The 53,043-nt window shown below is 35.1% G+C and overlaps 8 protein-coding genes and 6 long non-coding RNA genes across 17 annotated transcripts in view; 11 read left to right on the top strand and 3 right to left on the bottom strand.

Annotated features, from left to right (window-relative positions):
* LOC135119489 (uncharacterized) overlaps positions 1-101 on the bottom strand; it is an 802-nt gene extending 701 nt beyond the window's left edge. The window contains exon 1 of the long non-coding RNA XR_010278241.1: positions 26-101. This is a non-coding gene — a long non-coding RNA (uncharacterized LOC135119489). The remainder of the gene's footprint in view (positions 1-25) is intronic.
* A 14,311-nt stretch (positions 102-14,412) lies between these two features.
* Positions 14,413-16,339, top strand: LOC135119484 (uncharacterized). 2 transcript variants are annotated; one of them, XR_010278240.1, is made up of 7 exons: positions 14,413-14,575; positions 14,629-14,805; positions 14,869-14,975; positions 15,026-15,391; positions 15,570-15,717; positions 15,773-15,909; positions 15,960-16,339. It is a non-coding gene; the product is annotated as an uncharacterized LOC135119484 (long non-coding RNA). The 2 variants fall into 2 exon arrangements; XR_010278239.1 differs by having other exon boundaries at positions 15,570-15,909.
* An 875-nt stretch (positions 16,340-17,214) lies between these two features.
* Positions 17,215-17,916, top strand: LOC135119449 (uncharacterized). The gene is made up of 5 exons (XR_010278224.1): positions 17,215-17,285; positions 17,351-17,427; positions 17,589-17,637; positions 17,700-17,751; positions 17,806-17,916. It is a non-coding gene; the product is annotated as an uncharacterized LOC135119449 (long non-coding RNA).
* Positions 17,917-24,053: 6,137 nt separating this feature from the next.
* On the top strand, positions 24,054-24,471 carry LOC135119467 (large ribosomal subunit protein uL29-like). Its single transcript, XM_064043884.1, has 2 exons — positions 24,054-24,181; positions 24,240-24,471. Exons 1-2 carry the CDS (start codon positions 24,054-24,056, stop codon positions 24,469-24,471), a joined length of 360 nt encoding a protein of 119 aa, XP_063899954.1.
* Positions 24,472-25,028: 557 nt separating this feature from the next.
* On the top strand, positions 25,029-26,829 carry LOC135119466 (uncharacterized). The gene is made up of 5 exons (XM_064043883.1): positions 25,029-25,170; positions 26,015-26,113; positions 26,177-26,359; positions 26,409-26,611; positions 26,668-26,829. The coding sequence occupies exons 1-5, from the start codon at positions 25,029-25,031 to the stop codon at positions 26,827-26,829; spliced, it is 789 nt and encodes a 262-aa protein (XP_063899953.1).
* Positions 26,830-26,843: 14 nt separating this feature from the next.
* On the top strand, positions 26,844-28,924 carry LOC135119475 (putative leucine-rich repeat-containing protein DDB_G0290503). The gene is made up of 8 exons (XM_064043892.1): positions 26,844-26,894; positions 26,950-27,006; positions 27,061-27,137; positions 27,202-27,325; positions 27,385-27,930; positions 27,992-28,096; positions 28,152-28,251; positions 28,313-28,924. Exons 5-8 carry the CDS (start codon positions 27,511-27,513, stop codon positions 28,855-28,857), a joined length of 1,170 nt encoding a protein of 389 aa, XP_063899962.1. The 5' UTR covers positions 26,844-26,894; positions 26,950-27,006; positions 27,061-27,137; positions 27,202-27,325; positions 27,385-27,510; the 3' UTR covers positions 28,858-28,924.
* Positions 28,925-29,050: 126 nt separating this feature from the next.
* On the top strand, positions 29,051-30,723 carry LOC135119476 (uncharacterized). The gene is made up of 7 exons (XR_010278233.1): positions 29,051-29,165; positions 29,293-29,360; positions 29,941-30,045; positions 30,162-30,203; positions 30,288-30,392; positions 30,467-30,569; positions 30,659-30,723. It is a non-coding gene; the product is annotated as an uncharacterized LOC135119476 (long non-coding RNA).
* A 3,801-nt stretch (positions 30,724-34,524) lies between these two features.
* LOC135119465 (uncharacterized) lies at positions 34,525-35,515 on the top strand. Its single transcript, XM_064043882.1, has 5 exons — positions 34,525-34,703; positions 34,846-34,914; positions 34,972-34,998; positions 35,161-35,218; positions 35,350-35,515. The coding sequence occupies exons 1-5, from the start codon at positions 34,601-34,603 to the stop codon at positions 35,513-35,515; spliced, it is 423 nt and encodes a 140-aa protein (XP_063899952.1). The 5' UTR covers positions 34,525-34,600.
* A 15-nt stretch (positions 35,516-35,530) lies between these two features.
* Positions 35,531-37,182, top strand: LOC135119487 (leucine-rich repeat and WD repeat-containing protein 1-like). 2 transcript variants are annotated; one of them, XM_064043900.1, is made up of 11 exons: positions 35,531-35,593; positions 35,644-35,700; positions 35,751-35,852; positions 35,901-35,982; positions 36,047-36,132; positions 36,189-36,264; positions 36,319-36,337; positions 36,449-36,590; positions 36,643-36,768; positions 36,825-36,910; positions 36,962-37,182. In XM_064043900.1, the coding sequence occupies exons 1-11, from the start codon at positions 35,575-35,577 to the stop codon at positions 37,094-37,096; spliced, it is 930 nt and encodes a 309-aa protein (XP_063899970.1). In that variant the 5' UTR covers positions 35,531-35,574; the 3' UTR covers positions 37,097-37,182. The 2 variants fall into 2 exon arrangements, with proteins under 2 accessions (XP_063899970.1, XP_063899969.1); XM_064043899.1 differs by having other exon boundaries at positions 36,319-36,374; positions 36,426-36,590.
* A 6,420-nt stretch (positions 37,183-43,602) lies between these two features.
* LOC135119450 (uncharacterized) lies at positions 43,603-45,830 on the top strand. Its single transcript, XM_064043864.1, has 11 exons — positions 43,603-43,737; positions 43,815-43,850; positions 43,898-43,926; positions 44,041-44,097; positions 44,377-44,597; positions 44,723-44,809; positions 44,864-44,988; positions 45,137-45,226; positions 45,285-45,412; positions 45,481-45,661; positions 45,720-45,830. Exons 1-11 carry the CDS (start codon positions 43,603-43,605, stop codon positions 45,828-45,830), a joined length of 1,200 nt encoding a protein of 399 aa, XP_063899934.1.
* Positions 45,831-45,903: 73 nt separating this feature from the next.
* On the bottom strand, positions 45,904-48,523 carry LOC135119482 (crossover junction endonuclease MUS81-like). The gene is made up of 14 exons (XM_064043895.1): positions 48,441-48,523; positions 48,256-48,379; positions 48,025-48,169; positions 47,859-47,967; positions 47,709-47,800; positions 47,588-47,661; positions 47,211-47,537; positions 46,986-47,053; positions 46,820-46,922; positions 46,682-46,770; positions 46,505-46,629; positions 46,267-46,449; positions 46,074-46,205; positions 45,904-46,018 (listed from the first exon to the last, which is right to left on the bottom strand). The coding sequence occupies exons 5-12, from the start codon at positions 47,759-47,761 to the stop codon at positions 46,305-46,307; spliced, it is 984 nt and encodes a 327-aa protein (XP_063899965.1). The 5' UTR covers positions 47,762-47,800; positions 47,859-47,967; positions 48,025-48,169; positions 48,256-48,379; positions 48,441-48,523; the 3' UTR covers positions 45,904-46,018; positions 46,074-46,205; positions 46,267-46,304.
* Positions 48,524-48,968: 445 nt separating this feature from the next.
* Positions 48,969-49,419, top strand: LOC135119480 (uncharacterized). Its single transcript, XR_010278235.1, has 3 exons — positions 48,969-49,047; positions 49,105-49,162; positions 49,245-49,419. It is a non-coding gene; the product is annotated as an uncharacterized LOC135119480 (long non-coding RNA).
* An 80-nt stretch (positions 49,420-49,499) lies between these two features.
* LOC135119477 (uncharacterized) lies at positions 49,500-51,826 on the top strand. 2 transcript variants are annotated; one of them, XM_064043893.1, is made up of 15 exons: positions 49,500-49,577; positions 49,804-49,866; positions 49,920-50,013; positions 50,064-50,147; positions 50,198-50,253; positions 50,307-50,420; positions 50,476-50,614; positions 50,666-50,763; positions 50,816-50,924; positions 50,959-51,003; positions 51,061-51,156; positions 51,209-51,254; positions 51,316-51,441; positions 51,598-51,635; positions 51,684-51,826. In XM_064043893.1, exons 1-15 carry the CDS (start codon positions 49,542-49,544, stop codon positions 51,773-51,775), a joined length of 1,236 nt encoding a protein of 411 aa, XP_063899963.1. In that variant the 5' UTR covers positions 49,500-49,541; the 3' UTR covers positions 51,776-51,826. The 2 variants fall into 2 exon arrangements, with proteins under 2 accessions (XP_063899963.1, XP_063899964.1); XM_064043894.1 differs by having other exon boundaries at positions 50,977-51,003; positions 51,684-51,825.
* A 32-nt stretch (positions 51,827-51,858) lies between these two features.
* On the bottom strand, positions 51,859-52,729 carry LOC135119478 (uncharacterized). The gene is made up of 4 exons (XR_010278234.1): positions 52,642-52,729; positions 52,515-52,580; positions 52,016-52,115; positions 51,859-51,960 (listed from the first exon to the last, which is right to left on the bottom strand). It is a non-coding gene; the product is annotated as an uncharacterized LOC135119478 (long non-coding RNA).
* Between the last annotated feature and the right edge of the window lie 314 nt (positions 52,730-53,043).

Below are 53,043 nucleotides of genomic sequence, written 5' to 3'. Positions count from 1 at the left end.
AAAACCGTGATAAATTCAAACTTACAGTCTCCTTGCGGAAGCACGTTCCTTAAAACCACGGGCGTTGGTACACAGTCGAAGAAAATTACCTCGTAGGGTTTTTAGCCTATTTAAGCGTTTCATAGAAGATTAGATCCAAGCAGAAGACGCCTACGTAAGTATAAGTCTTAACATGCATTTATATAGAAGCAGCTTATTACTAAGGTTTAACTTGCTCTTTTTATATAGTAGGGGGGTATAAAAGATGACTAGTAGTTCAAAATTTTTTCAGTTAAGTAGTCCCGGTGAGGGTCCCACTTGAACCTGTAGTCAATAATTACACCTAAAAACTTAGCCAGCGGACACCAGAGGGGATCTTTATCAAGAATGGTGAATTGCTCACAGGGCGACGTTTTCATTTATAGACTTGATTACTGCCTGTTTTTTGATAATTTTTTACATACTCACGGTTGGTAGACTTCTAATCAAAAAAATTTTTGTATGTGCCACTATTCGCCGAACAAGAAAAGGTTTTCCCAAAACTGATCTAAAAGCAGATCCGAAACTACGATTGTCAGAAAGCGACGGTGTCATAAAAGACAAAGTGGGTATTCCAAAAGGAAAGATCGAGGCAGAAAATCTGTTTGCGTTGCAACTACCATGTGTACAATCCGCTAGAAAAGAATGTTATGCAATGTTGGAGATCATTTGCCTATAGGAGGCACGTCGAGAAGTTGCGCTTTGTGCAGTACTGCAAAAAATCAAAAACGTAGTGCAATTGTTTGTATCAAATGCGAAGTGACTCTATGTTTAGAAATGTTTCGTGCCCTTCCACAATAAATCAGAAGGTCTGAAATGAGGCTGTATTTTTTTGAAAGAATTTTGTTTATTTTTACAGAGCATTAGTATTGTCTCTTAAGAAGACTGAAATGAGATGATATTTTTGTAGAGAATGTATTATTTACATTAGGCATTAGTACCTGTACCGTAGGTATAAAAATAGAGCTTTATTTCAATTTTTCTTTTTATTTTGAACGAGAATATATACCTATATTTTTTAAAAATAATTGTTCTTACTTTTTGCAATTGTATATATTTATAGAATACAATTTAAGGTTTTCGTGATACTATATGCACACCAATAAGTGTGGCAAATATTCTAAACCAGTAAACATTACTGATGTATTATCAGCTATACGGTTACTGTAAACATAGTAACCCTACCCTCTTTCAAAAATATAGAATCAAATTTTGAAAACAAATATTGAACTTTAAAGTATATTTTCAACGTAGAAAGTGATTTTTCCGTTTGCAAAACTCCCCAAAAAAAATTGATGACTAAACTTTAGAAATTGTCTTGAGGCAGAATACATAGCAATGGGTAATGCCTTCAAAAGAATAATTGCAATAGAAAACCTTATCAAAAACTACTACTTGATATAAGAATCAAGTTAACATTCTTACACCGACACCGAAACAAAAGATTGAGACACGTGGACGTGGCATACTACGTTATATACAAATTTAGCGCGACCACTATACTATAACTTATATATTAACGACCCTTAATAAGGCTGGTATTCTAACAAAATATTTACAAAAATACGAAAAAAATACATATATAAATATTTTAATTTGAGCTTCACTTAAAAACTAAAAAACGAGCATTTGATTATTTGTGTACCAATTTTTACTGATTCCTCGAGTTCTTTTTTTTTTAATAAATACTACGAAGCTCTTATAATATAATTAATCCCGCAAACTTTTTTTATTAATTTTCTTTTCGCATATTTTATTTATTTTATAAAAATATTTCATTTTTAATTTCCTATATTTTTAATAATTATTTTATTATAGTAAAGTAGCTTGCTTGCTTAAATACGTACAAAAACCTAGTTAACGTCAGATGGTTGTGAGTTAGGCGCCTACACCCACATTGTTAAAGACAAGGAGCTTATAAGCAATGTAACTTACGACAAAATCGTTATTAACCCAATTTTTCAAAACTTATTTGAGTAGATAAATAAATTGCCTTGATCACAGAAAAGACCATTTTAATAACTACTTTAAACTTAACCTAATCTCTGTAGTAAGCTTAAAAAAAAGGTTACTTTGAGATAACATAAGTTTTTATAAGAAAAATAAAATAACATTGTAGCACAAGGGAATAGAAGAGAGGAACTAGATTTCACGAAATACGAATATAACATAGTATTAAAAAAAGGAATATTGTAAGGTCCAAGAGTGTTAAATGTTTGTAAGAAGTATTTCTTTTTGACAACAAAAATATTTTTCAAACAACCCCTACTTCTTTTTCTTCCTTCTGCACAAAGGGCACTACCTACTAAACCGCCTTTACTATGAATCCTGAATAAAAGATCTAAAATTTAGAAAGCAGTCCTAACTCCGAAACCAACAACATTATAATGCAGTTGTTGAAGGTAAAAACTATGAACTAAATAGAAAACAAAACCCATTAAAAAAAACCTAGCTTATACTAAAGAAGTTCTTCAATGATGCAAACAATATACAAGACCAAATACTTCAGAAAAACCTTGCGTTTAGATCAACCTCTTTCAGTACGATAGAAAACAACGCTATTGAATTTTCAAGTAAAATTAATTAATTCAGGTCACTAAATAACAAGCCTAAAAAAAAAATTCGTTATAATAAAATATGTAAACATAATAAAAACGGTCGGATACAATACAAAAATATCAGCAGATATAAAAAGCGTTGAATATGAAGAACAAGTGCGAATAAGTAAAACTATTAGGTCTACCTTGCTTAGATAAAATAGGAAATAACACCGTTAAATTATTAACTAATATCACTTAGTCCAGGTCAGTTAATATCTAACCACAAAAGCATATAGCCATTATATTGCAAAATCTAAACCTTATAACATGTCAAATAAAATTGAAATTCATCAAGATATAATTACAAATATATTAGCAGGTTGAAAATGCATTGATGAGGATGAAAAAGACTGCCAACAGGAATAACTACCAAAGAATTTGGAACGCATTACAATGAGAAATAGCAAACAGGACAACGCATTATGAAATGTACGCAAGCAACCCACAAGTACACTAAACAACACTAAACCACACAGAAACTAGAATTAAAAGAGTTAATTAAGGACACCGTAACATTTCTATGTAAACCAAATATTTATTATATACAAATAGGGTGATTATCGATTCCGTTACATCTTTTAAATGGAACGGAATTAAACATGTTTATTCAAATAATCTTGCATTTAATCTAATATATACATAAATGGAAATACTTCTTCAGCCTTTTGTAAAGTGACTTAAACGGCTTCATTACCGCAATAAAACATAGATCTGTGGTCACCCCCAGCTGAGGCTTAGTGTTCAAAGTTTTTAACTCGATCGAGTGCCAGGGACTGTCCTTAGTAAATAAGTAAAGTAAATAATAAAACAGCTCCCGTTTCCCTTTTCTCCTTTTTCATTTGACGGTATTATTCCAGTGCAGACAAAAAATACTCTCTAAAGATGTTGCAGACAACGTGATAAAAAAAACACATTTACGAATGCTTTGTTAATTCATAATACTTTAACACATTCTTAAGCGATACAATCATTAGACTAAATACTATTATAAAATAGCAGTTAAAAACAAACTTACATAACTATTAGAGCACAATGGTTTCGAGACGTTATTAATGGGTTGTATTCCTAACGATCAAATTATCTTAACTACATGGCGGGTACACATTAAATTTGATATATGAACAAAGCCAAAATAGTTTCCAGAGGAATTCAGCAAATTATTGCCACTAATTATCAAGCACTTTTTTCTCCGTGGTTATCCAAATCTTTTTCAAACTACAATTAATTCTATCTAGCATATGCAAGTTGGCCCTCCATGCAGTAGACACAACAACGGCATTTTTACACACTGAATTACAAAAATCTTTATCTGTGCATACACCACAAGGAATGTTTTTATTAAAAAATAAATTATCCTATCTTCAAAAAAGACTAACTAAAAATGTACTTTAAAAATTAATGTTTCCCTCTACAGCCTTAAAGAGTCAACAAGTCCTTTTATTGATAAATACGGAGAATCTTTCTTTAAGAGTGCGATTTTTCTTATTATAAATAGAATCTACTTACTTTTACTACAGACGTTACTACCTTCCATAATATAGCTAGACTCATTATTTATTCGAAAATATATTACTTGTTATCGTCGACATTTGTTTAAGTTTGCCGGTGTAGGCAACTCTAGGCTCTAAAGTGGCTGGCATTTTGAAAATATATATTCGTTACGTTTATTTTTATTCCATTCCTACAATTAGCCCAATTCTAAATGCGTTTTGCTCTTTATAGGTATACTTGGTGCTATCAATAATTTTATGAGTTGAATACAATTTCATTATTAGCTAATGATAACCATATGAATAGGTAATAATTCTTTTATAAAACCATGAAGTTATAATAGTCTTTAAATTTAAAAAGGTGTAATAATGGGTATTCGACTTGTAAAAAGTATCTTAACAAAGCTTTAGCACAATTACATTTAACATAAAGTTATAATAGTCTTTAAATTTAAAAAGGTGTAATAATGGGTAGTCGACTTGTAAAAAGTATCTTAACATAGCTTTAGCACAATTACATATAACACTCCGAAACGAGTCGCGCTGTGGCGTCCTCGTTGGTATAAAGGCCAAAACTAAAGACAGATCCCGAGTTCGCTCGGGGTCTCCGGGTTCGATTCCCGGACGAGGAAAACTTTTTTTACATTTACTCTACTTTTTTGGCTTCCTTAAAGTCGGAAGCGTATAAGCTAAAAATATTTTCTCCTTGTCAGTTAACTAACATTAAAATAGTTATCAGTATATTTTGATAATTTAACTCTCAATTTTTTTTAGGTATTTTTTTTATTGAATGGATTCTTATTTAAAGTTACGTGGAGACTTGTAGTTTCGAATCTTTGTCTTGGAAGCTTTTTTTTTATAATTTTGTTTTTATAGTCTAACTTAGAGCATTACTACTTTATTATTTATTATTTATTGACCTTATATATTTTTATTAAAATTTTCCTTGTTCAGTTAGGCTTCATAGTTGGGAAGGACGCCAATCGTTGAAAAGGTGCTTAGGGAGAGATCACATCTCTAATTTGTCTGTGTTATTCAGTTTTAGTTACTATTTTTTATTTAATTATTTATAGCACCAGCTTACTACAGGCGTGTATAAAATCAATTGCTGCTTGATCCACTTTCCCTCTACTAATTTAGGGTGCGGAAGCCACTACTTTCCTAACAATTGAGTGCGGCGTAAAAGAGGACGGATGTGCTTCATCACCACAGGTAGGCGTTATTTCGACTGGTATGTTGCAATATATATAATATAATATTTCTGCGTTACCTTACATTTCTTTATATTTATAACTATAGTATTAAATATAGTGGAACTACAACATTGCTATTTAGTTTTATCATTTTTAAGGACAACTCGATCGAATGTATATTTATGCTTTGCATATTTTGTAAAAAACATCATAGTAAATTGAATAGTTATTATAACTTTAACAAAAGTAATTTATTTTTTTAAATCTTTTTTGTTTATTCAAATTAAATTTATTAAAGTGAAAACGAAAAATTTGATAAAACTTATAATTTTATAAAAACTGTTCAACAACAAGTAGTAATTTTGTTATCATAATAACAACTGGTTTCTAAAGCAAGGGTAACTTGACAACTTTAAAGCGTAGCGCAACTAAAATAAAACTTAACTAGATAACGTATAACGTATATTGGAGGCAATCTTTGACCGTTATTAGACTTTTTGTCGATAGCATACTTAATGTCGATAAATTCTTGAATAGTTAAAAACCCTTTTAGACACCTCTAGACTTGGGTAGATTTCTAGTGCCAAGGAAAATACAAAATACAGAGGTTGCCCTATTACAAGAACAATATTCAGAGAGATCTATAAGAAAAGTAAGGCTTGTGATAATCAATAGAAGCTTGAGGGTGGCCGGCTTATATATAGTACTAGTAAATAACACTAAATCATAGCGACACGTATCATTATGTTTATCATATAGTTAAACGCACCATTATGTACCGGTCATCGATACAAGTTCAGTTAATTAGCCAAACGTTCTTCGATTTTCAAATGGCTTTGGGATAAGTTTAATGCTATCTGCCTTACTCATCAACCAGTCTTCATTAACTCGAACAAAAGTTAGTTTACTAGTCAACTTAGCAGGTATGCACCAAAGTTCACCAATAGCTTTTCATGATCTTTCTAGGCATGTTATGACAAATTGCTCCGGAAGGCGATTCCAGTGCTCGTCGCGAGGGTAAGAATTCAAGTTAATTAACGTGAGACTTAACACAAGTCAACCTTGGAATGAATTTAGAATGATTTAAGTCTAGTTAATGAATCCGAGGGCACCAAGCACTAGGCAGATTGTTAACCATAATGTTTCATCCAAAGTTACAGGGAAGCAAGCATCTGCCTGAGAACTGAGCAAACAGACGCCTTTTTGTCAATTTTAAAAGTAGTTCTTTCGAACAGGGCATGACACCACTCTGGCACCTTCCGCTGCACACGCCTACCTGAGCTTATTTGCTCCCAAAGTAGGTACTATAATCACAACTGATTTAATCACTACAGTGACCTTTTTGTAGTTGCATTAGCTAATGACCAAAGTAAAACCTTTGCAAGTCATAGAGGGTGACATGACCCAAGGGGAATGAGCCCACATTAAGCATGTGTTTCATCAACAGATGACGAACTTTCACCTTCCCTAGGTCGAAACCATTGGCATTGGATGCTTAGAGGACCAAGGCGCTTGTAGATGCGAATTTTTATATATAGGACCAGTCTTTTTGGCCGCTTTACGATAGTTTCAAGCAAACTTTCCAAGGTAGAAAGAGCGCCCACTACTACTATTAATAGCACCAACCTACGCACTGGCCTTGAAAACATCTTTAAAGGATAGCCGACGCTTACCTCACTATGGCCGAAGCGAGAGCCAAGGATGCGTTATAAGCTCGTGCACAAAAAAAGTAGACTGCGCTCGAGAGGAAGCCTGCATCGAGGTAAGGTTAACGAGCTCTTATTTCTTATATGAGGTTTTGCGAAGCTTAATATAGGTAGAAGCACTAAATAAGTACCAAGGTGAAAAAGTTCTTGTATTTTTTGTATTTTTAATGTAATAGCACTAAAAACGCTACTTTAAAATTAGATGATAAAATTAAAGATTACTTCCTAATTTAAAAGGCCATGATAAAATAATTCTTGTTTGAATACAATAGATTCGGTTTTGTGAACAGGTCGTTTCACCTTGATATGTTTATTTTCATTATATTAGTTTTCATCATATTTTAAATTTTTATTTTTTCAATTGTTAATTTATATATTTTATTTTATTATTTTGTTAACTTATTTATTTTATTATAAAGCAAAAGTAAAGGGAATGTCTCTTTTTTTTTAAGTTGATTACATTTATTGTACTTAAATATATTGTTACAATGTATAAATTTATAATACCCCTTCCTGAATTATTGTTGCTGCGCTATTAATAGTAAAAATAAAAGTGAAACTCCATTTTTAAGTTAGGATTTGTTAATCGACTTTTAGATTAGCAACCAAACTGATATATAAAATGTAAATTCTACTTATCTTAATTATTTAACATTATGTTTATGGTTGCTACGACTTAGTGTTGGTCCCTTTTTAGTAAAGACCAATAATAGAAGTAAGCACTATTACCTTTGGTTTACTTTAGTCAACTTTCGTTAATTTAAGTCAATCCAAAAAGCCGAGTCTATACATAAAGCTCCAGCAATAGTTTACGAGTATACGACCACATTGCCACTTATTTGAATCTATAGTATGAAGGACGCCACTGATTTTCAAGTCACAACTCAACAGGTTAGCTCTCCATTAAGCTTTCAACATAGACACAATAAACACCTATAATCGATAAAAAAGGTTGGCAAGGTTTAGCTAAATTAAGCTGGATTACCTCTTCAAAGAGCCACCTTATACAATGTTATCATACTTAAATTTTACACTTGACTACAAAAGTAAATTTTCACATTTAATAATAATTTTCGAAGTACATACTTACAACTGAACTCACTTGACTCCGCAGAAAGGCTCCCTAATCACGGTTTCTATGTTTATTTGCTAAACTTTTTACCTCAATACTAAAGATTATCTTTCTTATGCAACACCATGGCTGATGCATTACTCAACATAATTTCAGAGCAGTCGACTTGTCTATTATCGAGTAGAATCTTTTTTCTCCACGCGTTCTAAACTTAGTCCCTCTTTTAGCGAGAGTGGGACGTTACAATGGTTATTTCCCCTTAACACTAACCAAAAAGCGTAGAGAGCCGCTAACCGTCAGAAAATTATCAGTTTGTTATATAGTATAACCAATTTATTCAATTAGTATCATTTTATGTCATTAAATTTCAAGCATAGTATTGTGCTCGAATTATTCTCTTAATGACAAGTACGGACGGGTTGATACTTTTATTATAATCCTGCAATGTATTCTACCCAGCATTGAACCTAGCTAACAATCATAAATTATAATTTTAGATCTTATCTTAAAAGAGGATTAACTCCACAGCTACAGTACTACTTTAGTCAATCAAAATGAATTAACTAACGCTCTAGAAACGTTAGCTAACCGAAGTAACCTCGACACCTTCCTATTAGCCATAGGCATGTTAATCTATAACAAAGAAGGTACTAGGTAAAGTGGTTAGCCAAAGCGATCAGGTCCCTACCGGAATTGAACCTGTTAGCTTGAAGTTTGCATCCTCGATGTGAACCACCTGCAAGGACATTAGTGTGCTAGAAGGAATCGAACCTCCACAAAGATTAAGAAACCTAGTCAGTAACCTAATTAGCACTAGAGAACTTGAAGCTAACTAATTTGAAATAATAATTAGACTATCCTACCAAAGTAGAACGAAAAAAAAAAGTAACAATTAAGACTAAGTCCTTAACTCGCTATGCGCCTCAGTTATAGGCTATGCCTTTGAGGTGGGGTAATAACCCGTCCGAAGGACCAAATGCTCCACTATGACTATAAATTTTAGTTCTTAAACAACCACATGTCCCAATACAATATAATATAGAAAATAGCTTATCTCTGTTGAGCAGTTACCATGATAACAGAGGAAATTGGTTCCATTAAACTTTTTTAATAAAGGAAAGACCGTATTAGTATTGTCCAAACTAGACCTAATGTATGTAAGCTAAGAAAAATTACGCTGCCAGAAGATACGACTCACCGCCTTTATGCAACATCTCATTGAAATGTAATCCGTCTCTAACCCATCACGGTTGAGCTTATTGCTTTTCACAAAAGCTGCTTGGAGACATAGTCTGAAAGGTTATGAAGTGTCCCGAACATTTTTAACCCTCAGTAAAATAAAAATGTTGCGGAGTGATAAGAAAAATATTAATACAAAATTTTATTTTAAATAAAATAAACTTTGTACCTATTTTTTTTTATATGTTGTTACTTAATCAGCACCAAACTCTACCAGCTGAGCGAATAGGAATTTTTTTAGAGGAAGTTAATTTTACTTAGATTGAAATTTTGTATTAATATTTTTCCATTCATCCCGGAACATTCTTGATGTACCAAAGTATTGAATATTCGGGACACTTCATAACCTTTCAGGTATGTTATGTTTTACTCGACGAATAAAAAAAGGACAACTTTAACGGTGATTCATCAGCGTGAAACGTTACGCACACCACTGCATTCATTGCATAACAGCATCGTTTTTGCAGAAAGCAACTCCTACTCGTACCGCCAGACTAGGTAACTGAGGAAACTCATTAAAGGACTGAGATCAAACGACCCTTTCATCCACTCTAGCAACACTGTTGATTTAAGTATTTTCCAATCCTGCTAAAATCATTCCAGGAATAATTATGTAGAGTAATAAGGTTTGTTTAAAAGTCTAATAACTGAAATAAGGGGCTTTGCACGGTACAATCTAATAATTTTTATGACATTATTTGCAAATATCCTACTGCATTCCTTCCTATCTTTTTAACATGGGAAGCAATTCAAATGGAAGCTGTTTATTTACAGTGTAGTTTACCGCTTTGAAAATAATCTGAAGGGGAACGTTAGCAGGCTTACTTTCACCTAACGAGCAAACTTCATTGTAAATGTTTAGTGTACTTAAAAAAATTTAACATCTATAAGTTTGAAATTTTTTTTCACTTCCTTTACTAGCCTCTTGTCCTGACTCTTACATTTAAATAACCAGGCCCAGAACAATTTAGTTTGAGAGTTAAGAGAGTAATAAAAAACAAACAAATCGACATTAAACACCAATCGACACTAAAGAGCTGTTAAAAGATAATTAGTGCTGATGTAATTTTAACAGTACAATATTTAATACTTTGTTCTTAAGGGAAAATAATACCCCAATCTTCAAAAAAGTCATTCCGCAACTTTTTCATCCAAAAAGCTTAATATTGTAATAAGATATTTTTTAGTGTTAAGGTAAAACGTAATTCTCCAAACTCTGAAGGTAAAGAATTTGAACCGATTCAAGAGGTCTTTATAATTTTTTTCGCAAGAAATTTTACTATTTTATTGATTAACATCTACTATGTAGTGACACGAAAACCCGTTAGGAATTAAAAGAGATGTGGAGACCCACTAAAATAATATTCGCCAAAAATTTGTGTTTTTTTATTTTATTCGAAGGCGACTTTAACGGGACTGCTAAAAGTTCAGCTAAATCTTAATTTTCTAACAATTTATTTCTAATGAACCTAGACAGTTGGTCAAAACCAGACAACAAATGAAAAATAGGCTATTTGTATTCTTAGACTTTTGATAGTTTTCCTATAATTTAATACCAATAATGCACCCTTACCGTGAAAAGAACTTTAACCATAAATATGTAATGAACTCATTGTACTGCTATAAAAAAATTATTTTTCTGTCCCGATCGAGGTCGCAACCCAGAGCTCACAAACAGGTAAATGGCGCTTAAATAAGGCTTAGTAGGTTTTTAAAATTCGTTAATCATATCTACCCCAAATAAAACAAAAAACTCAAGGTGCGCCAAGCAGACGGGATGGTATGCACCTCTCATGACTCACTAATGAACTCGATCCACAGAAGTAAAGTAATTTCTTTGGTCAACCGGGTCAGGCGTTTCTATCTGAAATTCATGATGTAAGACATCGTTTTGCATAAACTAAGGCTCTCGCTTAACTATACTTGAAGCAGGCGAACCATAATCACAGGTAGTAGATGGGCGGTATGTTATAACAAGTCAGGTACTTAATAGATACAGGTTTGTTACACAGCGAGTTTGCTCTTAGTGCAAAATAGAGGGTGCATGGCATTTAAATGTATCGGTAAATATGGGATGCAGCGCACTTCTTCGTAATTAATGTATTCTTGTTATACTCCACGCCAATTGTAGTTCTTACATGTGTTACGTTGCACACGTAGAGCCCAAGAGTGAGGGGGGGAGGGAGGCTCTAACAGAACCAAATTACTAATGGTTTTTTTTGACATTCTCTGCCACACACACTTGACCCTAATATTCGGTCCTTTAGTTAAGCTTGAGGACGTCGAGGAGAATACAAAGCTACGACGGGTGGTATATGAGTCAAACCTTACACTGAACTCTGTCTAGCTTTTTTAACAACATAAAATTCGGTGCTTGCAAAGCCTAATTATAATTAAAGCAGATCAGATGGTATTGTTGAAATATATATGGTGCCTAGGAAGGTATAACGATTGGCGACGAAAGCTTGCAAGTAACACTATAAAGTGGCTTCAGCTGCTTTGCCTACTGCGATCAAGAGACTAATGGGTCGGTCTTTTAAAGGGATTTTAGCTAAGCGCAGTGCCTCCAAGGCACAGATAATTACCGCTATTGACGGCATTTGCTCTAGGATTACATGAAAGGTGCCGTCGAGGTCGGATGCCTTCCGCCTGGGTGGATATTAGCAACTGTAGAGTTCACAATAAAAATAAAATTGAAATATAATTAAAATAAATTTAATGAAATATTAATAACATTAAATGAAATAACAGAAAATAAGGATGCTGGAAAAACTTTTTAGATAGAATCTATAATACAATTTTCTTAATCAAATAACTTATACAAAAATAATACAATAAAATTAAAGAAATATATGGTTACCACAAAGCAGGATAATCATATTCATAAAGGCAGTTTGGTAAAGAATCCAATGAGGTTCGGGTACTACTTGTTTCCTCAAATATAAAACATCCTAAAAACGAAATAAAATTAACTAGAATGAAATAAATCATAGAAGGAAAAATCTTATCTAACTTAATTTTAAAAATAATCAATCTAAAGTTATTAAAAATAAGAAAATTTAAATAATTTTAAAGTAGTTTTAATGCAACGTAATCTAAAGTTTTTACTATTGAAAGCTTAATCATGAATGGCAGCAGAATCACCTAAGCCTTTTATAGATAAACCATAATCACTTTAAGGAGAATACCGTCATATTATTTACGAACATTGGTACACAAGTTTATTATTGTTTACTAAGGCTGAGTATTATTAACAAAACTTAAACAGCCAACTTAAATTGAATAATACTATGAGCAGCCAGGTGATCCTTAAAAAGTTTCGCCTTGTCTACGTCGCCTTTCGTCAGTAGCTTGTAGTCGCGAACTTAATATCAACGGTTTCTCAGTTCGCTTTTTAGCACAAAAACATAGAATCTTCCAAAAACCTATTCTCTGGGTTCATAAAACGTTAATATTTTTTTAGTCGGCTTATATTAGTCCCTAGTCTCGGTAATTTTGGAAAGTTTGACCGTTACTAAGACTATCAAAACTTTTCCTTCACTTGATGACCTATATACAATACTTCTAGTGGAGCTATAAACTTTAAATATTGTTTGTTTATTAAGCTCATATATCGCCTTATCTTTGAATACAAAACATATCTTTAAGTAAGTAGCGAAAAATTATCAATCAAGTCTTCTTCCCATCAAGTGTAAATATCGGAATAGTGTGGAAATTCGTTTGAGCTTATTTGCTTTTTGACTTACGTTCAGGTAGACTAAAATAATTTTTTATTTATATATGTATGCTTTTAAGCTAATTTTTGCTCTTAAGACATATTACTATGCTTCTAGTTATTTGTAAAAACTTTATTGTGTATTTATAAAAAAAAATTCTTTTTTAAGGTTTATCATATTTAGTTTATTGTAAAAATTAACCATAAACTGCCAAACTGTAAACAGATCAATCTCAGCTTCACTTCTCTCTACTGCTTTAGACAGTTTTGCGTAATTCCAAGTTTTTATCGGAAGCCACTAATAGGTGGCCACCCTCCCCTTGAATATATGCGCTCCGTGTTACAAAGTAGAGCGTTAAAAGGCAGTAGAGCTAACCTTAAGTTTTTGGCGAAAGATAGCTTATAGAGCTCGATGGAGGCAGGAAGTCATATTTCTGCCTTTTCGGCTCTTTTTTATCGAAGGGAAGTTGGCTTCGTTATTTCTACCAAAGGTTAATAAGCCTGACTGTTAACTTTTTTTCAACGACTGTGTAACATATGAGAAGTGCCAGTATATTGCTCCAAAGCAAGAGGAATGGTAAAATTTAAAAAAGGACATTACGGCTTCACTACTTAATGGGTAGTAATATTACCAATATTACACATAATAATACAGAAAAAGTTATTTGAGATATGGGCCTTTCCTCGTTGTTATTGCTACTTTGTAGTCGTGGGGAGAGTGCCTTATACCAATGGAACAAGTGAAGAAAATCCAGAGTATGGTATAGCAGTTAAGTTATTATGTTAGATAACAAATATTATTTAAGGGGATATTATTATTGAGGATTTGGACTTATTTAAATCCGTAGATAATTTACAAAAGATTACTTCTAAAAGACAGGGTGATGTTTTGTGAGTTATAAATTCTTATTACCTTTGAAATATATATGAGTCTTTCTGCTTTATAATAGCACTTGAAAACTAAAAAGGTAAGCAGTGGATATGCAGCGCTTTATCTAGTAATAATAAGGCAAAACATTAAAGTTTTATTGAGGTTAGAATTGCTGCAGTGGAAATGTAGAGGCCGGTATTGGCTTATTAATTTGCTCTATTTTTATTCTGCTGAGCAGTATATTTTTAAAGGAGAATTTACCTTATTTTTTGGAATTTTATCCCATGATAAGCTGGGACGACGGTAATTTTAAAAAAGCTTAAATTCATTAACACTTTTTTTTTTTAGGAAGGGGATTGTGTCGCAGAAAGTTGTCGCGTTACCTTCACGAGATTGGGGCTAGTCGAACTTCTAGTGTTGGTCAGGCTATAATTGGATTTGATAATCAAGGTGTCCTGTGTTATGCTGTTTCCTAGCACTTTTCTTGATACCTACGTAGTGCAAACGTAGTCATATTGCTTTTTGTAGTAAGAAGTTGTTTATATTAACCACTAAAGTTCACTTTAAGCTAAATAGTGAACACTGTATTTGAGTACCTTGAGTGTTTAATATGAGGGACTTTTACGTTGTGAACTTTCCTTATTTATTTTTAAAAACCTGATTACAGAAAAGTATGGTGTGTTACTAATTTCTAACCAAAGTTTTCATGATCCTTTTCCTTTAGGACATACTGTTATGGAAACGAATATTCTTGGTAGGTATCTAACTAACCCATTAATTTAGTGAAACGAACTAAGCTACTACAAATGGGCACTACTTTTATAAGCAAACATTAGGAAAGTAATAGGAGATCAATATGTACTAAATGAAGTAAAGTCGTGGCTTTTCTCGATTTAGCAGGGTTAGTGCAATACCGCTGATTATATACTTTCTTCTTTTAAGTTGGCTACCACTTCTTTTTTAGGACATGAAAAATATTTGAAAACAACCTTTTACGGATTAACAGGCCACTTCCCGGATTACACGGGTTGATTGAAGGAGCCAAGACTGGAGTCATTGGAATGACAAGGGGTCGGTTTACAAAACCAAACATGCCGGTTCTTTATAATTTTATTATGAAGAACGCCTTTACTTCGCCGTAATGCTTGCTATCCCTGTCTTCGTGACGGTGACCAAAAACGACAAGTGCCCGTCGCCTGTACTTAAAAGGAAAGTCTACGAGGTATCGCATCAGTGCCAAAAGAGACCGGGTATTATAGGTGTTGTTTGTTTGCGGTTGTTATAAATGTGGTGTTAGAAAAAAGTCCATTCTGGTAAACACAGAGTCGGACGTGGACACGGAAGTCGTTCGTTTTTCTTCAGGAAGGCAACCTAACCGCTAGTATTTTTAGGATAGGCAAGAGTAGTTTATAAATGTTTTCAAGTAGATTATGCCCCGTGTTTCAAGTGTCGAGCGTGAAAGTCGACTACCTTAACCTTCTCATAAGGTTTTTAAATCTTTTAAGACTGCGCCATGAGTTTGATAATAACTCCAAAGTCTCGTTTACCCTTTCTTATAAATTTAAAATTTGTTAACAGCCTTATGTGTTATTATAAGATATTGAGTACCACATCTGTATTATACACCATGTTGACTTATCATTTCGCTGTTATTCTTTTTCTTAGCTTTCCGAAGATATTTTGCAAAGGGCGTAGGAATAGTTGCCCACTGCATAGGATTGAAGGGGAAAATAAACTGCAATGACCCTTTGTTGTTAGGACCCGGCTTTGATGGACTTTTTGAGGAAATCTAAATTACTTTGTGTCACCTCCTGTAACAACGCTATTTTCATTTTTTATAAAGTATCCGTTAAGAGTTTACGCAAAAGACGAACTGAAGTAGAGAGCATTTGCGCCGGCATTACTACTCATATCGCTGTAGCGTTAAAATCTTTACGGTTTACTGAAAAGAAGAATCGGCTTGCATAGCTCTTGGAGGAGTGAAGAGGTGCAATATGTCCGTGAGGTTACCTTTTACATCCTTCAAACCACTCAAATAAGAAATTGTTCTATTAGGGAAAGGTTCTAGTAGATTCAAAATCGTCTTTGGATAAAGTAGTTCAGGAATTTGAGTGCAAAATTACTGTTCTCAATCACCACGCAACCATTAAAGTTGGCTACCAGGTAGTTAAGATTGACTTAGACGGCAGTTTTATAATAACAAAGAATGCACGCAAGCACCATAAGGCAAGCTGTGACACTGGCCGCCGTAGGGAAAGGGTATCTAGGAGCGGTGATATCTCATTAGGAAAGTTACGGTTGCTGCGTAGGCCAGAGTATTTGAGTGTTAATCAAAAGATAGTTCTCAGATACGGGTACACTAAAGCTGCGGGCACGGTGCACCTACTTGTCGCTTATCTTGACCGACCTTTAATTATTATATTAGATGGCCAAACTCGTACTCCTTTTTCACGTAAGAGTTTGAAATAAACTTTTTATTTTTGTGATTTTATATAAATATATTTATTGCGGCCCCGAATTAATATTATAATTCCATTGTTTTAATGAAATCAAGGCAAACTATAAAAAGACTCACCATTTTTAGGAAATAAGTCACGACACTTTAAGTACTTGTGCAACTAGCGAAATATGGATGATTCTTAATAATCAACTTCTATGTCTATCAGTACCGCTAAATCTGCAACCTTTTTACTAAAGAAGTAACTTTCAGTCTAACATTTTAAAAATTTTATAGAATTGATATTTATTTACACGCTAAAACTACTTTCTCTTAACGGCTTGTAATATTATTGCTAAATAAAGTAGAAAGTTGATCGCTTAGTGTTGTCAATTGTAGAACTGCACTTTACCTACCCTTAACAAAGGTGTTAAGGCGAAAAAAAAAGGCATTGTTGATCTCAAAAAAAACTCTAACTTACGAGTTCTTACAAAAGTGCTCCCAGTAAAATTTAATTAAGTTTATTGTAAATATTAACGGTAAAAAATATTATAAATTTGTAGCTTTTTCCTCGTATTTTAAAAGGTAAACGTACGTATACATAACTTATAACGCCTTGCATACACACTTCAATGGCTTTTATAAGAACCGTGAACAATCCCTAGCCTGAAAGGTTTTCACTTTATGTGTATTAAAAAAGGCTAGGGGCTAAAAGTACAAAAATAAATATTTAGTATTTTACATAGTGAAAACAATTCTCTAAGTGTAACGGTGTATAACCCGATGTTTTAGGTTAAAGTTATACAGCTGTTGTTAGAACGATATCTTAAACGATTTTCTGTCTTTATGAGAGGGGCGGCCACTTTTGGCGTGTCTAGCGTTCATGCTGCCATTTAAAGTTTTTCAAGTTATTCTTCGATGATTTTTATATATTGGACGGTGGGGTCATTTTTTTAAGAAGCTCAACATTTTAGATATATATTAGATGGCCTTTATTTTCTTTAATTAGCTGGACGCGCATAACAAGAGGTTTATTAAATGGTTGCGATTACTGAACGGGGGATGGATGATACAGGGGCAACTTTGGTATTGCTCACTTTTTTAAAATAAAGTTGAGTTAAATTTAACTTTTATTAAGTAGTATAATTTTAACACATCCATTACTGTATATCAATTTTTAATTAAAGCATTGTAGAAATAAGAGTAAACAAAATTAATCATTTCCAACTTTACTTTGAATAACTTAGACTACAAAAGTTGAAGAGGGTTCAACCAAAGGAAGTTGCCTTTTACAAGGTTTAAAGTAAAAATCACCCATCCTTCATTTTCAATCATTCTTATTAACCTCTTTATGTTAGAAAATGCGCAAGCTATGTTTGAATTGTTTTCTTCGTGGGCAAAACGTTGGAGGTATAAACACCGTTACCGAACACATGACCTAAACTCTAAGCCTATTTCACCCAGCGAGGAGATCGAGATAGTAGAGGAGAAGCTATTAAATGATTACAATGAACTTTTGGGTATTAATGAGGATAAAGGATAACATTTAGTAAGTATTAAAAGGTGATTAACTAGAGAGTTTCGACAAAATCAAAAAAGAAGAGCTTGAAAAGAAAAACAAGATGCTTTCCCTACATGAAAACTTTCAACTAATGCTGTGTTCGGATAAGGACTAAGTTTTATAATAAATGCAATGTATCCCAAAGTTTATGAGATTTATTTAACGGGTAATTTGTGCATAGTTAAAATACTTAAAGTTAGATTTAGTAATTAATTTTCCAACTTACCAGCTCTCGCTAATTAAATGTGTTTAAAGGGTGGTATGAAACTGTAGCTCTAAAATTTGAAGCAGAAAGAAAGAGATGTGGTAGAAAAAACCAGTTACATTAATATATTAACTTAGACCTTACTAGGTTTGACAAAAAAAAATAAAAAGTATGGCCTCTGCTCACTTACACATTCAATGAAAGTTTCTTAAGGGATAAAAACTTAAAGACCTAAGCAATAATAAAAAGCTGGAGTTTATAATAAATGAAAAGGCGGTTGAGCTAGAGCTTTGATGTCTCTTTGTAACCTTTGATGCCGATAAAAAGTTTTGAAGTGACATTTACCCAGGTTGATTATAATTCATACTCCCTAGTCTTCCAAAAAAAGCTGTTTTTACTTAAATGTAAGAATTGTATATTTAAATTGTTCGAGAGTCCTCTCTAGGCGCGCTAATCTATTATTAAATTCGCAGACTCCGCCTCTTTACATATGTTTTTCTTTTAAACACTCTCTGGCAGTCAGCAAGTTTATAGGGACCATTATTATTTTTTACATTAATACCAAATACTAGGTGTAAACCTTTACTCTATTACTTTTCTCGCAATTAAATTACTGTTCTCCCCGTAGTATAAAATAAATCGCTAAAGTGGAATTGTACCCAATAACCTTTATGTATAAATTTGATACGCTTTAACTGAAGTGGTAGAATAGTATATAATTGCGGTTTGCCTATAAAGCGGTGCATTAGGGTTGTAAAGAAGCGTAGAACGAGGGTCCTATGCTATTCGCGCGACTAATAAACCCTCACTAACCTTAACTCGGCAATAAACAACATTTTAATTAAATTTTTAACAATTTTTTGTAATAGTGGTAAATAGTTAACTCTATAATACGGATTTATAACCTACGAGTATGGGTGCCCCAGTATTCTTTCTTTTAACAGCTTTTTTGTTAATTAATGGGTGTTATTAGCTACCAAGGCGACTCAAGAGCTTTTTAGAAGTTATTACAGTGATTTAAAGTTTTTAAAACTCTATTTTATACTTCTTTGTGCATCATATGGTACTATATTACTTGGCTTTAGTAGTTTCTAAAAGTTTTAGAATGTGAGATCGACATATAGAGAGCTAGAAGCACACTAAGGTGTAAACATTTTATGTTAGATTCTAGTTAAAATTAGTTTTTATTAAGTGTTGATTTCACAGGCTGATCGTTTCGAGAATTAGTATATCAAGATTAAAAAGGTATAATATAGAAAGTCGAAGGACTAAAAGAAACTGAGGCAACTCACTGGACTAATTTTAACTCTCCCGAGCGCCTTGTCATATTAAGCCAAGAATGAGTAAACACAATTTAACGCAGAAAAGGTTGGTTTACGGTGATATGCCCTCGGAAAAATAACCCTCACATTACATACATAAGCCAATATAATAAAAGCAAAGTAGCGCAAAAACAAGAAAGCAAAATGTCCTTTAATTTTCTTCATTTTTAAGTGTGTACACCTGAACAACATTTCAGACCATCCAAGTGTCTCTTTTAACGTTTCTTTTTAAAAAGAAATTAATAGGCTAGCAACTTTATTATTAGTTTACAAACTTTTCTTATCACGTTAAAGCAACGGTGGCCAACCTTTCTGATTAGAGTGCCATTTCATTTGACTAAAAATATTTGGCGTGTCACTTTTTCATTTCTTTTTCATTCTTCTGAAACATAATGCCTCTGACTCCTGCCATTTGTCCTACCTAAATTAACCTTAACCTAAATTATTACTCTAAGCTATTAAAAAACTACCTTACCAAACACAAATCACTTGTTATTGGGTTATTGTGGATTAAGGTGAAGATATTTGTGTTTATGTTAAAAAAAAGAATTTTTTATAGTATTGAGAAACTTGCACTTAAACAATAAGGAGGCCTTTGAATTTGCTTCATCTGGATCAATTTTCAACGTTAAGATTCTATGTGAGGACCCAAGAAGGATGAGACTTTTCAAATATTCGTCGGTTAATACTGTGCGATATTTATTTTTTAAAAACTTCATAGTTTAAAAAAAGTGCTTACTCATAAATATTTTATAATTCGGGCTAAATATGAGTAGTAAAGTACCAATTTAAATTGGAAAATCTGTCTTGAGAAACAATTTCCAAGACGAGGCAAACCTTTTCCTGGATGGGTTCCCAACTACTTTAATTTTCCATGAAATGCCAAGTGATATTGTAACTACAGAACTTTCACTTGGGATTAGCTAAATAAATATAAATTTCGGTAGATAAAGTTAAATAAAGAGTTGTGAAAACTGCATATACTTAACATTCTCTTGAAAAAGCAATAAATCTCTCTTCAAACTGTTTTTTTAAGAGTGAAACTTTTTTTTCAAACTTAGTGAAGTTAAGAATTCTTGTTTCTGCCATCAATTCTTGCATTCGAATAAAATGGTGCAGTTCACCTTTACCCGGATGCCCCTCCATGAGTTTCGGTATTGATTTAAAAGGCTAAACTAAAACGAACAAGGTTGGAGAAAAATTAGTTTCTCCTTGCAAACGCTCCTTTAAATTACCTAAATAACCCATAATATTTTCACAAAAGCTAAATCCCACCAATCTTTATTTCTGAAAGAAAGCACTCATCTGGGAGTTGATTAGTCTCTTCTAAATATTCCACAACTAAACTTCATAATTTCCAAAACCCATCCAGAGCTTGTCCTCGAGATAGCCGACGAACAGTGCAATGTAGTAGTAACTCAGTTTGTTCTTATACTTCATTTAAATTGCGAAAAAAAATTGATGTAATTCCTTTCTATGAAGAGCACTAGCTCGAATGTGGTTGTGGTTGATACATCGTAGAACAGGGTTAAAAACAGAACAAAAGTTCATATTCTCGGCACAGAGAGGTGTTTAGTGAATAATGCAGTGGTATTTTTTTAAAGCTTTGCGTTTTGTTGTGTTTACCTCCGCACGTGGTATCAGTTAAACTTTAGTGATGAATAAAAGTTATAAAATAAAAAGCTTTCTTAGAGGTGTAACAGCGGTTCACGCCCGCCTTGAGGACCAAAACAAAAAGGCTTTTCCCTTTTTTTAATATTAATGATATTTCCTAGTGCTCGATCGGATCGTAAAAGAAAACACCGCAGTTACGAGCTCAGAACAGGGTGATATTGTACACATCAGCTTTAAGCTTGTCTTAGAGCAATCTCATATATATATTAAAAATAATATAGCCCTAATCAGTATTATATATTTAAAGTCGCGCAGGCCCAGATTTCATAGTTAACTTCATCTGTTAGTAAATCGATTGGTGAGCTGCTGAGCCGGTCGTAGGTGGCAATAGCATTGCATCGAAAAACGTTACCCAGAGGTTCTTCAATCTGAGCTCTTTATGTAAGGCCTCGTTGCGAACAAATTACGGTGCGCACGTCGAAAGGCGTAGCAGCTTGTTTTGTCTCGCTTGAGGCGACGAGACTATTACCGTTGGGTCATCGGTCCAGGCAGTAGATGCTATGTAATCATCGGTCTGATGCACAACAAATACAAGCGTCCTTTGTCGTGCAGCAAGAGTTTGTTTCGAGCACAAAGTAAAGGATAAAGAGTTCGAACCGCCGCCTTGTCTTTCGCCGCGATAGAGTTTACGTGCAGTCGCTACGATAGTTTATTGTCATTCTCCTGAGGACACCAAGAAATATTACCTATTTTCAAAGGTTAGCGACGGTAGTGGGGTAGTGCACTTCTTTGTGATAAAAAGAGCTTGCTCTTTTCCCCATTAATGGTACCTTTCCAATGTCGACACCCTTGGCAAGAGTCACTAGGTAGTACTGCAGATGCGGACGCTTTAGGGTGGGTGATTTTGACCAGTAAATCGCCGTGTCCTCAGCATATAAAACAACCCGCGTGTCGGGGTCGTCAGACTGTGGCACGTCGCTTAGATAAAGTGCGAAGAGTAAGGGTGATAAAGAGGTCCTTGTGGGACTCCGGCCGTTAGGGGTCTTAGGGGTGAGCGTGCTTCGCCCACCGGTTATCAAAGACGCGGTTCTCAAGATAAGATTTGATCACGTTAAAAAGAATAGCAGGAAGAGCTATAGGGCGAAAATTGTAATGCAAGCCCTTGTGTGCCAACACGATCAAACGCTTTTTCGACCCCAAGGAAGACGGCTCTCGTTGCCTTCTTTAAATTGAAGGCTCGAATCGTCCACCCTGTAAAGCGGAGGAGTAGTTGTGTAGGGGAGGGTCCCTATCGAACCCAAATTGGAACCTCAAGCAGGACGTGGTTTGCGTCGCCAAACGCTTTCAAGAGGAGCACTAGGGCCGACAAGAGGATGATAGGCCTGTATCTTCTTGGTGTGAACGCTAGCCGTGGCGTCTTCGGGAGCAACACAGCAGCTAAAAAAAACTTCTGCCGACCATTAAGAGGGATTATATACATTTACAAAATAATCTTATCTAATTTCTGTATGCACGTGCCTTTAGCTGATATCTGCAGTTTTTAACTTGACACCAATACCACCTCTAACTGCATAGTTTTAAAAATCCTTTCAAAAAACTAGGAAACCTTTTACCTTCCTGGTCAGTGCCGGAGTTCCCTCTGTACAAACACTATCCAATTTAAACTAGTTTAATTGAAAAGTAATAATTACCTCTATAATTTAACGGAAAACATATTTACTAGAAATTAGCTACCGCTTATCTAGGCGCTCCGTAATCTCGAATTGTTCGCTGACACAACGCATTACAAATGCATAATTGAGCAGTGTCAGTTACATCGCAGCTCTCGTCCAAAGCAAGAGAAAAGTAGGAGCACCCGGTCATTCGTTGATTTAATTACCAATATCAAATGCCCTTTCATTGTTGTCCTTCTCCTAACGGTATTTTTTAATAGGACTATATCATCTACCATTTTGAAAATGTTGAATCTGCTATGGTTTTAGCAAAATTTTTTGAGCATCCTATTCGCTGTCTTCAGCTGTAGAGTAAAATTTCTTTTTCCTAGCAAGAAAAAGTAAAAATTCATTAGACACTTAGGCCATAGTTTCTTGATGAGTACTAGCCTTCTTGAAAATTCTTTGCTGCGTAAACAAATTATTTTCTTTTTGCTTAAAAAATCTGCTCTAAACTTTGAATCTAGGGACACCTTGTATTAAAATGAGGTTGCATTTGGTTAAAATACCGTTATAAAATAAATTTTTTTTGACACGACTACACAAGCATTACAAATGAACATACTGGCTTAGAACCAACGCCTTTTACTAACAAAAACATGCTCCCATTCAAGGTTAATTTCGCGAAGAGCAATATCATCTTCGTAATTTTTTTTCCTAACAAAAGTAGACGGCTTAGACTCATTATGTAACCACAAGTGTACTACTAGTTTTCCATTAATGTTAATTAAGAAGGACTGTCAGGTAATTTTTTTACCGCCAAGATGCAAGCTACAGTAGCGTCACGCATCGATCCACTGGTGTATGAGCGGGGGAAGGGTAGCCCGCGTGCCGCGGGTTGGCCTCCTAAGCGTTAAGGGTAACAGGTTAAATGTGTAAAACCATCAAACCGAGGTCGGCAGGTTGCCGTCGCAACTCAGTAGTTAAGGGCATGGACGTCCATACTCAAGGTTATGGGTTCGATTCCCACCGGCGCAACTCTTTTTCGGTCTCTGACAGTTCGCGTACTTTACCTAGCCCCATGGATTCTAATGTACGGTCATAAGCTAATTCCTCGTGCGATTTAGCCCAAGGCATGTGACACTACTGTTGTGCATAAAATGACCCCCCACCCTCCTCCCACTTTCCCTTTTATTTTGACTGATTTTTGCTAAGAGAGGTTGATAGTTGGTCCTCCCAATTTTTTTTTTCGCATTTGCTCTATATTAGCTGAATTTATTAAAATATTAAATTATGGTTTTTTTGTAAAAATTTCTTATTTTTTTTGTAACCTCTAATATTTTTTAACGCTTAGCAAGATGGTCAAAGCCGCTGAGCTTCGTAAAATGGACCGTGATTTCATACTTAATCAACTGGAATCGTTGAAGTCTGAACTAGCTGAACTGCGCGTTAATAAAGTTACCTCTGGCTCTAAAGCTAATAAGATGTACAGTTTTAAGAGCTTGTTAATGTTTTAACTCTTTTTTATCCTGTGTCTTTATTAGTTATACTGTCCGTAAGTCTATTGCTCGGGTCTTAACCGTTATTAACCAGAAAACGAGGGATGCCTTAAGGAATAATTATGCTGGCAAAAAATATATTCCTTTGGATTTACGACCGAAAAAAACACGCGCCATCAGACGTCGTTTAACTAAGCACGAAGCAAACCTTATTACGGAAAAAGAGGCTAAAAAAAGAAAACATTTTAAATTACGCAAGTATGCGGTCAAGGCCTAGATGATGATATTAAAATATTAAAAACTAACCAATTTTTTCTTTAACACATTTCTTTTATTTTTACTTTTTGATACAGGTTTTATTACTATTATAGTTTTTAAGTTTTTTCATAGAGGGTTTCTTATTTGATTTTTTTCTGCGCGTTCTTCTGAAGAAGGATAATTTATGTTTGAGGAGCGTTTTTGATCCCTTAAATTTAATTATACTAAAAGACTGTATAACTTACTACAGTAGTTTTTTTGATTAGATAAGTCTTATAAACAATATTAATAATGTGCTTCATCTAAAATTAAGTGTGAAAAAAAAGGCGTATAGGCAGATTATACGATTTTTTTACTCCCGCTTTTTTTTTTTGGCCTTGAGAGAATAACTTATAATGTAAGCTTTGTCTCGAGAATATTGTCTTTTTATTTGAGGAAAAAATTCTTTAAAAGCTGTGAACATTTTTCTTAGGCTCGCGCGTTTATATTTTTACCGCCTTTTTTCTGTGTGGTATAAAAGGTTTAAGTTACTTAATAGCTGGTTTTAATAACTTTTTTGAATAAATTATTTGTTGCATGCAGTCTAAACAGCTTTCAAGACAGTACCAGCAGCAAGCACAACAAGCACAGCAACAACAGCAACAACGGCAGTTAACTAATCAGTTACGTTTACAAAGTCCTAAGTTGCTTAAAGTTCAAGAAGTTAAACATGAAAATCGTAAGCTGTTAAGTATATTTTACGAAGTAAATATCTAAACGTTAAGGGCAATATATCAGAAAAAGAGCGCTTCTCTTCGTTGTTAAGTGGTTTGGAAAAGTTTAAAAAACAACTCGCTATCGGAGAATTCACTAAACAACGCCAAGTTAGAGCCTTTTTATTAATAATTTTTAACAATTCTTTTAAAAGTTTTTGTTTAGCAGCTAAATTTTATAAAAATTGGTCGTAATGCTTATTGTGGAGTGAACTATAAAGATTACTGTGTAGTTTTTTAAGGCTTCTTTTTAAGGAGCAGGACACTTCCTACTTTAAAATAGTATACTAGAAAATATCGGCTGCCTTAGATTTATAATGCTGAAAAAGTAAGCAAGCGAGCTATAGAACTGACAGAGTGTGCATAAATCTGTCTTCGCTGAGTACTTGGGTTGTAGCACTCAACGTCTTTATTATCTACAAAGACAGGTAAGATCGCGCAGTATACGGAAACAATTCAAAAGCAAAGGACAACACTAGTGGAACTTCAGGGAATCAACGAAATGTTATCAGACAGACTAAGAGAAGAGGTTGCGAAGAGAGAAGAAATAAACCAAAAGTAACGTTTACTTCTCTTAAAATTGTTACAACATAACTATATGGAGGGTACTCAGAATAGGGAATACCCGCAAGCTTTGTTTTAGCCTAAAAGACTACCATGAAGTTCTTATAGATCTAATAAATAAAGGTCTTCACCCAGCGTGTTAACCTAATATCTTTGTTTAAATATTTGATAATGAACAGGTGAAAACGATAGAGATGGTTTGAAATTGGAATTTATTGAAACTGAGAAAGGTCTTAACCTTTCGAGTTGTAATAATAAAAATAATAAAACTTGAAATAGATATCACAATATTAAAAGAAAGATTTGAACAGTTGTCTATTGAGAAGAGAACCATTGAAGAAAATGGTATGTTAATATTCTTTTTGGTTTTAAATAAATTATCTTAAGCTTGCTTCTGTTTATGAAAAGCAACTAGACTGCAAAGCGAAGCTCAGAAAACAATAGTTTTTATTACAACAGACGTCCAGCTTGTGAAGGAATCCTTTCAGCAAACTATTATCGCTCAACGCACTCTGAAGGAACGTATTGATGTCTTTCAAATAAGCGTGTCCTCTCTGTCGGACTCCATAATAAAGTTAACTTCAGAAAGGGGTTGACCACTTTCAAATTCAGTAGGTGGCTACTAATAAGTCGTGTTTAGATGCCGAAGCAGGAGAATGCAAGACGTTAAGAGGACGAATCGCCAACTTGAAAATAGAATTAGAAAAGCAATCGGGCATTATAGAGAACTCGAATCATAAGCTTCATTCATATGCAAATTCCTTTAAGAATGCCCTCCAGTTTACTCGGATATTGAAAGTGCAAATAGATAATCTTCGCAAAGACCATCTCTGCTTGGTGCAGGTTTTTTTGACGCGGCCTTTAGTTTGTTAGGCTTGGAAGTTAAGTTAATCTTTCAGGAATTTTACCACGCCATCAGGGGCTTGGAAGGTTGGTGCAAACGTTTCATGGAGAAGAATAAGAATAAATGGAAAGAAAACTTTAACTTGTACGAGATACCGATCTCTTTTTTGGGTCTAATATCTTGCTTATTTACAATAATACCTTTAGATTTAAACTGAAATTGTCTCTTTTTGATTATTTGAAAGAAAGTTTTGCAAACTTAATTTCAAGAAAAGAGGCTTTGGTAGGCGCTTTACACGGGCACAGCTCCTACTTATACTTAAAATAAATTTATTTAGAGCCGCTGTCTTGTACTTTGGTCCTTTAAATTTCAACAAAGAGAAAACACAATAAAAGTTTTTTCTATATTTAAACTTTGATGGTTATCATTAATGTATAGGCCACTCAAGATTATACACGTGCGATATGCACAATTGTTTGAAAAAGTCACTCGTGCGAAAAGTTTGATTGTACAGCTGAAGACAACGTATTAATGATGTTCTTATAAGTTTTTTTAATAACTCTTTTACTTTGTTAATATTATAATGAAGACTTTTGACGGTTCTTAAGAATTTATATGAAAGATGGCAATTGAAATCAAGTTGGTGTTTAAAAAAGTCAAAGGATCTTAAGCAGAAAAACCTTCTCTTGACACTTGTCAGCGAGAGGTTAATTGTAAGAAACTTGTAAAAGTGTCGTGTACGTATTTATTAAAAAGTTTTATTGATGTGTAGGGATTGTCCAAAGAATTTTACAGCCAAGACTATAAATTTAATCAGTTAAAAACTGAAACCGAAAGACAGAAGAAAGCTATACAACAGCGAGATTTAACTTTGGAAGTCAATATAAAGGAAAAAAATATGATGTTTCATACCCAACATAACCTTGAGCAGAAAGTGAAGGAACTCAACGATAAAATGAAGCAAGTTTGTGAAGAGAATGATTGTAAAGTACAACAATTAAAAGAGCAGGGCATAAAGCTGGAAGAATTGACTGTTCTTCTTGAGCTTAGAGAAGAGGAACTAAGTAAATTGAAAATTTCTTACTCAGACCTTGAAAAAAATTGCAATGCTGATCGCAAAGAATTAAACAATGTTTTACGAGATAACAAAATACTAACTAGAAATATAAAGGAGATTGAATTAAATAATTCCAATGAGATAAGCTCTTTCAGTAAGGAAAAATTGATGCTAGAAGACAAAGTCAAAGAGCTAGAGAAGCTAAATAATAATTTGGAAACTCGCCTTAGAGATCTGCTGGCTGTGGATCAGGAGAAGACAGTAATTTTATAGCGCGCACATGTTTTTTTAATATGCAAGACTATGTTTTTCATATGGTTAGCTTTCCTTATCAGTTCTGGAAAAAAAGATTTCGGACATGAACATTGAAAGAGAAGCTCTCATGCATAAATTGGATGAATACCAAATTTCCTCTAGAGAAAACAAAGTTTTTTATTATTACCAATTTTGCACAGCAATTATTCCAAAGTATATTTACGTAGGAAGAAGTTAACAAACTGAAAAGTAAACTTAATTCGCTTCAAGCCGAAAGGTTTAAAGAAGAAAAGATGGAAAATACTGCATTACACACCACAATCACCGGTTGAAGTTTTTGTCAACTGTAATCTGTTTTAGGATAATAATCACGGCTTATATATTGAAGAGTTGGAGGGTAAGTTATCAGAGTACAGGATTCAAATTCGTGAACAGGAGTTCGTTGTTGCTCAAAAACAAAATGAACTATCAAAGAAAAACCAAGAAATTTATGAATTAACAAAAGAAAAAGAAGCCTTGCAAAGACCTTGCACTAGTAGAGAAGTAACAATTGATAGTGAACTTGGTTTATTAAAAGTGGAGAATGAGTGTCTTAAGGATCAACTTGTAAAAATTTCTTTGGAAAAAAAGTTTGAAGACTACAACACTTTCGACAAAAGTTACCAAGAAGAACGTCATGAAGGAAGACCGAGAGATTTAAAGGGCTCTTCGGTGGGTGATGTATTTCAAGAACACAAACCTCTCAACAAGGGCTTGGATTTGATCGAAGAAAAGGTTATGAATCCGCCTTTACGAATTAACCAAGGGCTATTAAACTCCGATGTCATAACCCTATCAACTTTAAAGAGCGAGAATAAAAGTGAAAGTAAAAACCTTGTGCACAAAAGACCTGGGAGGTGGTACTTCTTCCACTTTTTAACTTTTAGCTTATAGTAATCAAAATTATGTACTACAGGCCTGGAAGGTATACACTTTATCTTTTATTGCGTATAGAGTTAAAATCATCACAGTTAACTTTTTTTATTGTAATTTTCACTTTTTGTTTATTTCCATTAATATAAACCCATTTGACGAACGTGGTCTTTTATAACTGCACGATTTTTTGTTTATATAAGACGGAAGGTTTTTATATAAAATCCGAACGTTTTTTAAATACACTCAGCTGTTGTCACTAGAAAATATCTGGTGCAACTTTTATAAACGATACCAACCCGACCAGTACGTATTCTCTGAGGTTTGATGTCCTGTAAAATTAGATTTCATTGACCCTTTAACTTAAACTTTTATAAATTTATAAGGGAAGAGGTATTGTTTTGCTGGCATGTGACCATACCAACGTGTTTTCACTGCTTTTCCTTTTCCATAAAGGAGGCTAAACATTGGCCAAATAAAAAAACCTTTGAAACGAGAGGGCTAAATTCCTCTAACTTTTGCAAGTTAATAAGGCTTTTTATTTTTTACCTTATAATTTTAACAAGTAATAATTAAGCACGCAATGATATATTACGACATGAATTTTTAGGGAAAAGGTAACGCCCTTTACCATTATCTCTAAAATTATCTGCATGCTGAATCTGTAAATACTATTAATAAATAATGGCACAGTAATATATATTGGAAACAACTAGTCTTTCAAGGTCAAGATATTATTTAAGAGACTTTGAGTAATGTTAGGCTTTGAGGTTTCTTATGGTTGGTTAGTAATTTTAAGCGATGTACGTCAGTCGCTTAGTAATTGATCGTTTATCAGAAGCTAGAATTTATTTATAATATAAAGTAATTTGTAGATTATAACTTACCGCTTTGTAATATTTTCCGTTAAATACTGGATGATATGTCTTGGCTATCTATCCTTTTTACTAACTCTACATTATGAACCCGTTAATTTGTTCAGAGATAACCCTTTGTGTAATTAGTACTTATTGTAAATTTACCTCCTACTCTCTTGCACATAAAAAGTATTATACAATATTGTTTATGACAAATACATTTAAATAGTATCTTAAATATTTATAGCAGACAACTTCTGCTGAATCTGATTCTTCCAATATTATGTTTGAAAATAAACGCGTTAGGGACCATGAATCTAAATTTGGACCATGGGATCTTCGGGATAACCAAGTAAATGATGTTTGTGTTAATTCTTATAGTTACTCTTGTTAAAGTATTAAAACCTTGGTTTGCACTGATGCTGTATAATATTATTTATTACTTAAATTTTATTTTAAAAATTTGAGGATAACTCTAAACTTAACAAAGATGTACCACCTATATTCGAGGTAAGAGTAAGTATAAATCATTTTAGAAGTGTTATATAAATTTTTACATACTTTTCAAAACATCGAATTAAAATTTTTTCTTAGGTCCTTATGAAATCTTATAACTGCTTATTATAAGCAATAGTGACTCATAACAATATTAATAAGGATCAAGTCTCCACAGTGATCCCCCTTAAAGTTTCAAAAAAGGTACTTTAAGGATATATTACTTATACCAAGTATACGCTTTATTTTGCTAACTGTTACTTGTTTTGTTATACTAGCCAAAGGTTTTAAAGACTGGTTTTAAGAGAAACGTTAGAACTCCTAAAGCTGGAAAACGAAAAGAGGGGGGGAAAGAGCCCACAAATTCGGTTTACGCCTGTGGTTGTATTGCTGTTTATGGACATTGTTACTTATATTCACTTATTTTCTATGCACCACTTGCATGGATTGCCTTAAAAATGAAACTTCAGAAGATTCAAAAACCTATATTGCAGAAAAAACTTCTTTTTTTGATAACTGGGACTTTTTGGATTAAACAGTAATATTAAGAGCTTTTTATAAGTTACTATAAGTTACATCAATACTTTAAGATTTTAAAACATCCTATAAAGTTATTTTTAAAGAGAAACAGTCAACTTTTAGTGGGCTGCTAATACTACCTAATTTAGATGGTTAGCAGTAATCGTTTACTGCCTTTGCAGTAAGCTTTCAGGTTAGCCGGAACCCGCAACAGCTTTTCCCTTTATATTTTATCCACCATCTACCTACTAGTTCGTAAAATATAGCGAATATCGTTACTAAAAAATTCTACGCTGTAAAAAAAAATTTCGCCGGTTTCTAAATTGGAGAAAGTAAATAAAGAAAGTGTGATGGCCACTTAATACTGCTTTTATTCGTAAATTTTATGATAATAAAAGTAGATAAAAACTTTTCTTTAGAGTAGAATTACATGATAAGGAAGGTCAAAGCTTCAGAAACTAAACAATTTATTTTTATTATTCCGTAACATCACTTGAACTTTGCTTGAGCTTCAATAGTTACACTAAAAAATATTCAGTTTTTTTAAATGTTTTACAATGTATTAGCGAAGAATTTTATAGTAAAACGCTAACAAAGACTTCTTCTATTTTAAAGCATTTAATTTTAAGCACGTGTTATAAACATTAACTAAGAGCGGATGTTTTTTACAGGCTACTTAAAACAAAGTTCCAAGTAACAATGATACAAAAAATTAATTGTTACCTTTGTTATATATGACATTATAATAGCCATGAGGACATGTTTTCAAATATTACGCTATTTTATAACTTCTTTGAACTATATCAGTTTAAGTAATTCTTTTAATAATATTGTAGGTTCGCTCGTATAATGCAGTGCATACTCGCCGGAATAATTAAATTTTTTATATAGTTTCCGTTTACCAAACTTAACAATTAGTATGAAAATGTTCTAAGAGTGCACCGCGTCATCTTAAATTGATTATATTCACTATCTACTTCAACTTTCGCTAAAAAAATTAGATAAGTAATATTTTCATTATTATTTATGTACACTAGCTTTTTAAAGGTAAAATATTGACAAAATGAGACTAACCCTAGACAAAAAAATACATAATAGTTACTTCAACGCAAAATTAAAAAACATAAAACCTACGTAAAGTTGCCTTATAATATAAAATCTTTAGTGGTTCAGTAACAATCTTTGTTTTATGACTATTTAAACATATTTATGAAAGTTTAAAGGTTATATAAATAGTTACACTTTAATTAAAACGGATGTATTACATGTGATCGATAGAAACACCACTAGCGTAGACCAATTAATTCATTTAAATTTTGTATGGTAGCACTAAGGTCAAATGTTTAAATTCAAAGCGCTTAAGCGCTTGAAGGAAATATAAAAAGTCACAAGCGTCCCTCATCAACTTTCTGCAATGGTGTGCAAGAAGCGAAAGTCCTTTTGCAGTTTGTTTATACGAAATCAGTAATTTTATTATTCAGAAAAGGAGTTTTTCTTATCTTCAGCGAGGAGTATAATACTTTTTTGAACTTCTGGGAGTAGTAAAAAATAGATTTTATTGTTATAAGCTGATAAAAATAAATAAAGAAGGTTTGTTTATTAGTTGGTTATTCCTCTAGACATATTGAAAATTTAGGATACTGCCGACCAATGACCTTTGAGATCTTAACCAATGATTTTATTTTTGTAACTATTTTAATTAGCTTTTGAGTTTTACAAGAGTTAATTTTTCATTCAATAATCTGGCTTGCTGTTGCCATCCTAAATTTGGCAATTTTCAATTTTATTTTTGCTTTAGTTTAAATTTTTATTTGTCATAAGCCCTCAGTAAATCCGAGGAACTGTGCAATTGAAGGGTGTTTTTTATTTTGTTACCTGACATACTACAGCCAGGCCCTAATTGTAAGAGGGCTAAGTTACTGTTTAACCTAACCTAAAGGGGCACCAATGCCCACCCGAAGGAGCTTGCACTATCATGACTGCCCCAAAAAACTATAATAGCGGAGAATATTGAGTTCGGGCCCCCGCTATTAAACTTAGACGGTCCCAGGAATAAAAAGACCCAAGGTCTCCTGGAGACTCCTGTTAGCACTTTCGCCAGCCAGGCCTCCCCGACTAAGAGCTCCATCGGGGGGATAAAAAAAAGTTTATCCTGGTTATATATTAAACTTTTGTGCGCTGAACTTAAAAACTCGGTGTTTGTTTGCCCTATCAATACCAGAAAATAACATCAGTATATGGATAAAGTAAAACTATTATATATGAAGTTAACTTAGATTAATAAAGGTTAAACTCCTACGCATATAAACCTTTTAGAAGTTATGTACTTAATTGTTTGTCATATAATTGTTTTACAATACTAACGTAGTTGTTGACTAGTCATGTTTTTAATTTGTCAATTCCCTTATTAATCTCACCATAACTTGTATTATTAAGTTTTAAAGCTGATATAGAAATTTATCAAACATTTAGATCCAAAAAATTCTTTGTAATAAATACCTATGAAAATGTCTAATCTGAGATAACTGATGTTGTGCTTTGATGATTATAAAAAGCTATTATAGAGAGAAGTTAGTAATAAAGTTAAGTAGACTTTTCGGATATTGAGTCACTTAAACTACTGACGTCATTGATAATTATTACGCACTTGACCATTAAAGTGATGGTAAACATTGAGGCTAGTAAAATCTTGGAGGTATAATGATTTTTTACAAACTTCTAGGAGAGTTATATAGGCTAAGAATCATCAGGTCTTTGAACCATGGCTCTATCTGCGTAAAACACCTACGCTACCTCATCAACTTGACGGCTGCTCTCGGTTCCTGCCCGTTGCTAAGGAAGAGGGCTGCCACTGTAATGCTTCCAAAGATACCGCAACTAGATCCTACTCCAAACGGAATACCGGCCTATCAGCCCCGTTATTCTTAAAGTCGAAAAGGTGTTTGATCGACTTTGGCACAAAAGGCTTGCTTCACAACACTTGCAAGCCATAGCACTCTATGCTGATTTTTCAACCCCCAACTCTTGCCTTAAGGATTCTCAAAACTACTAACTGGAAAATTTTGTGAGACTCTATTCTGTCACCATATTCTTGGTCTTTTGAATGCGCGGTTTGTTTTATAAGCATTATATACCTCGATTTACCCCTCGGCAAAGTCCCCAGCCTAATTACACCAAATATCTGCAGTACTAACCAGTCACGTATTCCAGGTGGGTGTAGTGGAAAAATTACTGCTGGAAAAGCAAGAGCCTCTTTTCACCAAAGAAGTGCACTACATTACCAATGGCGCTGACTTATGAAGGTAAGGTAATTACGATTTTCTCCAAGGATATTTGGAGGTCAACGTTGACAGTAAGCTCTAGTGATGGGCGCATGTAACTTACTTAGAGGCGGAGGTTGAGGCAGCAGCTCAAACTAAACATCCTTTGTGCACAACAAGCGACGCTAGCACGTGTTGTGTATCCAGTCAATTATAGCATACGCGTCTGTTGCCTGGGCCTACAGCTGACCGGCAATAGCCTTTTCGCTTTATGTGAGACAAAAGAAACTGCTTCGTCTCATGACGGTGGCACCATGGTTCAATTGATGATGCCTTATATTTAGACCTTAAGGTTGAATCTCTGACTACGGGCAAAGGTTTTGTTAAGTATTCAGCGCACCTTTCTAATACTGTCAGAAGAGCTCCAGGAGACGGCACATGCTATTGCAGATCGTGCCCAAGGAGCTTAGCATTCATTTTGTATTTGTAGTAGGGATTAACTCGATTAAGCACCAGAAAATGCCACTTGAAAAAAAAAACCTCTTGTACCAAATAAGACCGCCAAGTAGCTCAGTGTCTTCTCTTTCTAGTCTACTTAGACCTTTAATGACTGTGCCTTAGAGTTCTATTTAAATGCGAGGTTTTGAAGAATTTAAGGAGTTTAGTGCTGGCTCAAAAAGATTGAACCCTAAAGAATTTCTTGGGCGAAACATCTTTATTAAAAAACGGAGAAATAGTTAAATTATATTGGGGACCTATAACTTATTAATTTCAAAATATATCTGTAAATTTTTTTTTTCTACTTCAATTTTTATTTTAAAAAACATTCTCCAGGTGTTATTTTTATTCTAAAGTTTAAATAATACCTCTATTGGTAGAAGTGGAGATATTAGAACTACTATCATACGATGATAGAACCGGAAAAGCCAAGTTAAAAAGTCAGTCTGGTACAGTTGAAAGTCGAATACTTGATTCATGTTTGTGGTCTCCTATGCCTTTCTCAGAGAGTCTCGACAGTTCCAACCTTAAAGGTCGTCTCACACACTCGTCTCACACACCTACAAGTTTTATTTACACACCAAATTTATTTTTTCGACTCTGTCGTACAATTAAACCTTTTATTTCTTTACTTTTTAGTGTAATATATCTTCTCTTTGAGCGGTTGTGAATAATTCGTTCTAAAATTTTTTTAGACAAAGAAATTATAAGCTCTAATACTTCAAAGCGGTCTGCTCAAGCTCTTCAGCATAAGTATTCGATATATTTAAACTATTTCATATCTATTAAGACTAGCTTAGTATAAATTATAAAAAATTTATTACCCTTAACCTAACCTGAATCATATAAGGAGAAAAAACAAGTTAATGTTAGTTCAAATTTAGAGATGAAAAGATAATCTCAAATCTTGAGGAGCTAAATAAAAGATTTCAGAAACATGAGGGATCTTGCATAGGCGCCAAGTCTTTTACACTATCCCAATTGCATGAAATTCACGACTATGCCAGAGAGGCACCAATAACTAATTTACTGAGAGATTGGATTATTTAAATAATTTACAGGGCAGTGCTGGCCAAACGCAAACGAGAGATGTATGGTCTGTCCGTATCATGCCGGAAAGCGCAGATGGTCTTTGTAGCGCTGTCTTGCTTTCAGCTTTCTCGTAAATTTAATATAAGGATTGATCATCGCAACTTGTGGTGGCTTTACTGTTTGTATCATCCACGTGGATCAAGGTCCAGCGGTTCCTTCTTTCTTGCGACACTCTTCCCTTATTACAGTATAGAAAAGACGGTGATGCGCTACACTAATCCGGAAGACTCATTTTTCTGTAGCCTTGCTTGGTCTAAGCCACTGCGCACGACTCTTTCGGAAAATTACAAAACTAGTTTGTTTATTTATATGAATATTCGCAACATATTCACTTTCTCTTAAGCTTACAGTCTCTCGGCCGAAGGCTATTGCATGTTAGCGGCTGGAACAACGAACGGAGCCATCCATTTGCTGCTCCCAAGTTGGTCGTGTTTTTTCTTCACGGCTCTCTATCCCCCTGCCAACACCAACCCGCCGTTGATGCCTTAGTCTTCTCTGCGTGGATCTACTGCAGCGGCACTCACAAGTCGTAACGGCTCTTCAGTTCCACCCAAAACATAAAACTTTGTTATTAAGTAAGCACGACTACCGGTGAAATTTTCCAGAGATCTCTGTACGAATCCTTCTATAGGTGGAAGCGCAGATAAAACATGCATAGTCTGGAGCATCTCGCTGCTCACCAGCGACAAACAGGCTACTAATACAGTGTAGCATTTTTATACTTTGGCTCTATTTTCTGCCTGTGCACATTATTAATTCAGAGCTTTGAAGATAATTCAGGTGGGGGATGAGATCGCTTCGCTTTGCTTCACTGATGGTGGCTGCTTTGCTTTTACAACTGTGATTTCTCGGCATTTTATTTCTATAGATTTTTTCGTTATTTTGGGAAAGGGAGGCTTTGCCGTCCAATACTCTGCTGATCCGAAGAATTTTTCTCGCCAGCCCTCATCCAACCCTTTAACTTGTTTTCGCAATCATTTCATCTTGGTTGATTGTGTGCGAGGATTGCCCCAAAATCAAATAAGTTGCATTGGTTTCTCAACTATTATTTTGAAGTTTTTGGCTTTTTATTTCAGCCTTAATAGTTACTAAAAAAAAAAGTTCCACCGTGCACCACCTCAAAGTGGTGGATCTCTCGTCTAGTAAAGTGCTGAAGAGATTTTACTTTTACGGTGATGCTCACGAGTATTCCAGTTTTTTTGTTAATGATGGTTCTCGTGATTTTTATTGTGTGGCTGAATGAATTTAGTATATACTTATGTTTTAGATATTTTAGTGCTTGGTGATGAAAAAGGCATTCTCTATTTGTATTCCCTGCAAGAGGCTCTCCTTCGCACTGTTAAGCCGTTTCAGGTTGACTTGGTTATTAACTAGCCACGAAAGAAGAATTTTTATTGTCTTTAGACTCTCAAGCATTCAGATAAAAGACTCACTTATGCTATAAGAGACGTCGTTATCAACGCTACGAGCGACACTATAGTTGCCGTTAATTCTAATAATATGGTGATGGTTTGGAGGGCAGTAAAGGCCTTAACGTAGTTTTAAACAACTGCGCGGATCCCCCTTTACAACTCCTTACAGGGTCCAACCTACTAATTTAAATTTATAAATTTATACCAATAAATAAAGAGGGATGCATTTTGATAGCCCTAAGTATTTTTGCTGAACTCGCTAGTTATAAAACGGGGTATAGCTCGTGCCATAAATTATATTTTACAGGGCTTAGCTAAAGTCATCAAGCACGTTTCTGATAAGAAAATTGCCATTGAATAGATATAAATTATTCTAATAAACATTAATTTTAATCCATGTGATAAATGCGGTTTATAGGATTTTTACGTCATTCGGCTTCTCATACAAATTATCAAGATAACAAAATTTATAAAACAACCACACTTTATTGCTCAACCTTTTCAAGAGGTCAAAGAATTATTTTTATGTTCGCAATATCAATTTAGTTCTACCAAATTAATTTTTATTTACCATGTTCACAATAAAAACTGGGTCACGTTATTGTTCTCGTGTTTGTACCTAGTCAAGCTGCACGTGGAAAATTCTAGTACACGCCCATTACCATATTATTCATGTATTATACTAATGAACTGCACGCCGAGTCTCTTTTGTCTTGCCTTTTGGGTGCAGTTGCATATTAGTTCAATAAACTTGCTACCCTCTATATCAATTTTACTGTGATAAGCGCTACAGTCAACTCGGACTACGCAAGTGGGGGTCTAAACAAACAGTTTAAAAAATCATTTTTCCAGTTCTGTTTTTTATTGGATAAATTACTAATTACTGATTAGTTTATTAACGAATCACTTTTCCTGCAAACTTATAAGTGAGGCTCTATTTTGTTTTTGCTTTATTTCTATAATTTTTTTTTTCTGGATGTCTTTTGCTTATGTTTATTGATGCCCTTTACATTCCCTGATCGTTTTTATATATATGTAAAGTTATGAGTAATTATATTGTCTATATTTTGATATATGGTAGCTTTGGTTTTGTTGACTATTAAATGTATTAGTATTCAATTTATAAATGCTTCGTGTAGGAGATTGTGTTTTGTTAATGGTTTCTTGGTACAAATTATTTATTTTATAATATATATCGTTGGAAAGAATTGTAAGGTATAGTATTATTTAGATTGGCGCTTTTAACGATTTTACACCTCTAGAATAACTGATTCTTTTATAATTTTTATTCCTAACAAAAACGTCATTTGCCTTGTCTAGCTTCTTGAACCATCACTAAGCTGTAGAATTCTAGTGACGCTTAGGGTTAGAAGTGACATCACGGAACTGCCAAGTGAAATGTTATATATCTTAGTATGGAGATTAATACATTATCCTTTTTACTTGAAGAATCAGTAACAGAGAGATTTGGTTGTGACCGTTACGATATATAAATAGCATACTAGCATCTGTATAAGTAAAAATTAATTATTGCAGCTAAGTAATTAAGCTCTTATATCGTTGCGATGAAGCTCAATTAATGAATTGGTTAACGAATAAAAGAATTTTTAAAAAAATTTGTTCTACTCTTTCTGTAACCCTTAAATTTAATTAATAAGTTTATTAATAATTATAGTGCAAATTTATCATATAAAACCTAAAAGAACTAAGTAAGAATACTTTGAATAATTAGAAACCACAAGGCTAAAAAAGGATAAAACTACGTAAAGATTCATATCCGCAACGACAATTTTCATTAAAAAAAAGTAAATAAACTTGCACAATGTTAGGACTTAAAACTTGGTTAATGATATCCTGCCCCTCTAAAGGGCGTCCACTTCTGGTGTGGGAAATCTAATATAAATACAGAGTTATGGTCCTTCCATTTAAATATTAGTGCTCATATTTAAGGTTTCGTTTTCTTAAAAACATCTCCCGAAAACAATTTGGGTTGTACCTGCCAAATGTGTGGCTGACCCAGTCCAGCAAATATTTTTAAATTTTAGAAAATTTTCTAGCGGAATTGTTGCGGAATAGTATCATATTTGGTTAATGATTTCCTATTATCGTACGACCCAAAAATTATGTCTACCATTGAACATGCCCAATCTCATCCTTAACTTTTGAATGCAGTAGCAGTAAAGTTCAATGAAATACCGCCTATTTAATAATTTTAATGTTATAAGCGCTATAGTGAATTGGAGGGCTACACTCATGCCCTTTTACTAAAGAGTTATTCCAAAAAAGGCTTATGTATTGTGTTTTAGTCCCCCTAGAGTTGTATGCTGAACCTGTAGAATTAGCTTTTAAAATAGTATATTTATAAAATTTTTAACCATTAAAATTTTATAAAAAAATACTAATAAATGCCTCATTAGATAAATAAGAAAAGGATAGCTCTATAGGAATGTTAAGGTTTACAGGTAAAGTATTTAAGATATTTATATAATTACATCTTAAAAAGTGGAACCAAACAAATCAAAATAAGTTTTCTAATGGAACTAAGCTTCGTATGATGGAAACAACTTAACTTGCATCTTCTATCTTTCAAAAAATATTTAACCGATTCCCGACCACTATTATTAATAAACACAATACTGAAGATTCCGTAAATTAAATTTTATGAAAAGTTGGGACCCTATGTAAGGTCTGTAAATAAACTAACATAAAGATCAAGTAAAATCGCTATAGAGCTGGAGAGTAAAACGAAGCTAAGGATACTTTTTGAACAGTTTTTGACAGCTTGACTTGAGCGCAACAAATAACGGAAGTAAGATGTTATGATGTAGCTATCTCTTTTTCTTATCTCGGTAAGATTAAATTCATGTTTTATTAGATTGTAACAACTCAGCGCTTAGTAACATTTGACACATTCCTAAGTTCGAGAGTTTAATTTTTTCCGTTGTGACTCTCTTTTTCGGTTTTTAATAGTTGCGTATTTAACTTCACCCTAATTATAATAAATTGCGTCCTGCTTAGCCTCTTTCGGTGGGCTCAGTCAATTGTTCATGTCCCATAGCAAGGAGTTGCTTATTAGATGTTGTGTCGGCACGTGTATTTTAAAATAGCTTTTCAGAAAATTTGTTATCGTACATGCTTAACTTAATAGCTCCTATCTCTTTTGACGTTCAAGGAGGTACTTCGGTTAGGACCTAATATTAAAGTTCAGGGAGAAGAGAGCAGTACATCTTAAATATAGTGTAACTAAAAAATTTGAGGTCAATTTTTTAAGTGCTTGTTTATAAGCTAAATTAACAAACTTTAACTTGTTAACAATGCGTTGATGCAAACAAGGTTTTACTCTATAAAAATTTGCGTTGCCGAAAATTTATACAGTTAGCCATCAATTTAAAAAGATTGATGCTTCTATATTGGTTTGAAGGCGTTTTGTTTGTATTTATAGTCATTAATATAGTACGGAATACCTTTTATTAATTAAAGTCCACAAGCATATTAAGAAACTTTTGAGTGATATTAAAATCTATAATATGGCCTTGTCGATATAAAATTTAGTAGTATAACTACGATTATGCGAGCTCAGGAGCTTTAATTCTAAAATATCAATTACCTGAGTAAAAGCCTTTAAAAAATTTCACCGTGGGATTTACTGTGAACTCGATCTTCAACCATTGAGGAGGACTTGCGCACACAGGGCATCACACCTTTTTGAAGTGCGCGAATGCTTATGGAAGACATCGTCTATGGCGAACGTTAAGAAGCATTTTTACAACTGTTTTAGTACATATATTCAGAATTGAGGGACGCAAGGTGTTAGAACTGAAGACTAGAAGACTAGCTCTCATCTTCAATTCGAGTGGAGGAACTCTAGAAGAGTAATAGGTTTGCCCGTTGCCATAGTTGTAAGAACTTTGGGACACCGCGTGCTCTCGCACTGCAGCCCCCAACGCGTAAAAAATGCACGTAAGCACTAGATAGTCCTGCTACTTGTGCAAATTGCGGTGAAGCGCACACCGCTAATTATCAAGGTTGCAAATATCATCCGCAGATGGCTTCCAGCCAACCCGCAAATCCACTCCGTCGATGCTCACTACAAACAGCATCGTTACTTCAGGTGTGTCTTACGCATCTCGTTTGAGGACGAAATCTCACCAAGACACGCTTACTATTCCGTTAGGTTTTAAAGCTCCTAACCACGCTTCTACTGCGAAACCTGATCAGCAACAGCAATAACCACAGCCGACATTTACCGCAGCTGTTACGAATTTACCCGGCATGCTTGAAACTGTGATAGGACTAGAATCTGTTTACAACGGTTCCCAAACCAAAGAAGCGCCACTACATTCGATTATTATTCTGGAATGCGAATGGTGAAGCATAAGCTACAGGAGCTACAAGAGCTGTTAAGTGAAAGAATTGATGTGTGCGCCATCGAAACGCAACTCCTCCTTAACGTCGCATTTAACCTGTGCAAAAATATATGTATCGCCAAGGCAGGATCGATGCAAGCGACAAGGGCATGACTCTCTTGATAATACGGAGAATTTAACGTCACTCGATATTTCTGACAGGCTCCACAAACTTTTGAGGAAGCGGAAGTTCCCCTGTGTATGACCGGCCAGGGGCCGGTGTCTGTGATCGCTGTCTACAAATCCCCTTGGAAGCTACCACCGCCCTCTGATTTGGGCATCATCTTTGCGGTTGGCCCCTCTGCAGTTTTGTGCAGAGATCTTAATTGCAAGCACCCATCATGGCCGATAATTCGAATGGTCACATTCTTGAGTCCTAGGCTGATTAGCACGGGCTGTGCATACTAGGCTCCCAGCGTCCAACACACATGGCGACTATAGGCACAATGGAGGTACTCGCCATACTAATAGATATACGTCTCACAACACAACTGAGGCGGTCCATCAGCTGTCCTTCCAATTATTCTCAAATTAGGCGACAAGAGGGGCGCTCTGAGACTGTCACCCGCTTTTATACCAACTGGGACAAATGCTGAGTTTTTGGAAACTACTCTCTCACCCTGTCCGCCTTGCTGGATAATGCTGTCGCCTTATTCGAAAGCGCACTGAACATAACTCGCACTACTGCCACGACCACTCGTGAAGTAAACGTACCACCCCGATCGACTGTCTCACGAACTAAAGGCACTTATCTGCCAACGTCGACATCTTATCCGAGTGGTCATGGTGTCGCTGAGCGCCGAAGACAAACTTGTGCTTAATCGACTGCACACTTTAACAATAGGACAAGCTACACCATATAATTGAATCAAGCTACAACAGCAGTTGTTCTTCTTTTTGTAAATTTGTTAAAAGGGTCATAATCCGGGAGCTCGCGCCACTATCACCCCTTCGTGAAGGAAATATAGTGGCCGAGAATGTTGAAGACACCTTTCGCTAGTTTTCTTGCTACCCAGAAAATACCAGCTGCTCACTTAACTGCCAATGATGCGCTCTCCTCCCCGATGACCACAAACCACTTGAGCTAATTAACATAGGCGAGGTTCAAGCGGTTGTTGAAGTGCTGCCTAAACGGAAAGCGCCCGGCCCCGATGGCATCACTAATGAGATGCTGAAGGCAATTGCCAGGGGTGCATCTTCTTTATCTCCTAGTAATATCTGCGATGGTCTTTCTGAGCCGATGGAAGAGACGGCGACCGTTGTGATGCTGCCAATTAAACCGAAACCAGCAACTAGCAAGTACCGGTCCATCAGTCCCCTGTCAGAGGTAAGGCGAGGTCGTTGACGCTCGGGACGCCTTGACGGGGTTTCAGTTTGGATTTTCGGCAAGGACACTCAACGACCCAGCAGCTCCTCCGCTTAGGTAAATGAACCACTCGCGCGTCTAACTTTAAGAAGGTAATAGGCGCTGTCACCCTAGACGTTGAAAAAGCATTTGATCAAGTTTGGCATGAAGATCTGCTACACAAACTGCGCTCGTTATCCGTTCCTCGTGGCCTTTACAACGTACTGGAGTCATACCTTAATGGTCGCGTCTTCAGTGTGCGCGTGGGGGTACATAGTTGCCGTTGCGATCTCTGCCAGCAGGGGTCCCTCAAGGGTCTCTTTTCTCTTTCCCCCTCCCGCTTTTATTTGCAATTTACAAGAGCGACATGTCCTTGCCTTCAAATACAAACACACGAATAACCCTCTACGCTGATGATACGGCCTTTACTCATAGTCGAAGTCTCCCGCCTTGCTATGCAATAATGTACAGCGCTATCTTGACCCCCTTGCAGGCTGGTGCTATAATTGGAAAGTTCCTATAAGTGTGATGAAGAGCAAAATGCTTTTAATTACTAAGAAACGCGTCCCCTTTTTGGCGCCCTTGATCTTTGATGGCGTGAAGATTTCGTGGTGTTCTCAAGCGAAATACTTGGGAGCCATCATTAACAACAAACTTTCCTAACAGCCGCATGTGAGCTCTCTATTAGCGGAGGTCAAGGCTTCAGCTAAGGCTCTTTACACTTTACTATTCGGCAAGAGCAAGTTTTCTCTGCGAAACAAACGGCAATTGTATATGTTTTACATCCAGCCAATAATGACGTAGGCGTCTGCAGTTTAGACTTACGACTCCACTGCAATAGCGACGGCACTTCAAGTGCGACGGAATAAATTGCTACGCGTGATGACTATCGCGCCATGGCTTGTGCGAAAGGAAGCTTTCTGCCGAGACCTTCAACTGGGCCCTTTAGTTCTCGTCTCCCAACTTGGTGCCAATCCCCTTTACGATAGGCTAACCAGGCACACTAATCTCCTGCTGGTGAGTGAACTTACTTAAGAGCCATGGGACGGAGCACGTGTCGCGGGTTAGCGCTAGTTTTCGTTTTTTAACTTCAGGAAAATAAAGACACCTTTACGATGGAAAGCTGTTATGTAACATGACTGCTATCAATCCTGATTGAGAGTTCGATTATTCGAAGCTTCTTGACTCGATTGAGCACCAGGAACTGTAATTTATTTAAAAGTAAATAAAATTAGTAGTAGATTTGATTAGAATTTATGTAAAACAAAGTAAAAGAGGTTTTTTCATGGAACTTGGTTTTACTATTCGCTGCTCAAATAGAGATAGTTTGTTGAAGGAAATTACCAAGCAATGCTTCCTTATAAATGCGTTGGTGAAGTAATCACCTTTGTTGCTCATAACGTTATTTCTTATTCAACAGATTATATAGCTTTAATTAAATTGATTTACTCTGTAATAATGCGGATGGGAAAAAAGAAATGAAATAAAAAACCAAAGTTATCTTAGTTGAAACAAGATTTAAACCGCAATTCTATCAGCAAAAACTTAAATTTTTTTTTCTTTTTATTTACTAAATACACCCTCCTATAAGGGGTCATCAAGTTTAAGCTATTTCATCACTAATTAATCACTCTTACCTTAATATTCTACCAGCAGGCATGTAGGAAATACCTACCACTCCGTACTAGAAACTACAGCTATGATTTGTGGGCCCACTTTTTCACGGGCGTTTATTAAGTCCTTATCACAACCGCGAGGTTCTTGGGGTATTCCAATATCCGAGAAGATAAAGGATAAACTACGTAAACCCTCGTTGCTAGTTCGTTTTCTTAGAGGGATGTTCGCGTTGACGATTAAATATTCAAAAGGCGAAAAAGGTTTGCTGCTTATTAAACTTTGACTTAATAAAAATTTGGTTTACTAAGAAAAAGGTATATACCTTTACAAATGTTTTGTTATTAGCCCGTTGAACGGCTAAATACTATTTTTTTGCCTTTGCTAGTTGTGGTTAAAGTGTTTGAAAACACCAGAGTCCTTGAACTTAAACAAAAAATTGAAGAACTTAACAAAGTTCCCGTTCGTGAACAAAGTAACCGCATTTTTTATTGTCAAGTCGAACTGAATTTATTTATTTTCCTTTTAGGATTAATTTACTCTGGCCGTTTACTAAAGGATGACGCGCATATTAAAGATTATGAACTTAAAGAAGGTTCCGTAGTCCACTTAGTAAGGAATACTGAACCGGCAACTTTTGCAGCTCCTCAACGAGTATATACAGTTATAAATAAAATTCTTTTAACTTATTATTTACACGCGAGATGATAAATTTGAACTTTTTTCTTTATTAAAAAAGTTTTATTTAATAAATTAAAAAATAACCACATCTACTCAGCTTACGTGTTATTTTTAAATTTAGAATCTTGAACCTACACCCGGCACGAACCCTCTTCTAACTCGGTCGGGGCTCGCAGAGATTAGTAGAAACATTCCTAATATGCACCAAATTGTACAATTCGTTGGTAATAAGTTTGTATGCGCATCACTTATAAGTTACGAGGTTGTAGGTTTCTCAAACATTCTCTGATCCGCACTTGCGAGAGATGTATTTTCGGGAATACCCCGAAATAGCGCACATGATCAGCAATAATCCGCAACTCCTGAGTATACTGCAGAATCCTGACCAAATTCGGCAGTATTGCTAACTATTATTATTTTATCGCCTTTTGGGGCTTTTTATTTGGGCTTTTTTCTCGACTGCAGAGTTTTTGATTTTCTCACTCAACGCCAGCAAGCCTCCCCACCGATCACTGCGGAATTGTTAAGGAGATCCATCAACAACGCTATGAGGCATCTCCACGTGGATGATCGCACCACGCGGCCAATATCTTCTGAAGAATTTTATCAGTGTTTGTCGCGGGAACTACTATCTTGGCTCACTAAAGTGTGGCTAGTTATTGGTTCCCTGGTCGAAGCTAACTGTCTGCCCTGCTCTGCTTCAGGTCAATGAAAACCGGATACGTCGCCAGGGAGCACTGCCAAGGGTGTATGTGACTGCAGAGCAACTCAAGACTGCTTGCGCTACTGCCATGAGAACGCTTCACTTGGAATAAAATTTGTGAAAATACTTTAATTGTGCACGTTCATTGGTGTACGCTCATGCGAGTCTTATACACAGTACAATTGGTAAACAGTCTCACTAATCCGAGGTCCGACTTTAGAACCATTTGCGCAGGGAATATCCTTAAGTAAGTTTCTTTTACCGTCGCAGCAAGTACAAGCTTCGTACGCATCTAGCAAGCTTCACACCATGTGTCAAGCACGACATTAAGTTATACACTCAGTAAAAGGGTAACCTTCTTAAAGTGGGATAGTGGGAAACTATAGCGGCAGCGATCACCGCAGTGACGTTCCTAATGCACACAAGTTGTCGGGCAAAGATTTCGGAAAGTGTTTTGATTTTTGTTTTAGCGCAGTGAGCTTTGAATCTGTAAGCATGGCGAAGGGAATGAGGAGAAGCGCAAGTATAACCGCGGCTGGAAGATTTACAAGTCATATGAGGTGGCTGGTATCTTCTGCCGACGGGTCTATGAGAGGTAGCAATGGTATAAATCAAATAAGGACGGCAGCACGGGCTGCAAAACCGTTAAGTATTCATGAAGTTTGTGATGGACTGTCACGAGGTACTCGATCGTTTCCTGTATGTTCTTGGTCCGATGCAGAGTGAAGTTGCTTTTCCAGGCGCGACGCTTAAGGAAGAGCGGCGTATAACAGCGATGGAGGGCACCTGAAAAGGCAGCACTGGACCATCGCTTTTCTAATACTGGAGGCTGGCAGCTTCTGAGCTTCCATCCTCCCGTAGTCTTCCACGAGGTAAACCACATGGGAAAGCCCACTCGCCGCCAGACGGCTCTGAACAAAGATGATACTAGTGCGCAAAAGGAGAGAATAAAGTGGAGGTTGCCTGCTGCTCGATGAAGCGACTGTCGAAAATGCTGGCAACCAGGTCGTCCATACGCTTCCTCTCGATAATGAAGCCGAGCATGTACTCTTCTACAAACTAGTAAAAAAAGCATCGAACAAGAGAGGACTTTTTTCATGCCTTCGTTTACTTGAGCAATCCAGGTAAAATCGCCCAGAGGCAAGGCTCTTGGCACACACTCGACGCCTCGCCTTTGTAACTCCTCCAGAATACACCGGCGATCCTTCGAATAACAAAACACAACTATCACTTTTTCTGAATATAGAAATTTATAAAGTAATCGTACTTTCTTGCTGAAGTTCTCGCGGTTGTCAACTAGTAGACAGATCCCTGTGTTGCTAATTTGCTGCAGATCTAGAAAAAAGAGAAAAATAGAGGCGTAAAAAAATTTCAAGAAATAAAACGATTAAGGAATAGCAAAGTTGGACAATACTTATACTTTTAACAATACCAAAGTTACTATTTCGTAATAACGAATTCGAGTACTTTATAAATATGAAAATCACTTTACTTAAATATTGGTGCTTCCGATAATTTAGATCCTTATTATCCATAAATATATTCTTAGTAATAGTTTCTGAAGACGTGTTTATGGTAAGATTCGGGTCTTCCAATTTTCCAATCACCTTCTCGCACTCGGAAAGAAGATTTTCGTCTTCAAGTTTATTAATAGGGTCGATAATAACAAGAGTTTCGGATTCCATGTTATGCGTGTTTTTATATTTTGGAAGAGGACTGTCCAAGATTATGCAGCAGTCACTGTCTTCCACAAGTAAATCAGCTTCGGGTTGCCTTGATTCTTCAACGCTGCTTTTGCTGTTCAGCTTGAACCACTCTTCTAGCATAAATTATAAGTTACTGAAAACCAATCAGGTTTTCGGTTCCCACCATTTTGAGTTGTCAATGAATCCAACTCAAGAAAGAATTTGGCTAGTTCGAATCCTTGAACTGTAAGTTGGAATCTTTATATTAATTAGGTTAAGCAAAGAATGGTAAATAACCAAATAACCTTGCTGGCCGGCCTGTCTTTTTAACAAACTCTTTATCGCATAAAGTTTTCATACCGCTCCATATAGAGCCGAAGCAATCTTGCTCACTAGGCTAAAAAAGGTAAATAAAAATTTATAGGCAAAAAGCTCAAGAAGGTAAAAAAAAGTACGCTTCCTATAGATGAACAATGAGGAGTTGCTTCCTTTAGAACTTCAGCTTTGGTGAGCCCAAGTTCACTAGGAGAAGCGTAAAAGAGTCCCAGAATGATACCATAAGCGCTGAAGAAAATAAAAAGATAAGCATAGACTGAAAAGAAATAGTAAAGATGTTTATACCCAGACCGATACGCTGGAATAAAATCTTTTTTTCTTTTTCTATTGTTTTTAGAGTAACAGACTTCTTCAGAATCTACTTCAACTGGTGCAATAACTTTTTGGTGTAATGATGAATTGGGTGGCGCGGAATGCTTAGTTAAGTCATCTTAATTTGAACACAATAAGTTAGTAAATATATAAACTTGATTTTAAGCAAACAAAGTTAATTAGTAAAACTCTAAACATTTTTACTACTAAGGTATTTTTTAAGCTTTGCGCCAAGTTTTAAGGAGATTAATTTTCCAATGCCGGAAATCTTTTGGGTTTCTTCCGCTGAGACAAGAGGAAGAGGATACTTTTTTAAATTTTTTAAAGCCTTGAAAGTAAAGAGTCGAGATAATTTTTAAATTTGAAGACAAAAAAGCTAACTTAAGTACCTTTCCGTATGTTTGTAATTTTCTTTCATTGCCTTGCAGACTGGCTTCACGTAGCCATTCTTGAAGCCAAAGAATAAACAAAGAATTGTATTTTTCTCCCATTTACAACATTACACTGAAATTATAAAAAAAAAAAAAAAGTAAGAAAGTAAAATTAACGTTTTTTTAAAAGTGTATTATTAGTTTATTTATAAAAAATTAAAAAAAAATTATGGTCAAATTCAATACAATGTAAGCTGAAAATCTAATAAAATTACTTAGAATAAAAAATTTCCAGTTATAAAATTAGTTACCTAGTGTATTACTAATGCCACACAAATACCCGTAAGCGCCGTGCAAATAACCTCGCCTTTCTGCTTAATACCAATACGCCAACTGTCAGTGCCAAGTCGTAATAATACGATTTTGAATCCAGTACTATTGTTGTGAGGATATGGTAGAAAATTCGGTAGGAAAGATCTTATATCTTAGTAATAATTTTGGTGGTTGCTTTACAAAATCGAATAAAAACTATAAACCTTCTCAATCTAAAACTAAAAAAAAATGCATCAACTGTGAAGGGCACTTGGATATTGCAAAAGGAAATATACAACACTACTTCCAAAAAGTTATTGTCTACCAACTTTTATTTTATTTTTTACGTATTGAAACATAACCTTTGTAGCGCCACGTTAAGGAAAATCTTGATTCTCAAGATGGTACACTTGTGGAATTTTGTTTACGTAAGCAATCACAAAACCATACTACTGTCCTTATCTTTTTGTACTATTAGTGTTTTATTTAATAAAATTCAACTTGTTAAAGAAAAGGGAAAAGAAGGAAGTGAAGTTTTACTTCCTCCTGTTGGTGACAAACGAAAGGATTTTGAGAACAGACTTTATGATAATTACCCAGCATACAGATTACAAAACATTGAAGCTAATAATAAAATATTAGAGGAACTAGGTTTAAAAACGGATAACTCTTGGATGGTTAGCTTTACCCTGTTAAGTATTTTATAGTTGGTGCGTTTTTCAATGATAGTTATATGTAACCGTCTTTATTTCATATTAGCCGCCAAAAAAAAGGGCACAGTTTTCAAGGAAACCTTTACAAAACAAAATGGAAGAGCCTTTGAGGAGGAGTTCAAGATTTAAAGTAAGTAATACTGCAAATATATAATTTACGGTGGTTTAACGAATTTTCCAAAAAAAATTTATTATACCTATGATTTACTTTTTTTAGTTTAAGTAAAAAATTTTGTATTTTAGCAAGAATTTTGTAAATATCACTGGTAAAGGTTTGTTGCTATTAATTATTTAGTATAGTTTCGTGTAGCAATTTAAAATTTCCCAGAGGGAAAGTAGTCATCTACTTTGAACAGGATCGTGAGGTAACGAAAATTGACTTTTCCGAGCCCTTAGAAAAAAGTGATACAGTTGATAAGGTTAGTTTCTTTCTAGCAACGCTTATTGCTAGTCTTAAAAGAAATTACTCTAGGAAAATCTAGAGTTTTTTTGCGGGACCATCTTTGAGTTAGAAAAGGATGTAGCCACTAAACGGGGCCGCTGGGCCTCTTCTGCGTCAGAAAGAGGTCGTAGTATTATACAGTTGAGTGAAGCGCTTTGTTATAAAACGGGCTAGTGGCCAACTCTTACTTTGGAGCGGGCCATAACCACTTGGTCTACTCTATGGCACTCCGTAGCGACAAACAATATATAGCTCTCGGTAAGCTTTACTTAACTTTATTGAGTTTTAATCTTCTTTTGTTCCAAAAGCTGGAGGGGAAGGAAAAGTTAGTATTTATAGCCTGGAGTTGCCCGACTACAGTGAAGTTTAGAATATATTTTTTCGATTGCTTATGCTCTTGTAAAAAGTTATTGGCAGTCTGCTTTAGGAGCAGGTAGTGGCGAGGAGCTTAGCAACTTTGCGCTACTAGGAACTAGCAAAATGCACCGGCGCTGGGTTTCTCGGATCACATACGTTCTAGGAGCCAGCCAGGTCTTCACTGCGCGCTTCGTGACATCTAACACCCGCACTTACTTCCGCTGCGAAGGCCAATTTTCTTCTTACTTCGTCCGATGACGGTTCCCTTTACCTCTCCGAGTATCTCGACAAACACGAAACCCAAAATCGATTTTCTATTGTTTTACGCTCGAAACTTTGCTTGAAGGATAATAATTTCCATACCAAGGGTGCGTGTCCATTATTATCCACTAAGAAATATTTTTTATCGATCCTCGCAGGGATTTTTGGGTTGTCTTTTTACGAGAGACAATGTCTCACGTGCAGCAAGGACGGTAGTATATGCCACTCTCGCCTTTCCAGCGACGGCCTGCAAGCGGTAATGGGTTTATGCTTTTCCTATTGGCTAGCTTCTAATTCTTGGTGCATAGCTGTCACTCTATTGGGGTCACTGTTCCGTTGCTAAAGACGTACAGTGGCAAACTTGCCAACAGATGCCACCGACTGTGTTTGCTTCCGTCGGAAACGACAAGACTATTGGTATGTCCTTGAGAACTCCTACTATGGCGCTTAGCTTTTACTAACGCCGTAGGACTTTATGATGTGCGACTTCCTAACGGTACTAGACGCTAGGCCATGTACTGCTCTTCCCTATATTGTTGCTTGTGCCATACAGCACTGGTCCAGCGCGTAGAAAACAGTCACCAACTTGCCATTAATAATCTCCGGTTTGATCCTTTCGACGGGAACTACTTCCTCACGGCAAGTTTCGGTTTGTACTTTCCTCAATCATCTAACGAGATCTTTTTAACATTTTTAAAAAGACAAAACTATAGTTATGCACGATATGAGAGGTTTAGGAAAACCACTGTAAGACCTGCATAATACTCTTTCTTAACATTTTATAAACTTTACATAAATTTTAAATAAGCCATACGTGGGCTGACCACCACGGGCGCTCTGTACGAAAGCCCAGCCTCACATCTCCAGTTTTTTACAAAGAACGGGGCAATGTCCTGGCTGCGGGCGACAGGACGAGCTCCTTATTTCTATACGCGTATGTGTGTACATATTATTATCTTGTGCTTGCGCTGCAAAGAGTTTGCGAATTACTTGTTTTTTAAAATAATTACGCTACGATAAAGTTACAAACACCTAAAGGCATTAACAGTTATATCAAATAAGTGAATTACGTACTTCTTCACATAAATAGGTCAAACGTGGGAAAGCTACTAAAAAAAATGTTCATAGGTATTATAATACTCTTTATAGCTGCTTTATAACAAACGTGTTTATAAGGAGGCGATGCTACAAGTTTGGAAAGTGTTGAAGGTATCGCTTACGCAACTCAAGGAAAGCAACGCTTTTGGCAATTTACTAATGGGCTATAACGTATACAAGAAGTAACAAATTTAGTTTTTAATAAAATTTATAAGCATACCAGAAAGATTTTAAAAACTAAAGCAGCTTAACTACTTAGACAGCTAAAAACACTTTCCGGGTATAGCGCGAATCCTTCAAAAAAGATTGGTATAACTCTGGCTGACTGCGAGAGCCCTAAAGTAGAGATTTAAATCTAAAAGCAAAATCAATTTAAGTATATAACAATGTAAATAAATTATATATATCACCAAAGTTGGGGTCAAAGTTAGTGCTGTTCAATTCAGCTAAAGTGAAGTTATTTATGACTTTGGCTTCGAATTCGACTATAGAAGAATACTCGCTGTGTTGCTACAGATCGAGATTAATATTTAGTACTTATATAAAAACTTGACAACTTTTAATTGTAAGTCCTGAGTATTAAAATATTCTGGACTTGTTAAAAAGTCTCGGTAGCTAACTTACTGAGTGTTCTGTACCACCAAAGTATTGAAAACAAAATAATAATATATCTATTAAGTAGGCTAAGCTAAGCTGGAGTGTTAAGCTGAATTTACGGTATTGTATTTTTTCTTTTTTTAAAGTAAAAAGCATTATATAAATTAGAAACAACACTACGAATATGCAGTCAAGCTCTTTAACAAAGAATATTCGAATAAAACGAAAAACTTATTGTTACATTGCCACATTTAAGTTATTAAATAAGTCAATGAATCACCCACTATAATACAAGCCGAATCAAAAACTTACAGAAGGAGTCTGAATTTTATATTGTTTGCCATCTGCTGTTTCGATGGTAACGGTATTGCCTTCTTGCTGCAAAGAAACAGTTATATTAATACAGTACAAAGGTTAAATTGAAACAAAATTTTAATGCCTTAATAACTTTTCCCACAATTTTAACTACTTTTTGAGTACCAGAAAGCGGGGAGATTTGGTTGCCAAGAACCCGAGGGGAATGCGAAAGGGAGTTCATACCTCATAACGTGTAGATAGTGAGGAAGAACTAATCACTCTTTATCATAACAGAACGCGTGTGTTTAGTGCGTTCCCTTCGGCTTCTGAACCTTTGTTAGGCGTCGTAGCAACTTTTGTTCTTTTTTTGTGAAATATACTTATCTAAATATGACCGGGGATTTACCGGATTGTAAAGAGGTAGATCTAGAAAAACGAGCTGCAGCCATAGCGGCCACTTCAGCTGCTATGCTTGCTACTCAAATTGAAAATCCTTTACTGCGAAACAATCGTTAGTGTTTCTTTTGCTCTAAGTCTACCTTCT

The sequence above is a fragment of the Zophobas morio genome, unplaced genomic scaffold (assembly GCF_036711695.1).
Source record: "Zophobas morio isolate AGI-343-1 ecotype UQ-CSIRO unplaced genomic scaffold, CSIRO_AGI_Zmor_V1 ptg000266l, whole genome shotgun sequence".
In the NCBI taxonomy this organism is placed as follows: Eukaryota; Metazoa; Arthropoda; class Insecta; order Coleoptera; family Tenebrionidae; genus Zophobas; species Zophobas morio.
The sequence above is the reverse complement of the archived record's forward strand: the minus strand, read 5'-3'. Positions and strand labels throughout refer to the sequence as shown.

What these genes read in the sequence shown, in the direction of transcription:
- LOC135119450 (XM_064043864.1), top strand. Translation starts at nt 43,603, where the DNA reads ATGACTATCGCGCCATGGCTTGTGCGAAAGGAAGCTTTCTGCCGAGAC. An exon ending in CTTTTGCAGCTCCTCAACGA is followed by an intron (nt 44,989 to 45,136) that starts GTATATACAGTT and finishes TTTTAAATTTAG; the next exon opens with AATCTTGAACCTACACCCGG. An exon ending in TTCCTAATATGCACCAAATT is followed by an intron (nt 45,227 to 45,284) that starts GTACAATTCGTT and finishes ACGAGGTTGTAG; the next exon opens with GTTTCTCAAACATTCTCTGA.
- LOC135119467 (XM_064043884.1), top strand. Translation starts at nt 24,054, where the DNA reads ATGGTCAAAGCCGCTGAGCTTCGTAAAATGGACCGTGATTTCATACTT. An exon ending in GGCTCTAAAGCTAATAAGAT is followed by an intron (nt 24,182 to 24,239) that starts GTACAGTTTTAA and finishes TGTCTTTATTAG; the next exon opens with TTATACTGTCCGTAAGTCTA.
- LOC135119465 (XM_064043882.1), top strand. Translation starts at nt 34,601, where the DNA reads ATGCGAGGTTTTGAAGAATTTAAGGAGTTTAGTGCTGGCTCAAAAAGA. An exon ending in CAAGTTAAAAAGTCAGTCTG is followed by an intron (nt 34,915 to 34,971) that starts GTACAGTTGAAA and finishes TGCCTTTCTCAG; the next exon opens with AGAGTCTCGACAGTTCCAAC. An exon ending in GCTCAAGCTCTTCAGCATAA is followed by an intron (nt 35,219 to 35,349) that starts GTATTCGATATA and finishes GTTCAAATTTAG; the next exon opens with AGATGAAAAGATAATCTCAA.
- LOC135119487 (XM_064043899.1), top strand. An exon ending in AAACAGGCTACTAATACAGT is followed by an intron (nt 36,265 to 36,318) that starts GTAGCATTTTTA and finishes TTATTAATTCAG; the next exon opens with AGCTTTGAAGATAATTCAGG. An exon ending in GCACTGTTAAGCCGTTTCAG is followed by an intron (nt 36,911 to 36,961) that starts GTTGACTTGGTT and finishes TATTGTCTTTAG; the next exon opens with ACTCTCAAGCATTCAGATAA.
- LOC135119482 (XM_064043895.1), bottom strand. Translation starts at nt 47,761, where the DNA reads ATGAAAACTTTATGCGATAAAGAGTTTGTTAAAAAGACAGGCCGGCCA. An exon ending in TCGGAAGCACCAATATTTAA is followed by an intron (nt 47,054 to 47,210) that starts GTAAAGTGATTT and finishes TCTTTTTTCTAG; the next exon opens with ATCTGCAGCAAATTAGCAAC. An exon ending in GTCCAGTGCTGCCTTTTCAG is followed by an intron (nt 46,450 to 46,504) that starts GTGCCCTCCATC and finishes CGCCTGGAAAAG; the next exon opens with CAACTTCACTCTGCATCGGA.
- LOC135119466 (XM_064043883.1), top strand. Translation starts at nt 25,029, where the DNA reads ATGCAGTCTAAACAGCTTTCAAGACAGTACCAGCAGCAAGCACAACAA. An exon ending in AGAAGTTAAACATGAAAATC is followed by an intron (nt 25,171 to 26,014) that starts GTAAGCTGTTAA and finishes TAACCTTTCGAG; the next exon opens with TTGTAATAATAAAAATAATA. An exon ending in ACCATCTCTGCTTGGTGCAG is followed by an intron (nt 26,612 to 26,667) that starts GTTTTTTTGACG and finishes TTAATCTTTCAG; the next exon opens with GAATTTTACCACGCCATCAG.
- LOC135119475 (XM_064043892.1), top strand. Translation starts at nt 27,511, where the DNA reads ATGATGTTTCATACCCAACATAACCTTGAGCAGAAAGTGAAGGAACTC. An exon ending in CTGTGGATCAGGAGAAGACA is followed by an intron (nt 27,931 to 27,991) that starts GTAATTTTATAG and finishes TCATATGGTTAG; the next exon opens with CTTTCCTTATCAGTTCTGGA. An exon ending in ATTACACACCACAATCACCG is followed by an intron (nt 28,252 to 28,312) that starts GTTGAAGTTTTT and finishes TATATATTGAAG; the next exon opens with AGTTGGAGGGTAAGTTATCA.
- LOC135119477 (XM_064043893.1), top strand. Translation starts at nt 49,542, where the DNA reads ATGGAAGAGCCTTTGAGGAGGAGTTCAAGATTTAAA. An exon ending in AAAGTGATACAGTTGATAAG is followed by an intron (nt 49,867 to 49,919) that starts GTTAGTTTCTTT and finishes AAATTACTCTAG; the next exon opens with GAAAATCTAGAGTTTTTTTG. An exon ending in AGCTCCTTATTTCTATACGC is followed by an intron (nt 51,442 to 51,597) that starts GTATGTGTGTAC and finishes TCACATAAATAG; the next exon opens with GTCAAACGTGGGAAAGCTAC.